At 39.4% G+C, this 72,089-nt stretch overlaps 4 protein-coding genes and 1 pseudogene across 5 annotated transcripts in view; 1 reads left to right on the forward strand and 4 right to left on the reverse strand.

Moving 5' to 3' along the window:
* The window catches only part of LOC112196158 (40S ribosomal protein S15a-1), a 16,575-nt gene extending 16,415 nt beyond the window's left edge, over positions 1-160 (forward strand). For both annotated transcript variants that reach the window (XM_024336463.2, XM_024336459.2), the window contains exon 7: positions 62-160. The gene's annotated coding sequence lies outside the window, so the exon portion shown is untranslated. The remainder of the gene's footprint in view (positions 1-61) is intronic.
* Positions 161-11,643: 11,483 nt separating this feature from the next.
* LOC112199108 lies at positions 11,644-12,201 on the reverse strand. Its single transcript, XM_024340166.1, has one exon. The coding sequence runs from the start codon at positions 12,199-12,201 to the stop codon at positions 11,644-11,646; it is 558 nt and encodes a 185-aa protein (XP_024195934.1).
* Positions 12,202-12,321: 120 nt separating this feature from the next.
* On the reverse strand, positions 12,322-12,924 carry LOC112199109. Its single transcript, XM_024340167.1, has one exon. The coding sequence runs from the start codon at positions 12,922-12,924 to the stop codon at positions 12,322-12,324; it is 603 nt and encodes a 200-aa protein (XP_024195935.1).
* A 2,638-nt stretch (positions 12,925-15,562) lies between these two features.
* Positions 15,563-17,599, reverse strand: LOC112200974 (tropinone reductase homolog At1g07440). The gene is made up of 5 exons (XM_024341981.2): positions 17,436-17,599; positions 16,958-17,168; positions 16,383-16,602; positions 16,177-16,283; positions 15,563-16,060 (listed from the first exon to the last, which is right to left on the reverse strand). The coding sequence occupies exons 1-5, from the start codon at positions 17,513-17,515 to the stop codon at positions 15,875-15,877; spliced, it is 804 nt and encodes a 267-aa protein (XP_024197749.1). The 5' UTR covers positions 17,516-17,599; the 3' UTR covers positions 15,563-15,874.
* Positions 17,600-62,874: 45,275 nt separating this feature from the next.
* Positions 62,875-72,089, reverse strand: part of LOC112200973 — an 11,313-nt pseudogene continuing 2,098 nt past the window's right edge.

Consider the following 72,089-nt stretch of genomic DNA (forward strand, 5'->3'; position numbering starts at 1 on the left):
TATGCAGTTTTCAGTTTTTTACTGCTGCAGTTGTTTCATTTTATGTTAATTTGGTATGCAGCTTTTTAAAAGAAGAATGGTGCTATCTGGATCAAGAAGTTGATATTTCAGATCTAACAGTTTCAGACTGTTGGAAATGACTCCCTGACCATATTGAGGAGAAAAAACTTGTGGTAATTTCCGTCCTCAATGCCATATATTGCACACCCTATCGTATGGAATCATCATTAGTTCACTCACATTTGCCTTAGTCATAGTTGTCAACTTTAATTAAGATCATAAAGCTCTTGAACTTTATTCTTGAACTTCAAATTTAGCGTTGCTAATAAGTTGGAATTCTGTTAAGAGTTATAACATACTCAAGTATCTCAAGTTGGGGTTTACTTGGTACGTATTTGGTTTCAGCTGGTTCTTTTGGTGGTCTAAAACTATTGAAACGAAACTGAGAATAAATTCATTAAGATTAGTTTGCAGGTTCTAGCAACTAGCATGATGAGTATAAGTTGCTTGTTACTTTTGTATGTAAACTTGTTGAATCATGCAGGATCACATAAGTAAGAAGGTTACAATGCTCAAATGAAAATGAAAAAAAAATAATAATAACTGAGATGCTTTGTGTTGAAGGAATATCGATTTAGTGTGCCTTATCAAACTAGGAGTAGCAATAGGAGAGAAGGTTCTAGATTTCCCAATCCTACACGGATTGGTATTCCTTGTAACATTAGAACTAGCACTTTGTAATCCCTATATATAGGGCTCCTATTCTCAATAATAAGAACACATCTCTCTCATCAATCTCTCTCAAATACATTATACTTAAACACGTTATCAGCACGACTCTAACCACAAAACAGAAAATCAAAACTCATTCACAAAGCAGCCCCTAGCCCGAGCTAGCCGAGCCTTCGCTGCAGCCCGAGCGCCCGTGCGTTTGCAACCTTGAACAGCAGCCCCTGCTGCCCCCTCCCTGCAGTCCTGCGTTCCAGCCTGCTGCCACCGAAGCATCCTTGCTGCGCAAACAAGCCAACGCACAGCCACTGCATCTTTTTCCCGTTCCTGTGCACATCCGTCTTCTTGCAAGCCTCGAAACGTCTAGTTCGGAAGCTCAGATCGAAAAACTTTCTTCATCAAAGTTGTTCGTCTCTGTCTCTTCCATCTAACCTCCGAATGTCAGCCTTATCGGAGTCATATTGAGATCTGTACACCAATCGAAGTACAAGCTGTTCAGAACAGAATCTGCTCCGAATTTTCAACAAGTAAGTATTCAAAAGAGTAAGTTTTTGAAGTTCCTATAATTCGAAATTTAAATATTTCTTCTTTTCTCGGGGACTTGAAAACCTCCCTTCTTCTACATCCCACCTTTCTTATAACGTGGGTTCGATTCTTGAAAAGCGGAATCGTGGGGATTCACGCAATTAACGAACTAAGAGCGTTCGTAAGACTTCGGACTAAGAGCGTCCGTAAGCATCGATTTAACGAACTAAGAGCGTTCGTAAGCTACGGACTAAGAGCGTTCGTGAGCATAGATTTTGACCATTTAAACATCATTGTTTCGGTCTAATCCAAATATTTCTTGGAAATCGATTTCTTGGTAGCATTACGGCTCAGAAATCTTATATTAGTTTTCGTGGAAGCATTGACTCCGAAACTAATACGTTCTTGCTTTCCTTTCAGGATGTAAGACTTGAACGAGCTCGATTTTACTCCATTAGATTCAACGGGCACGGGATATTTATTTGCCTACAATCCAAGAGCCCTGTTCTAAAGGAACCGCTCAAGACTCACAAACTGAGATAGAAAATTCCAGGGCATTTACCCTGATGAAGCGCCACATGAAGATGGCCCTCCAGTTTGAGTACATGAATGAGGATAACACTAACAACCTTTGGGTTGCGCCTAGTGAACGTTTTAGTAACATTCACAATTTTCCGAACATAGAAGCACGATGGAATAATATCTGCTTCACTATAACTTTGAAAGAGTTATGAAATATTGTTCGGAGGCTCTCTGCATCATATTATTTATGCATGCTTGTGGAAAAACACAAAATAACAAATTGATTGAGAAAACCCTAACATGACCATAGGAGTCATGACGTTGAGGGTATAGGGTTGGACACCATGGCGCCATTTTTGGCCATGATTGCACTATTCCAACGCCATTGGTTCTAGGGACCATATGTATTGCGTCAATACACCTCAATCAAGAGAGCATCCTCTTCATGATATTTTATGGAGTACCTGATCAATGGTAATACATCGAGCTATAAAAGACTTTAAATCTGGCGATGAAGATAGAATGCCACAGATTTTTATTTAGAATAGTCTTTTAATTTCCAAGAATTATGTAATGGCAATTATGCCTTAATCAATAAAATGACTTATTGGATTATCTCTTTTCTTCTAGGCGTACTCAATTAAGTATGATGTCTAGGAAAGTAATTGAGATTAGTGGTACTTAAGAGAGCTTTGCTCCACCGACATCTCTCTCTACTTCCCTAGTCATATATAATTGGAATTACCGAACGAATTGAGTGACTACAATTTGTCTAATATTTGATTTTATATTGGATTAGATTTTGGTCAAGAAACTTTGATGTAATCATTGGCTATCATTAATAAAGTATCGATTTATTATCTCATGTCGTAGACATGTTTTTCGAACTTTATTAATTCAAAGATATAAGAGCCAATGGTTTTCATGTGGAAACACATTGTGAGAATGGACAAGAGTTCCTTTGCATCACCTCTAATGACTACGGACATAAACGAGTATTAGAGAAACTTATGTGTCGCTCTAGTGGGTTGTATGCAACCACTATTCGAGTCATTGAATCCAACCATGTCATGAGAGATGATTTATGGGATTCCGACACGTATAGGCTTTGGCACGACCGTTTGGGACACCCAGGTCGTGACATGATGATCCGTATATTAAAGACTTCACACGGACATCCCTTTTTCAGAACGAAAGGAAGTAAAACTCGAAATTTGGATCAAGGAGGAGCACCTGCGCCTCACGGCGCCTTTCCCCCTCAAGTCCGGCCATCCCCGGTCGGCGCCGCCATCCCCCTGCGGCCCAAGGGTGGCTTTGACGCCACCCCTGCTCCCTTGACTCCCATTTTTACTTCTAAGGTCCATTGTGACTTCATGGCTCAACCAAAATCCTCATTGGTTGTTTCCAAAGCCCATTATTCGTTCTGCAAAGCCTGCTCTTTAGCAAAGTTAGGATCGAGACCATCCTATGCAAAGGACACCAAAGAAAATATACCATTCTTGCAAAGAATCCAAGGTGATATTTGTGGACCTATTCAACCACCATGCGGACCATTTAGATATTTTATGGTGTTGGTTGATGCATCGACACGCTGGTCACATGTCATGCTATTGTCCACAAGGAACGCTGCATTTGCTAAACTCCTAGCACAAATAATTAAGTTACGGGCTCACCACCCTGATCATCCCATTAAGTCTATAAGATTAGACAATGCTGGGGAGTTTACATCAAAGACTTTTGATGATTATTGCATGTCCATTGGGATTGATGTTGAACATCCTGTTCCTCATGTTCATACCCAAAATGGTCTCGCAGAAGCCACCATTAAACGACTACAAATGGTTGCTCGAGCATTGGTGATGCGCACCAATCTCCCTATTTCTGCTTGGGGCTATGCAATATTGCATGCAGCTGTGCTTATTCGTCTGAGGCCCACTGCCACTCAACCCTTCTCTGCGTCCCAGATGGTTACTGGGTATGAGCCTGATGTCTCACACTTACGCATATTTGGGTGTGCAGTCTATGTGCCTATTGCGCCGCCACAGCGCACCAAAATGGGTCCTCAAAGACGATTAGGCCTTTATGTTGGATATGATTCTCCAACGATTATCCGCTACATAGAACTCTTGACAGGCGATCTCTTTACCGCTAGATTTGCGGATTGTCACTTCGATGAGACAGTCTTCCCGTCGTTAGGGGGAGATAAGAACATCAATGTTCAACAGGAGCGACAGGAATTGTCATGGTCTGTCCCCACTCTGTCTCATCTTGATCCCCGAACCGCACAGTCAGAAATTGAAGTGCGGAGAATTCTCGATCTTCAGAACGTAGCAGATTCGATGCCTGATGCGTTTTCTGATATCGCTAAAGTGACGAGATCACACATACCTGCTGCAAACGTGCCTGCAAGGATTGATGTCCCTAAAAGTAGAGGACATGACGCCAACTCAAGAATGCATGAGCATGGCGCCAACGTCCCATCTCTCAATGATGGTGACGTTGTGGCTAGGCCCACGGCTCCCGCCAAGAAGCGCGGGAGGCCCATAGGTTCGATGGATTCTCGCCCAAGAAAGAAAGCGAGTTCGGCACAAAATAATCCATTAATCATCGATGTAAATAATCCATCTCATGAGAATATTCCGGATTATGGTTATGTCCAAGAGACATCATTGGGGGACGCTCCAATGTCAGAACCAACTCCAGAGAATAGAGAGATCTCCATAAATTACACTAGTGTACATGAGATGATGGATAGAAATTCTATGGCGATTGATGATGCATTTGCATATCATATTGCAAAAGGAATTATAGAATATGATGATATCGAACCTCGCTCTGTTGAAGAATGTCAACAAAGAGCGGATTGGCCTAAATGGAAAGATGCAATCCAGGTTGAATTGGATTCACTAACAAAGAGACATGTATTTGGGCCTGTAACGCAGACACCCCCAAGTGTAAAGCCTGTTGGCCATAAATGGGTCTTTGTTAGAAAGCGTAATGAGAAGAACGAGGTTGTTAGATACAAAGCCCGCCTTGTGGCGCAAGGTTTCTCACAACGCCCTGGAATTGACTACGAGGAGACATATTCTCCCGTAATGGACGTTATAACGTTCCGCTACCTTGTCAGTTTGGTAGTTTCCGAAAAACTTGACATGCAGCTTATGGATGTGGTTACAGCATATCTCTATGGGGATCTAGATTCAGAGATATATATGAAGGTTCCAGATGGACTTCAATTACCCAAATCAAGTGGCTCTAAACCACGGAGCGCGTTTTCAATAAGATTAAAACGCTCACTATATGGATTAAAACAATCCGGACGGATGTGGTATAACCGTCTAAGTGACTACTTGATTGGGAAGGGATATATTAACAATGAAATATGCCCATGCGTGTTCATTAAAAGAACAAGTTCCGGATTTGCAATCGTAGCAGTTTATGTCGATGACATGAACCTAATTGGAACTCTAGATGAGTTGAAGGAAACTGCTAAATACTTGAAATCCGAATTTGAGATGAAAGATCTTGGGAAAACACGGTTTTGTCTCGGTTTAGAACTCGAGCACCGTAGTGATGGAATCTTGATCCATCAGTCTGCATATACTCAGAAAATCCTAAGGCGCTTTAATGAAGATAAAGCAAAGCCTACGAGTACTCCCATGATCGGCCGTAGTCTTGAGCCCGGAAAAGATCCGTTTCGTCCAAGGGATGAGGACGAAGAACCATTAGAGGCCGAGGTGCCCTATTTGAGTGCAATAGGCGCATTATTGTACTTAGCTCAATGCACAAGAACGGATATCTCATTCGTAGTGAACTTGTTAGCTCGACATAGCTCTACGCCAACACGTCGCCATTGGATTGGTATAAAGACAATCTTTCGATACCTAAGAGGTACGATTGATATGGGCCTATTCTATCCCTACAGAGAGAAAAGGAATGACGGAAAATTGGGATTGGACCCCAAAAGGCAAAACGCCCCCGTCCATGGAATGGCCGCCGGCCATGTTGCCGCCGCCGGCGCCGCCACCGCTCATGGTGGCCGGCGTTCTCCTATCTCCCTCCATCAAAACGACAATGATGTCTTGATGGGTTTTGCTGATGCAGGGTACCTCTCTGACCCTCACAAAGGTCGCTCCCAAACTGGTTATGTCTTTACCATGGGAAGCACTGCGATATCTTGGAGGTCTACAAAACAGACCCTTGTTGCTACTTCCTCAAATCATGCAGAGATTATTGCTCTACATGAAGCTGTACGTGAATGTGTATGGCTAAGGTCTGTAATTCGACACATTCAAGGAAGTTGTGGTTTGAAGTCTACCACAAATGAACCTACATGCATTTATGAGGATAATGCAGCTTGTATTGAACAAATGAAGTTAGGTTTCATCAAGGGCGACAACACCAAGCATATATCGCCTAAGTTCTTTTATAATCAGCAACAACAATCACTTCTAAAGATTGAAGTGAATCAAATCCGATCAGAGGATAATGTAGCGGACTTATTCACTAAGTCGTTACCTAAATCCACCTTCGAGAAACATGTGAAGAGCATCGGATTGAGAAAGTTATCCGAACTCCCACGATTATAGCAATCAGGGGAGATATCGACATCAGGGGGAGTTATGATGTCTACATGTTCGATCTCGAAGAGTGAAGGACGTGTTGTGCTCTTTTTGTTCTTCGACCAGGGTTATTTTTATCCCACAGGGTTTTTGTTACCTGGAAAGGTTTTTAACGAGGCAACGGATGAAGCGTCACCACCAAGTTTGAAGCGGCACAAGGGGGAGTGTTGAAGGAATATCGATTTAGTGTGCCTTATCAAACTAGGAGTAGCAATAGGAGAGAAGGTTCTAGATTTCCCAATCCTACACGGATTGGTATTCCTTGTAACATTAGAACTAGCACTTTGTAATCCCTATATATAGGGCTCCTATTCTCAATAATAAGAACACATCTCTCTCATCAATCTCTCTCAAATACATTATACTTAAACACTTTGGTCTTTATTCGGGAATCTCTTATTAATGGTATGCTAAAGTGTGAGATCCTGCTTTTCTTTTAAACTCTTAGGTACTGTTGTGTTATCAATGGACTTTTTTTTTTTTTTTTCCCTTTCCTAGCTTGGGTGAAGTGTGAGGTTTATCCAGAAGGTAGTCTAGCTTGCTAGAAAACTAATAGTCACTTGTAGTTATGTCATGAAATTTGATCTGGTATTCATATTAAATTTTCAGGTATCAAGATCTCTTAAGAACCTAAACTAAAGTCAATTGAGGACCTGAACATACGTCAATGGAGGTGACCTGTCCTTACCATTCTTTTCAATGAATATCTTCATTTTATATTTGATAGCAAAATTCTTTAGGAGTTGGGCAGACCTTTTTGATTCTCTTGCATTTAATTGGCATGACTTCTATGTATTGCTCAACTCTTAATTGTATAGTGGAAGTACAACTTCACTTATCAAATTAAAAAGCAACTGAAGAAAGAACATTACATTATTTGCTGTTTTCCAGTTTTCCATTGTAATTAATGATTTATTGTGTATGTTGGTATCACTGATGTCTTCAATAGTTTCTATTTTGTCAAACTTAGCCTAATGCCTTTTCATTTATAGTATATTCTGTTGGTCAATATGTGTTCTTATAATGCAGAATGGTGAAGAGGGTTGTCAGTTCAGAGGTAGATATCTCAATGCACATCAATTACAACTGTTACATGTGAAGAATTGCAAAAGCCTGTCCATCTTTCTCATGGATTTTGTTGTCATGGAAGTATTGAAATTGTTTTAGGCTTTTAAATTAGTTTTCAAGGGACTTGTACTTGTGATAATATGGATTGTTTTTAGCAATACAATGTATTTACTTTGATACAATTTCAATTATATAGAAGTTTTATTATTAATATTGGAGTTTTATTTTCAACTAGTTATTATTTGATAACTATTGTAGAGACCAAAATTAAAAAGTTTATGAGATATTTTTTTTTCTAGTGATTAGAACTTTAGTGGCCTACAATTTGGTCACTAATATAAGCATGTTATTCGGATTTTAGTGACCATATCATGTGCTTTAGTGACCAAACCTGTTACTTTCAGTGAGGAACTTTGTGGTCACTAATTCTTTTGTGATGAGTGACCAAATAATCATGGTCACTAAATCTTTTCACATTAGTGACCAACAACCATATTTTGGTCACTAAATAGAATTAGTGACGGGTCTATAGTGACCCCTCAGTGACCAATAATATTTGGTCACTAATCATATTTAGTGACCAAATTGGCTATTTTTAGTGACCAATGTGGTGGTCATTAAAGCCAGATTTTGTTGTAGTGTATGGACATACCGCCAAGAATCAGAGATATGCCTTGTGATACTAGCAAGGTTTGTAAGTTGAAAAAGTCTCTGTACGGTTTGAAGTAGTCTCCTAGAGCGTGGTTTGGAAGGTTCTTCAAGTCTGTGAGGGTGTTCGGATATAGACAAAACAACTCGGATCATATCTTGTTCATCAAGCGTAGTTAGGGTAAGATTACCGCACTGAGAGCAAGTGCAACGGTTGCACTTTGCCCGGGCAAAAGCAAGGAAAACCGACGTGGTGACCGGGCAAGAGCAAAGTTGGTCCTCCACCGGTGAAAGTTTGCCCAGCCATTTATTGGCTTTTCTTGACTGAGGGGAAGAAAAAAGGCAACACAGTGACTTTTTTCATGACTGGGGAAGAGGGGCTGCCAGCTCGGCCCGAGGATTGACGTGAAGCGACATCACCAGCAGGCCTTCCACTGCAACACGCTGAAGGCAGCGACTGGGTCACCAACGGACGACGCGTGGCGCTGCAAATCCTAGGCGAGTGACTCCAGACTCTTGTCGTGTAGTGGATCTGTTTTAGGCCAGCATGTGCCACGTGCTGCAGAGCCGTTGGGTCATTTTGAAATGGCTGCCTAACGGTCATGAAATCTGATCCGTCCATTTCAATTAAGAAGAGGATCCAATGGTAACTAATTAATAACCACTATATATATATATATATATGTAACGTTAATAAACGGTAACAAAACGGTAAGAAAAAAAATTCTAAAAATTTCTCTATAAATACCTAGGATTTTCTTTACATCTCACACCAAAAAAATTAGAGTTCATAGTTACACCTTCCTCCTCTTCATATAGCTCTCATCATCCATATTTTTCATTATCCACTATGGCCGAACAAAGGGGAAACACATGTCCAGTGGCCGGACAAGAGGGAGATCAAAATGAAGATGATGTTACCCAAGACAAAAGGAGATGGACGGATGAGGAAGATGTTCAATTGTGCAAGTCTTGGAAAGTTGTAGGCCAATGTCCGGCTGTGGGCACAAATCAGAAAAAAAACGACTTATGGTTGCGCGTGAAGCGACACTTTGACTCAAATTGGCCCAAGAGCCGATCAGCCCAATCTTTGCAGGGAAGGTGGAAAATTTTGAAGATAGAACTCTTTGAGTGGCATTGTGCATTAAGGCAAGCGAAACATTGGTACAAGAGCGGTTCGAATGCGGTTGATGAGGTATGTATTTGTTGATAAATCATTTAATTTGTTGATACATTATAGTAAAATATTACATGATAAATAATATAGTAATTATAATATCGTTTTAATTGTAGTAATTGCTTTTCGTTACAATTAAGATAATTAATTGATAAATAATAATGTAATTACAAGGATGTTTATATTTGTACTTATTGATTTTTATTGTAAAACGGTGAGATAGTGGTTTATTAAAATTATGACCTTTATATTTGTTGATAAATCTTATTGATACATTATAGTAAAATATGGCTTGATAAATAATTATTAATTATAATATCATTTTAATTGTAGTAACTTGCTTTTCGTTACAATTAAAATAATTAATTGATAAATTATAATGTAATTACAAGGATGTTTATATTTGTACTTATTGATTTTTATTGTAAAACGGTGAGATAGTGGTTTATTAAAATTATGACCTTTATATTTGTTGATAAATCTTATTGATACATTATAGTAAAATATGGCTTGATAAATAATTATTAATTATAATATCATTTTAATTGTAGTAACTTGCTTTTCGTTACAATTAAAATAATTAATTGATAAATTATAATGTAATTACAAGGATGTTTATATTTGTACTTATTGATTTTTATTGTAAAACGGTGAGATAGTGGTTTATTAAAATTATGACCTTTATATTTGTTGATAAATCTTATTGATACATTATAGTAAAATATGGCTTGATAAATAATTATTAATTATAATATCATTTTAATTGTAGTAACTTGCTTTTCGTTACAATTAAAATAATTAATTGATAAATTATAATGTAATTACAAGGATGTTTATATTTGTACTTATTGATTTTTAACGCAAAATGGTGAGATAATTTCTTATTAAAATTATGACTTTTATAATAGATGACCCTTTATAATATCGTTCTATTTGTACTAATTGCATTTTTTTTTTTTAATTACGTAGCAAGATGAAGCACATAAATTGTGGCATGCCGGGATGAAGAGAAAAACTGGGAAGGACAAAAAACACAATTTTCAGAGCTTTGGTAGTTACGTTGCTGTGGAGGGCTTTGCACAATTTAAAGACATCCCTAGCCATACATCCGGAGGAACATCAAATGAAGGAAATCAACATATGCGCACACAACCAATTGCTGAAAATTCCCCCATCAACTTGGACATGGATGTAGATGAGGTAATTGCAGGTGAAACTGCAGATCCTAATGTGAGGCCTCAAGGAAGGAAGGTTGCGAAAGAAGCAATACGGAAAGGAAAGAAGGCAGCGAAAGATCAAAGTCCTTTGTCAAGCAGTCTCGAGAGTATAGCAAACAACCAAATAGAGGCAACCAAGGGCAAGAAAAAACTCGATGAAGAATTCGCTCGAAGTCTCCAAGAGGAAGAGAAAAGAGCATGTATCCTCTTGCAAATCGAAATACGAAAAGAGCAACTCCTTTTTCAAGAAAGGCAAGATCGAATTAAAGAGAGGGAAGAGCGAAATAAAGAGAGGGAAGAGCGTATTATGGAGATTGATACAAGTAAAATGACGCCAAATAAAAAGCGTTATTGGTCAAGAAAACAAAAGAAGATAGCGGAGAAAGAAGATCTTGAAGAGCAGCCACCACCTTCTATGGGTGGATACTATCCGCAACCCAATTTTGGTGGTGCATTCCCACAACCAAATTTTGGTAGTGCATACCCACAACCTCCTTACCCCGGTGCATACTCGCAACCGCCTTACCCCGATGCATTCCCACAACCTCCCTTAACCTGTGGATTTCTGCCACCTCCCTTCACCGGTGGTTTCCCACAACCCCCTTACCCCGTTGGATACTATCCGCAACCACCTTACCCCGGGGGATATCCTACACAACCACAATTTTCACCTTTCCCTACAGGTGATTCCACCAACCCTAACCCTAATGATGAGCCTTCAAACAGAAATTGGATTTCTAGAGAGGATGAGGATTATGATTTAAATAATTAGCCCACAATCTGCATGTTTGTAATTGTATTGTACTTATTCCTAATTTTTCATTTATGTAAGCGACAATTTAAGGAAATAAAAGTTGTATTTGGAAATTCCCCTTATTAAAGCACACACCTTATATTAAAAATCATAGCACATAATAAACATAATTCAAATCACATTGACATAAAAAAACATAGACATTGGCCAATTTAAAAGCACACCAACTTTCCAAAACATAATACAAGCCAAATTCAAAGCACACAAACATAACAAAACATAGATATTAGCCAATTATTCCAAAAAATGCTCATTTATGATCTAGATCTCCATGTTGCCTTGAACGTTCCAGAAATGCTCTATCAGATCCCCTTGAAGCTTTCAGTGACTTTTTGCACTTCTAATGGCATCGTATCGATCCATGAATCCGTTGAAGTAATAACCATCTCTACCAACAGGATCAAAGTCATCACCAGTCGGTCCTTCCCAAACCTGGGCTAACCTGGGCCTCATATTGTTATCCTCTTCTTCATCGGACTCCAAATCCTCATCGCTGTCATCTGGTCTTTCATCCTCGATTATCATGTTGTGTAATATAATACACGTCAGCATGATGTATCGAAGGTCATCTCTTTCCCAGCCACGAGCAGCTCCTCGAACAATACTAAAGCACGACTGTAAAATGCCGAAACATCTTTTGATATCCTTCCTGTACCCCTCTTGAGCCTGGGAAAACTTCAGATCCTTCGGTCGTATAGGTCTTGGAATTGATTTTACGAAAGTCGCCCATTGCGGATAGATACCATTAGCGAGATAGTACCCTAAATTGTGAATCTTATTATTTGCTTGAAATTGGACCCGAGGGGCTCGACCAGTAGTGACCTCATCAAACAACGGGGACTTAGCAAGGACATTGAGGTCGTTGCATGATCCAGGCATTCCAAAGAAGGCATGTCATATCCATGTGTCATAAGAAGCGATTGCTTCGAGGATGATAGTGGGCACACATTTTCGATCGCTGTATTCTCCAGCCCAACCTGTTGGGCAATTCTTCCATTGCTAGTGCATGCAGTCGATGCTTCCAATCATCCCTGGAAAGCCCCTTCTCTCAGCTTTGGTGAGAAGTCTTCTGAGGTCGGCCGGATTAGGAGCCCGGAGGTATTCTGCCGAGTACAGATTAACGATTCCTCTTGTAAATCGTTTTAGAGCCTGAATGGAGGTAGATTTCACCATCTGACAATACTCGGCACATTGATCTGCCCCTGCACCATAAGCAAGCATTCTTAAGGAACATGTCAGCTTCTGTTGGGGAAGTAGTCCGACTTTGCCTGCAGCATCTGATTTCTGGACCCAGTACGGGTCGGTACCACAAAGATCACTGGAGATGCGGTTGAACACATTGTGACTCATCCTGTACCTTGTCCGGAATATCTCTTCACTGAAAATCGGACGCTCCACAAAGTAATCTTCCATCATGTTTTTCCCTCTTGATTCCCTAAACGGCTCCTCATTCGGTGCACGCCCCGGTTGAGAACCCCGTTGTCGTGATCCGGAGGAAGCTTCAGCTTCAGCGACTGCTGCTACCACAAGAGCATTAGTTGTACACAGCTCTTCAAGATCTTCATCTCGAGATTGTCGATACTTAGCCCACAATCTCTTCATTGAAAGGAGGGAAGGAGAGGAAATGTGTTGGATCTGGAGAATATGAAAACGAATGAGATTTGTGAATATCATCTTGTGAGGAATGGTGTGCTGCCTCTTGCTCAATTTATTTACAATTTTCACATAAAAAGTGATCAGACTTCGAGGACACGTGTCCACTCCTGGTTCGACGTAATGTGATCTGAAATTTTAGATAAGATTACATCAACAATAACCGTTAGAATGAATAGTATGCAAATGATCTGGTCCGTTCAAAAAGTGTCGGTTGTGCCTTCACTCATTTCAAGGAAATTTGTCCGTTGTGCCTTCACTCATTTCAAGATAAATTGTCGGTGGCTCATAATTTGTCGGTTGTGCTTTCACTCATTTCAAGATAAAATGTCGGTGTCGGTGGCTCATAAGTTGTCCATCTTAAAATATTTTTAAAAAAAGTAAATTGCATAATTATGACATTAATTATCCATAAATATTCATTATTAACAGCAAATTTTTTTTTTTGAATTTTTTTTTTTAAAATAGATGAACAGTAAAAATGAACAGTGAAATCACTGGTGAACAGTATTGACCGGGCAAGAAAAACAACGGGTGCAAACCCATGTCCAGTGGCAGTGAATAGTAACTTAACCGGTCGAATTCTTGACTTCTCGACTTTGCCTTTTCTTGACTACGGGTGAACTTGCTCTGATAGTATATGTTGATGATATGATTGTCACAGGAGATGATCTAAAAGAGATGGAGGCTCTACCAAAGTATCTGTCTAATGAATTTTAGATGAAGGACCTTGGGCAGTTGAAGTATTTTCTTGGAATTGAAGTTGCAAGGTCTAAGAAGGGGATTTCTTTGTCTCAATGTAAGTATGTACTTGACTTGTTAGTTAACACTAGGATGCTTGACTGCAAGCCCATTGAGACACAGATCGAAATGAACCACAACCTCACCATCCATCCGGATTAGGTTCCAACGGGTAAAGGAAGGTACCAACGTCTAGTAGGGAGGCTTATTTATCTTTCTCATACTAGATCTGATATTGCTTGTGCCGTGAGTGTGGTTAGTCAATTTATGCATTGTCCCAGTGAAGAGCATATGGATGCAGTCTATCGCATTCTGAGATACCTTAAGATGGCACCTGGAAGAGGTTTGTTGTTTTAAAAAAGGGATGAGTTGGAAGTTGTGGGGTACACAGATGCAGATTGGGCTGGTGATAAGATAGATAGACGGTCCACATCTGGGTATTTTACATTTGTTGGAGGAAACCTTGTGACTTGGCGCAATAAGAAACAGAAGGTTGTTGCTAGGTCAAGTGCTGAAGTTGAGTTTCAAGGTATGGCACACAGAGTTTGTGAGATCTTGTGGATTCGTAATGTGTTGAAAGATTTGGGTTTTAAACTCAAGAAGCCTATAGACTTGCACTGTGATAGTACATCTGCTATTGAAATTGCTCGTAATCTTGTACAGCATGATCTGACTAAGCATGTGGAAGTAGATCGGCATTTCATTAAGGAAAACCTAGATAGAAAAATTATCCGTTTCCCTTTCGTGTATACAGAAGATCAGTTAGCAGATGTTCTTACGAAAGGAGTGTCAAGGAAAGTGTTTGACAACTCAATTGACAAGGTGGGCATGATTGACATCCATGCACCAACTTGAGGGGGAGTGTAGAATATTTTGTACTTCCTTGTACGTGTAGATTACGTATTCTGTATAGTTGTAGGAGATTCTTTCCTAGTAGGACTACTCTTGTACCTCTTTATAAACCTCCTATTTGGAGATGAATAACATTGAAGTATTCCAAACACATCGAATTCTTATTTTCTACTAACTCTTCACCTTCTTTCAGGGACTTTAACCCTTTTATCTTCTTTCAGGGACTTTAACCATTTCATCATCTTTTTGGGACTTTAATCCTTCATTCATTCTCTCAGAGACTTTTACCATTTCACCGAAAACCATATTATCCTCTTTTTCTTCTTCTCCATCTCATCTCTCTCTCCTTTCTTTTTTTTCCTCATTTTTACTCCCTTTCTTTCTTTATTTTCCTACACAATCTTCTCTTCTTCAATTTTTCTTTCTCCCTTCGTTCATCTCTCTCTCCTTTTTTTTTCTTTCTCATCTCTCTTCTTGCTCCCTTCTTTCTTCTACCACCTAGCAACAATAACCGCAACAACCAAACACGCCATAAGATCAAGCATTCGGCTCTAATACCACTTTGTTGGATTTCAGTGGAAGCGTAAATATTAAAAACTAATTTTGGATGAAGAGATATGATGCATGATTGACACACAATATTAGAAATGCACAGCCCAAAGGCATTTATAGAGTTCATAGATAGAGATATATATGGAGAAGACTTTCAAAATACCTGATAAAACTTCTACAAAATACTCTCCTCTACACACCTTACTCAACTAGACTACCCTACTTATATAAGCCGCGGCCTAAACTAGACAATATTATAAATACGTATAACAATTACAATGGATATAAGTATTAGAGTGTTACACTAACTTTAAATCTTTCTAACTCCCATAACTTATGAAGCCACTAACCCACCATTATTTTCACCATATATAACTCTCAACATAATTCTAAATTAATTTTATTTTCAATAGTTACAAGAAATACAAAAAAGTGAGACTTTAAAAGACAATTATTATTGATTTAATTTGACCTACAATTGACATAAACAATTTACACATAACCCGTGTTTACTGCATTCTGAGACATGAGACATTCGGAAAAGGTGGACTTTCCGGAAGGCATGCAAGTGTCATTTGCTATTGCTAAAAGGCTGCTTGCCTTTATATGACTTGGCTTGGCTATCGCTCCTATGCAATGGTTGGCCTAAAAATGAGTATTTCATACCATATAATAATGCCTATTATTTAGTGCTAGAAGCTTCGCCATATATTCGCCTATTATTCTTTGCATGAGCAAATCTCAGCATATTTCATTATGCTTGGAACTGGAAGCCATTGACAGTTATCCCTCCATCGATGCAAATAGTCTGCCCTGTTATGTATGAGGCTGCAGGAAGGCATAGAAATGCCACCAAGGCAGACACCTCTTCAGGCTCTCCTATACGTCCTAATGGGGTTCGAGAGATGATAGCCTCCATAAACTTTTCGTCACCCAAAATCTGCATATGACAAAAAAAAAAAAAAAAAAAAATCTGTGCCGTTGATCAATTAGGTGGAAAAATGAAGGTCTTCGATTACATACATTTGAAATCATTCATCTACGAATGTATCTTACAGGTTCAACAAGAGGAGTTCTGATGAGCGCAGGTGCAACACTATTAATCCTAATCTTGTCTTTTGCCCACTCACAAGCCAAAGTTTTGGCCAATTGATTCATTGCTCCTAAATTGAAATGAGAAAAGATCAGCAGCCACATTTAATCTTCAATTTATGGCGTAAAATATTTTGCGAAATATATATTTAAGGAAACTAGAAGTGTACCTTTGGTTGCACCGTATACACTCGTACCCTCCCCCATTGAGACCACACCACCAACAGAAGACAGAAAAATAATGTTACCAGCTCCTGTAGTTTTTAGAAGAGGATGTGCTAGTTGGCACATAGTGTAAGCAGATTCAAGATTGGTACTCATGATAAATGAGTAGTCTTCAGCTGTGTACTCAGTTGTTGGCTTTCCTATTTGAGCTCCCACGTTGTTTATCTACAAGATATATATTAACAAGTTGATTTGGGTTTCTTCTTATATTTTCTTTTAACTAATCTCAGATGGTCTATCATTATAGCATATCAGATAAGACCCATCACATGCTTATTATACAACTATTAGACTCTTACTTTTCTTTTCTTTTCTTTTTTTATCAAAACCTCGATAAAGTGAGGAAATACCATTCAATGATGTGAAGACAACACGATACATCTAATATTGCTCTCGCAATTTAAACACCTTCTTCGTCATAGTTATAGGGTTTGTCGCAAACTACCTTGGTGCTATTAATTAGTACTGAACCCTATGCGGTTGTATTTGCTTTCAACGGATTGATGATTAAAGTACTTACAAGAATATTAAGTTTCCCATGAAACAGTGATGAGACCTTTTGTATTAGTTCCTCTCTCTGGATTTTTGAGACCACATCACACACTGAACCAGTGACTTGATGAAAACCCTTCTTCTTCCATTGATTCAAGCATTCATTGAGCTGGGCTTCATTCCGTGAACATGTATGTACACTTGCACCTAATCCAGCCAATTCCTCAACAATCGCATACCTAGAAATAATAGATACACGGTCTAGCTAATTCACTAAATTTGTGGCTGTCAAAATGGTGATGCCGTGATGCATCATGCATGTGTTGGTATTTGTGTCTGTATTGCGTCAGAATTAAATGATAATCTATAGCGAACCTGATTAATACGTGTGCGAACAAAATTTCGACGAACAAATTCAACAACTATAACAGTACCCGAATACCAAACAGTACTGAACTTGAGCACAAAAAAACATGAGGAAAATTGAAAGTGTACAACTGACTAACCCGATCCCTTTGGTTCCACCAGTGACGAGAGCAGTCATTCCTTCAAGAGACCATCTTCTTCCTCCGCCATATTGAGCCATCTCTCTTTGTCTAGCTCTCTGCTACTTCGAGCACTATAGAGGATTCGAGCTTGATGTCAGTGTATTGAAGATAAGGCAGTTGTTTTTCTTTCTTTTTTAGAGGTTATTTTTGTCATTAATATTCACTAGTAGTGTGAACTGTGAAGATATAAAGTCCATGTGTTGTTGTATTATTCTGCTGCAAAGTCATCATTAGTTGCTTTCATATATCTAGATCTGTCAAATTTATTTCTGCCCACAAAAGCGTCATACGATCCTCACCCTCTACCACTTGTAATACTGGAGATCGAAGTGCAAGAACACAGAAAATGTCACCTTCAATAATAAATTGCAAGTATATAATCAAGAATTTCTGATGAAAGCTAATAGAAATAAGGGTCGTCCACAGTACCTTACCTTATATCATATCTTTATTTTTTTTATTTTTAATAATATTGCAGGAAATCTAAAATTTATGTGTCTAATCCAAACGAGCTTACTTAGCCTAATTGTAATATGGTTAATATATTCTCGTGGTTAATATATTCTCGTAGATATCCTATTTATAAATAGGATTCATTCTTTACTTGTGCGTCAAGAATATTGTAATTGTAATTCTCAATATATAGAGGCCCTGTAGTCAATGAAATAAATCTCTACGTTTTCCCAAATTCTTGTTCTCTACAACACGTTATCACCCATGAGTCGTAACCCTAATTTCGAAAAGTCAAAAAACCTAGAAAAATAAAATAAATAAAAACTTTCACTACAAGAGAAAATAGCAAAAGCGAGGAATTTCATTGTGACAACCCAATATTCGTCCTAAAAGCTTGGCAAATACTAGGAAATTTCGGTTGCGCACATGATCCCATTGGCGACAACCAATTTGTCTCATAAAGTTGTTATTTGCGGGAAATTAACAGTTGTCCCTCATATGATATTATCCGACACCCAATTCCTCGCAAAATGTTATGTAGGCAACAATTTATACCAATTGTCGGTTAATATTTCTGTAATAACTTTAACTTCCTCGCAAAAAATTAATTAGGCAACGACTTCTGTGGATTGTCACTTAATGTTTATGTGACAACAACATTTTTGTCGCTGGAGACTGATTTAGTGACCACTTCCGTAAGTTGTCGGTTAATGATTATGTGATAACCTTACCTTGCTGAAAATTAAGTTGGCGACAACTTTATCGGGTCGTCGCTTAATGTTTGTGTGACAATTTGAATTTCCTCGCTGAAAATCAATTTGGCGAGAATTTTATCGGGTTTTCGCTTAATGTTTATGTGACAATTTGAATTTCCTCACTGAAAACTAATTACAGGACGACTTCAACTAGTTGTCAGTTAATGTTTATGTGACAAGTTTAATTTTCTTGCAAAAGACCAATTAGGCGACGATTTTTATAGGTGACCGCTTGATGATTATATGACAACCTAAACTTCCTCACTGAAAACAAATTAGGCGACAACTTCTACAAGTTGTCGGTTAATGTTAATGTGACAACTTTAATTTTCTCACGAAAGACCAATTAGGCGACCAGCTCAATAGGTTGTCGCTTTTAATGTTTATGTGACAACTTGAAATTCATTGCTAAAAACTAGTTAGGCAACAACTTCTATCAGTGTTCGATTAACGTTTATGTGGCAATTTTAATTTTCTTGCCAACGACCAATTAAGTGACGACGTGCATAGGTTGTTACTTAATTTTTGTGTGACAACTTGAACTGTCTTGCTGAAAACCAATTAGACAACGACTTGTACGTGTTGTGTGTTTATGTTTATGTGATAACTTTAATTTTCTCACAAAAAAACAATTAAGCAATGACTTCTACAAGTTGTCACTTAATGATTATGTGGCAGATTTGGGTAGCAGATTTAGGTGAGGCGAAATCTCATCAAAGGGAATCTGGGTGAAGGGAAACCTCTCAAAACAGATTTAGGTGAGGTGAAATCTCATCAAGATGAATCTGAGTGAGGTAAAACCTCTCAAGATGGATTTGGATAAGGCAAAATTCCCTTAAGGTAAATCTGTGTGAGGAGAAATCCCCTCAAGACGAACATGGGTGAGTGTAATCCCCTAAAGGGAAATCTGGGGGAAGAGAATTCCCTTTGAGGAAAATCGCAGTAAAGAGAAATCTCTTCAAAGCAAATGTGAGTAAGGCTAATAAATTAAATATTTCAAAAGTGTTTAGGGAAAACTGAAATTATGAGAGAATTGAGCCGTGATTTCATTGATAATAGGGGCCTCTTTATATAGAAAATTACAAGCATAGAGATAGAGTTGTACATGGAAACATAATCGTACATTGATTGGATATCTCTTAAGATACTCTGAGAATATCTCTAATATAAACCCTATTTCAACTAGAGCAAGTAACCTTGAGTTTGGGCCAGACAAATTTTCTGAATTTACTTGAACACTCCCCCTTGTGTCTCCCAAATGTGGTGCTCGTCTCGTTGCCTCATTAAAAATCTTGCCGAGTAACAAAAACCCTGTGGGACAAAAATAACCTCAGTCGAAGGGGAAAAAGAGCACAACACACCCTTCACGTTTTGAGACCATACATGTAGACATCTTCCCTTGATGACAACGGTCATGGGAGTTCGGATAATTTCCACAAACGATGCTACCAACATGTTTTTCGAAAGTGGAATTTAGGCAATGACTTAGTGAGCAAGCCTACCGTACTGTCCTCAGATTGAACCTAGTTCACTTTGATCTTGAGGAGAGTTTGTTGTTGCTAATTATCCTTGGTGATGTCGCTTTTGATGTACCCTTACTTCATTTGTTCAAAACAAGCAGCATTATCCTAAATGCTCGTAGGCTCATCTGTGGTAAACCACAATTTTTCGAACGTGCGTAATTATGGATCCAATCCATATACATTCACGAACCTCTTTGTGAAGAGCAATAGTCTCTGCATTGTTCGAAGATATAGCGACTCGGGTCTATTCTGTTGACCTCCAAGATATTACGGTCTTACCCATGGTGAACACATAACTAGTTTGGGAATACTTTTGTGTGGGTCAGAGAGATACCCAACATCAGCAAAACTTTCCAAAACACATGTTGTTTTGGGATAGAGATAGAGGACGCAAGCCAGTGTTGGTGGCGTTCCTGGTGTGTGATGGGTCTGAATCCATCATCTCTCTGTAAGGATAAAACAAACCCATATCAATCGCACATCTCAAGTACTGAAAGATATCTTTTACACCAATCCAATGGTGTCGCATCGGCGTAAAGCTATATCTAGCTAGTAAGTTCATGGAAAACGAGATGTTTGGTCTTATGCATTGGGCTAAGTACAATAATGCACCTATTGTACTAAGTAAGGCACTTCTGCCTCTAGCACATCTTTGTCATCATCCTTTGGACGAAGAAGATCCTTTTCAGGATTAAGACTATGGACGATCATGGGTGTGCTTGAAGGCTTGACCTGCTTAAGCATCTATCGACCTGATGCTCAAGTTCCAAACCCGAGACATAATTGTGCTCTCCCAAAGTCCTTCATCTCAAACTCGGATTTCAAGTGTTCAGCTGTTTCCCTTAACTCTTTAAGGGATTCTAATCAAGATCATGTCCAACATGAAAAGCGATAGAATTCAAAACTTGTTATAGAAACGCGCGGGCATATCCCGTCCCAATCAAGTAGTCACTTTAGGGAGTATTTCAATCTTATTGCAAACGTGCTCCGTGGTCTAGAGCCACTTGACTTGGGTAAATGAAGTTCACCATGAACCTTCATGTACATTCCGTATCTAGATCCCCATAAAGATACGTAGTGACCACATTTGTAAGCTGCATGATCAGTTATTCGGAAACTACCAAACTGACAGGGTAGTGGAGTGAAGTGATATCCATTACGAGAGAATATGTCTCATCATAGTCGATTCCTGGGCGTTTGATGAGAAGCCTTACACCATAAGGCGAGATTACCATCTCTTTTTCCTCATCACGCTTTCTAACGAAGACCCATTAGCCAATAGGTTTTATGTTAGGAGGTGTTGGCATCACTGGCTCAAAAACCTTTCTCTTCGTTAGAGAATCCAACTTAACCTGGATCGCATCTTTCCATTTAGACCAAATTTCTCTACGTTGGCATCCATTTATCAATGGAGTGTGGTTCGATATCATCAGACTTAACAAACTCATGCGCAACGAGATGCGCGACTACATCATCAATTATGATGGAGTTTCTATCCCACATCTCATGTACACTAGTGTAATTTTCATAGAGCTCTATATTCTCAGGAATAGGTTCTGACGTTTAGGTGTCCCCAACGATAACCATATTCTGGAAGATTCTCATGAGACGGATTTTGAGTATTGATGATCAAAGGATTGGAATGTGCCAAAGTATCCTTCGAACCCACGGGCCTCCCATGCATCCTAGCTGGGGCCATGGCCTATAACGCCAGAGTACCACTCTCTTTGGCGTTGGTGCCATGCCTACCTCTGTGTAGGGTGGCGCTACATCCTCTCGTAGAGACGTACTTCCTTGCAGGCATATTTGCAGAAAATGTGTGATCTCGTCACTTTAGGGATCAAGATGAGACATAGTGGGGACAGATCACGACAATTCCTATCATTCCTGCTGAACATCTGTGTTCTTATGTCCCCCCTAACGATAGGAAGACTGTCTCATCAAAGTGACATCCGTAAATCTAGCGGTAAGGAGATCGCCTTGCAAGGGCATTAACTGGCGGACGATTGTTGGAGTCTCAAATCCAACTGAGTTGCCCATTCGTCTGTAAGGACATAGAGCGCTGTGGAGGCGCAATTGGCACATAAATGGCACACTCAAAGATGCGTAAGTCTGATACTTGTACCCAGTCACTAGCTGTAATGCAGAGGTAGATTGAGTGGTGGTGGCTCATAGACGAATTAGCATAGCTGCATGCGATATTGCATCACCCCAAGCAGATATAAGGAAATTGGTGCGCATCACCAATGTCCGGACTACCATCGTAGACTTTTTCACGAGATCATTTGGGTGTGTTCATGGGAATGTGATGTCTAACATCAGTCCCAATGTAATAACCATCGAAAGTCTTTGATGTAAACTCTCTAGCATTGTCAAGTCCAATTGACAGAATAAGATGATCCGGGGAGTGAGCCCGTTGTCTATGATATTTGCTAGGAGTGTAGCATAAGCAGCATTACAAGTGGACAATGGCACAACACGTGACCAGCGTGTTTGCGTGTCAACCAACATCATGAGATATTTAAACTTCCACAAGTTGGTTGAACTAGTCCACAGAATCCCCACAGATTCTATGTAAGAACAGAATGAGTATTTTTATATCCTTTGCATAGGATAGTTTTAGTCCTAATTTCCCTAAGGAATGGACTTTGTAAAATGAGTGAAAGGCCTTAGAAGCAACCAATGAGGATTTTGGTTGGGCATGAGCATCTGAAACGCTATTTGAAGAAAGTTGGTGATTGCAACATCACCTGGGGCGCCATCACCATGATGGACACCATCCATGGTGTCATGGATAGGGACTGTGCCATCCCTAGGCTGGTAGTAGACAGCGGCGGTGGTCACACTTAGTCCAAGAATCAACCTTTGATTCATGCTTCATTTCGCTCGAGAGAATGGATGTCCATGTGAAATCTTTTGTAGACGGATCATCATATCATGACTATGATGATCTATTCTATCGTGACAAAGCCAATATATGTCTAAATTCAAGAGATTTTCTCTCATAACTTTTATTGGATTAATAGCTCGAATAGTGACATAGAGTCCACTAGAGAGATACATAAACTTCTCTAAGATGCGCCTTTGTTCGCAATCATTAGAGGTATTGCAAAGGAACTCATTTCCGTTCTCTACATCCGTTTTCACATGGAATCTGTTGGCTATTCATATGTGCGATTTTCCCTAAGAGCGTAGAGAGTTTCTATGACAGTAATCAAGGTGTCATTTGGTAAAGGGAACTTGGGCTATTCCATGTCCTTGAATTAATATTGATGGCCCAGCCATCGTGGCCACAAAGTCATATGCTCAGAATCAAAATGGAGTCATAATGAAAATAACTCAAAATTTTATTCATAAGCCAACGGAGTTACATCATTGTCTCTTTGACCAGTGAAAAATCTAATCCAAAATGCTAGCTAATGCAAAACAATGGTAGTTGTATAACTTCTTTCGGTAATTCCAAAATAAATATGACTATGTGAGTAGAGAATGTGACCATGTGAGTAGAGAGATGTCGGTGGAGCAAGACTCGCTTAAGTACCACTAATCTCATAACCTTCCTAGACATCAAACTTACTTTGGGTGAGCCTACTTTGAAGAAAGACTAAACCATTGGCATTTGCTACAAAAATATATGGCAATTGCCTATTATATCTCTTGGAAAAATAAAGACATAAACAGAATTGGCGATCTATTGATCCCAGCCAAATTTGTAGTCTTCAACCCTTTACTCTAGATCGTCTGCTTGATCTTCTTGTTCCACATCGTGAGCTTCTCTTGCTTCACAATATGCTTTGTAGGCGGTGACAATTTCTTCACTAGCTCTACAAATGTGTGCCCAATGACCAGATATTCCACATCAAGAACATACATCTCTTCGCTCAGAGTACTCCGTTGATTGAGGCGCTTTGAAAGCGTCATTTAGATGGCTCTTAGTGTTGGTGGCGCCACCAACATGGCTCTTAGGAATGCCTGCTAATACCAACTATAGTTTGCAGTTAAATGATTAACGCCAAAACAATAATGGTAATTCTGTTCATAAAGAACCTTGTGAGATTACTCACCTCGAACTCCTGCTGCGTCTTCAATAAAACACAAAGCCGCCAATTGACAAATAATAGTCTACTCTACTTCATCAAGTACCTATTCACATACGGTTCCAACTTAGTGATGATTTACATTTGATTTAAGTTCAAAACCCCAGTTTTGAACCAAAACCCCCAAAGTGGGGCCAATCGAGGCAAAACCACATCCGAGACCTCCCAAAGTCTCCGGAATACGTCCACGATCGATGTGACCAAATCACAAGACGATCGGGCGCTTGAATCCTCATAGATCGAATAAATCGATCAGTATGAAACTATAAAAATCATAACAATTTCATATGAACTCCAAAATTTGCATATTATATATCGAAACGCTCGTATCAACGACTAGAACATATATAATACCACAAACAGTCCCTTACATGGCCGGAACACTGCCGGAACCGCCGGCCAAAACTCAATATTTCACAAAACTCCTAACATCAATAAGCTTATCTAAGCATGCTTGTGAATTCTCATAACTAGCTCGAAGTCAAAAAACAAGTATAAAGGGTCGAAAACTACCTCACAAGCTTTGAATTTTTGCTCAAACTGAGTTGAACCGATTTCCACGTAAATCGATCAAAACAAACACCATAGATCGATCAGGAAGCCTTTTCTGAACTCAACCAAGGAAGCATGAAGCCACGAAGTCGCCGGAGTTGTGTTTTCCGGCCGGGTCCGAAAACACTAATTGTACCGCCTTGCAGCGCCGCACACGGTGGATATCGTCGCTAGAGAACACCACAGGGACGACCGGACTGAGGAGGCGAACCAGCTGACCAAGTTTCACTGCCAGAGACCGCCGCAGTTCGCCAGAAAAGCCGGGTCAGGTCATCGGGTTTGGGTCGGGTCAGTCGAAAAACTTCGACTCTGAAGGTGCAGATGAGAGAGAAGAGAGAGAAAAGGATTATTTCCAGAATGGAAATATGGAATTATGAAATAATTTCTGATTTTTCTCTATTTATACTAAAATGGAAACTTCTTCCGCTAGCCATAACTTTCTCATACGAACTCCGATTGACGCGTTCCGCATGTCCGCGAACTCGTATCGACACTCTTTACAACTTTCGTGAAGGAAGTTTTCCGAGAATCCCAACATATAAAAAGTCAAACTTCACACGACCCCCTAAACTGTGAAATTCGAATAATTATACGTACAAAAACTATTCCACTTCACATACAACCTACGAATAAAGCATAATAACAATTATTCGTACAATTGGTCTATTATTAATTATCAAATTTACATAACGAAAATCCAGGTCATCACAGTCTACCCTCCTTAAAGGAATTTCGTCCCGAAATTCACGCTTGCTCAACAACAAACAACTGTGGGTACTTCGCTCTCATATCCGACTCCAATTCCCAAGAAGCATCACCCTCGTCATGGTGACTCCACAATACCTTGACCAAGTCAACTTCCTTCCTTCGAAGTTGCTTTGTTGACCTATCCAGAATACGAACAGGTTCAACAACAAAGGTCGTATCCGGATGCACCTCAATCGTACCATAATCAATCACATGTGACTCATCCTACATACTTCCTCAGCACAGACACATGGAACACATTATGTGCGCCAGACATACTAGGAGGTAAGGCAAGCCTATAAGCCAAATCTCCTACCCTTTCCAGAATTTCAAAAGGTTCAACAAACCTTGGTGATAACTTCCCTTTCTTGCCAAATCTCACCACACCCTTTATGGGTGAGACCTTCAAGAACACATGATCACCCTCTTTAAACTCAACCTGTCTCCTCTTCAAATCTACATAACTCTTCTGTCTACTCTGTGCTATTCGAATCCTGTCCCTGATAATAGAAATCTTGTCAGTGGTCTCCTGCACAATCTCAGGACCCAATAACACCTTATCTCCCGCTTCTACCCAGCAGATCGGAGATCTACATGGCCTACCATACAGGGCCTCATATGGTGCCATGCAAATACTGGATTGATAACTGTTGTTGTAGGAGAATTCAATCAACGGCAGATGATCTTGCCAACTTCCCTTGATGTCCAACACACAGGCTCTCAACATATCCTCCAACACCTGATTCACTCGCTCAGTTTGCCCATCAATCTGAGGGTGAAATGCCCTACTCATATCTAAATCAGTTCCCATGGCCTTTTGGAAACCGCTCCAAAATTTAGAAGTGAACCGAGCATCACGATCAGAAACAATTGACACAGGCACACCATGAAGTTTCACGATTACGTCGATGTAAAGCTCGCACAACGTGTTAACCGAATACGTCATTGACACAGGAAGAAAGTGCACCGATTTCGTCAAACGATCCACGATCACCCACACTACATTGTGACTTAGTTTGGACCTAGGCAGTCCAGTGACAAAATTCATTGAGATCTGCTCCCACTTCCATAAGGGAATAGGTAACGGATTTAACATACCTGCAGGTCTCTGATGCTCAGCCTTCACACGTTGGCAAGTAAGACACTTGGAAACATACTCTGCCACATCCCTTTTCATTCTATTCCACCAGAATTGCCTTCGCAAATCCCGATACATCTTAGTGCTTCCATGGTGCACAGTATACCGCGATCGATGCCCCTCACGAAGAATCTCTCCCTTGAGGTCAACACGATCAGGAACATAAAACCGATGATTCATCAACAAACCACCATCCGTTCCCACCGACCACTCCCATGGAACGCCAATTGACGAATCAGCTGCCAACTCTGCCAACTTCGCACGTGAGAACTCATCCTCTATCTAACCTTGAATGATCCTGGAAATCAGGGTAGGCTGTACCATGATACTTCCAAGGAAACTCCCATTCCCCACTCTTGCTTGCACAAGGTGAAACTCAGATGCAGTCTCCAACATAAGCCACTCCTGAACCATAATTGAAGCAACAATACCTCTGGTCTTCCTACTCAAAGCATCCGCCACCACATTCGCCTTTCCTGGATGATACTCCAAGGTGAAATCATAGTCCTTTATGAGCTCCATCCACCTTCTCTGTCTCATGTTCAACTCCTTCTGAGAGAACAGATACTTCAAACTCTTATGATCCGAAAAGAGTTCGAACCTCTCCCCATACAAGTAATGCCTCCAAATCTTCAAGGCAAACACAACTGCAGCCAACTCCAAATCATGAGTAGGGTAATTACGCTCATGCACCTTCAACTGTCTAGAACCATAAGCGACAACACCGCCATGATGCATCAACATACACCCCAAACCCTGATGAGACGCATCACTATAGATGACTAAACCACCACCGCTTGTGAGAATAGTCAGCACTGGGGCTGTGGTCAATCTAGCCTTCAACTCATTGAATGCTCGCTCACATTCCTCAGTCCACACAAACTGGACATCCTTCCTGGTCAACTTGGTCAAAGCTGAAGCAATGCTAGAAAATCCCTCAATGAATCTCCGATAATAACCTGCCAAACCCAGAAAACTACGTACCTCAGTAACAGTAGTGGGTTGGCCCTAGTTCATCACTGCCTCAACCTTAGAAGGATCCATGGAGACTCCATCCTTCGAAACTACATGACCAAGGAACTTGACCTCCCTTTGCCAAAATTCGCACTTCTCAAATTTCGCAAACAACTTCTTTTCTCTCAAAACCTGAAGCATAATCCGCATATGCTTATCATGATCCTCCAACGTCTTGGAATAAATCAAGATATCATCCACGAACACCACCACGAACTTATCCAAGTACGGACTGAACATACAGTTCATCAAGTCCATAAAGGCAGCAGGTGCATTGGTTAGACCAAAAGGCATGACAACAAACTCAAAGTGTCCATACCTAGTCCTAAAAGCAGTTTTAGGAACATCATCATCTTTCACCCTCAACTGGTGATATCCAGATCTCAAATCAATCTTCGAGAATACAGTAGCTTCCTTAAGCTGGTCAAACAAGTAATCAATCCTAGGTAAAGGGTACCTATTCTTGATCGTCACCTTGTTCAATTGCCGATAATCCACACACAACCTTAGTGAACCATCCTTCTTCTTCGCAAACACCACAGGTGCACCCCAAGGAGAAGTACTAGGTCTAATGAACCCTTGTTCAAGTAAACCATCAATCTGCTCCTTCAACTCTTTAAGTTCAGTTGGTGCCATCCGAAAAGGTGCCATGGATACAGGTGCAGTACCTGGTATCACATCGATAGCAAAATCCACTACCCTCCTTGGAGGTAACCCTGGTATTTCCTGAAATACATCACTGTACTCGGAAACCACAGCAATCTCTGCCATAACCGCAGCACAACTCACCGACTCCACATGAGCTAAGAATCCTGCCCTTAAAGCAGTATCTGATCTAAGACACCGATAACGAAACACTGGCTGTCCAGGCATATGAAATGACACTACCATTTCAAAGCAATCAATCATAGCATGATTTGGCCTCATCCAATCAATTCCCAAAATAACATCATACGTATGATCTATTAGCACAATCAAAGTTGCAGAAAGCTCCCTACCACCGATCACAATTGGACATGCATCACAAAACATATCAAGCTCAAGGGAAACACCAAGTGGGGAAATAACACACAAGGGTCTAGCAAGAGGTCTAGGAGTCAATCCTAACATATCAACCACAGAGCTAGATATGAAGGAGTGGGACGCTCCCGTATCAAACAACACTCTAGCAAAGAAATCAAATAAGGATAAGGTACCTTCCACTCCAGTATTCTGCTGACCAATAGCAAACACCCTAGCCTGCCCCTGAGGCTGTTGCCTCTACTGGTTCCCTTGTCCCCTACCCTGCTGGGTACAATCCCTTGAGAAGTGCCCCGTCTGGCCACAGGTGAAGCATGCCAAGTTCTTCGATTTCGTGCAAGCTCGAGCAACATGGCCCATCTCATTGCAATTGAAACACTTCGGGTTTGCCACCGGCCTATTAGGTGTAACCTTAGCAGGTGCAGCTGCAGCCCTAGATGGCACCTGCTGATTTGTCCTCTGTCTCTTCCAAAATCCACCTCGATTCCCAAATATTTACTGCTCCCCGCAGTTGCCTTTCCCTTTCTTTGGAAATCCCTCTCAACCGATTCATGTTCCTGGAAAGTCAAGTTCTCCTACTCAATGGCCATAGCCTTAACGAAAATGAGCTCCACCATCTTCAGTTCCAGAACAGCGACATCGCGCTTGATCGAAGCATTTAGTCCCCACTGAAACTTCATAGCTAAGCTCTCAGCATCCATCTGCCTCACAAAGTGATACAGCCTTGAGAACTCAGCCTCATACTCTCTCACACTTTTAGTCCCTTGGACTAACGAGATAAACTCCCTTTCCAATTGCTCCCGCACTGAAGGAGGAAAGTACTTCTTCCTGAACAGTTCCACAAAACCGTCCCAGGCATGGTTCTAAAAAACGGGCTAGGCGCCCGCCTAGGTGGCGTATAGGTGCTAGGCGCCGGGTGTCCGATCCGATTTCAGGCTAGTCGATTGAATTGTTCGTTTGGTTTCTCGGCGACCGCCTAGATGGTCTAGGCGGAGGTTAGGCGGTCTAGGCGCTGGATTCTGGAATTTTTTTTTTTCCTCCTCTGGTGTATGCTGTAAGCCACTCGCTTAGTTCTCCATCATGAAACTCGAATCCGGAATTGACGACCATGATTCAAAAACAAACTACCCCAATAGATTAATTCCACTAATCAACAAATCCATCGTAACAAAGATCTCAAATTCAAATCCTAACAAATTCAATCTTGAACCCAATCAACCAAACTTGACAATTCGATTCGCAATCGGATTACATCTGTGGCGGCACGAAGAGCTTCCTGACCGGGATTTCGAGTTGGGTATCGCTCTTCGAGAGGCGAGATGGGATGGGCTCTGAGATTGAGAGAGAGGATTTGGGGGAGGAGAAGAGCGTGGAGATGAAGATGGGTTTAGCTTTGTTGGGGGTTTGGATTTTGAGAAGTGGGTGAAGTGGGTGAAGAGGTGAGATGTGGCTTCTGGGATTCTGGGAAGATGAAGCAGAACTGCCTTTACTTTGAAGCTTTCTGAGATTTTGATATGAGGCGGTGGTTTCACCTTTAGTGGTTTGTGGGCTAGCATTTTTTATTATTTTAACCCTTTTATTTTGTCATTTTTTACAACCGTTCTTGGTCATGACTCATGACATTGGTCTTTTACTTTTCTATACAAATTGGTAAAGGATATAAAAGCTATCAAATGTTATCAATCATATCCCTTGTCGGAAGAGAGTCACTTGTTATAAAAATTATAATAAATATATATATTTATATTTATATAATTATATGTTATCAAAATAAAAATAAAAAATAAAAATCCACCTAGTCCCAGCCTAGGCTCCCGCCTAAGCCCCTAGGCGCTAGGCTCCAGGTTACCGCCCGACTAGCGCCTAGAGTTTTTTAGAACCTTGGTCCCAGGCCATGGTGGACACATCCATCACTCTCTGTGTGCCATTCCACCAGACCCGTGCATCGCCTTGGAGCATAAATGTGGCAATCTTCCTCTTCTCAATGTCGTTGCAAACGACCATCTTGAAGTAGGTCTTCATGTTCTCGATCCACTGATTTGCCAACATGTGATCCGTACCTCCCTGAAATGGGACTCCTCCCAATCTCAAAATCTCCTTTGCCAACTTCAACAAACGAGTGGGATCCACAACATTTGCGACCTCCACAACAGGTGGAACAGGCAACTCAACATTCGATGCCTCCACTTTATTCTCGAACATCTCCTCAACAGGAGGAGGAATCCTGCCCCTACCTCGGGCTCTACCCCTGCCTCTGGGTCTACCTCGACCCCTAGCTCTGCCTCCTTGAGAATCCATCACCTAAGGAGCATAACAACATGTGGTTAATACATGTATAACTCTCAAACACAAGTATAAGTCAATGCTATGACTAGATCAACCACAACACTACGTCAGAGGATACAATTCCATCCCCTAAGTCAATCTTGAGTTAAAACTAAAGGTCATCATTCCTTATAAGTCTTTAACTCATAGAAGCTACATCTAGCTCCTACACTTCGTCCCCTAAGCCGACACTACCCTGACGACTCACATCCTACCGCTCACTACATACCCAATGACTATATCAATACCGAAGAGTATCTGATGGGGATCCGCTGCAGACGGGCCATCACTCGAGGAGTATTGATTGTCACCAAATATGTACCTTATACTCTGATACCAATCTGTCACGCCCCTGATTTTACACACAAGAAAATCGATATATATAATCCCATAAATATACATGTGTGAATGTTCAGTCATCAATACAAATACCTGGAACATCTTTCCTTTAAAACAAGTACATACTGATGCCCTGAAACCATCCGAGTTAATATACACTCGCTCCATAGAGTTATATATTACACAAATTCACGAATTAAATTGACATCACAAAATAAAGAGTAAATGCTCCTCAGAGCTTACTACATAGCAGAAGTCATAACAATGGCAAAGCCAAAAAAATTTGCTTCCTACCCGTTCAGCTGCCAGCAAGCTACCTCAGTTTCAGCCACGATTACCCTGACCTGCATGATTAACCCCTACACCAAAAGAATGGTGCACCGGGTTTCCACACAACAAAACCCGGTAAGCTTATGAAAGCTCGTATGAGTAACTCATGAACATCAATCAACAACTCACACACATCGACTAAAGGAAACCATGCCACCATGATTCCTTCTAACACTCCATAACCTTTCCATCTAAAGGACAACATAAATCACCGCTGTGAAAATGTTCTATTTGCTAATTTAACCATCAAGAAGTAATTCAAGTCTCATCTAGACAATAAAAGAAGAACACTCAAGGAATTCTCCTTTAACTACATACTTATGAGTCTCCAGCAACCTCGACCGTTACCCCCATAATCTATAACGGAAGACAGACTATATCTCTATTGAAATCGTAACCACTCGTCCGACTACGGACGTGATTACCTATTTCCTGCCTTGGTCACTATCTGCGACCTGTCACCATCTGTGACATGTGGTTTTCAGACCCCGTCTGGTCTCAAAATCAACAACGTTAAGGTCACCATCTGTGCTCAGTCACTATCTGTGACATATGATCTTCAGACCCCGTCTGGTCATGAAATCAAACATCAAGGTCACCGTCTGCAACCTATCACCATCTATGATATGTAATATTCTTAGACCCTATCTGGTCTTAAAGTCAAACGTTAAGTAAGTCGCACCCGACCTAAAAACGTTACAAACATCTAGCTTCGGCTTTCCTAATCCCTGCTCACCATCTGTGACTCTTGGTACAAAGACCAATACATCTAAAATGAGTCACGCTTGACTCAAAAATGTAACATCAAGCTCAATACTTTTCAGACAATAGAAAACATCTATTTCCACAATATTGTTTCCTGAAAAGTCACATTTAACAATAATACAAGCACCATCATGCATATTATTATTCATCACAATCATCCACAAGGATATATATATTTCACGTAAATATATATATACGTAGTCATTCGCTTAGGAATGCCTGCTAATACCAACTATAGTTTGCAGTTAAATGATTAACGCCAAAATAATTATGGTAATTCTGTTCATAAAGAACCTTGTGAGATTACTCACCTCAAACTCCTGCTGCGTCTTTAATAAAACACAAAGCCGCCAATTGACAAATAATCATCTACTCTACTTCATTAAGTACCTAATCACATATGGTTCCAACTTAGTGACGATTTACATTTGATTTAAGTTCAAAACCCCTGTTTTGAACCAAAACCCCCAAAGTGGGGCCAATCGAGGCAAAACCACATCCGAGACCTCCCAAAGTCTCCGGAATACGTCCACGATCGATGTGACCAAATCACAAGACGATCGGACGCTCGAATCCTCACAGATCGAATAAATCGATCGGTATGAAACTATAAAAATCATAACAATTTCATATGAACTCCAAAATTTGCATATTATATATCGAAACGCTCGTATCAACGACTAGAACATATATAATACCACAAACAGTCCCTTAAATGGCCGGAACACTGCCGGAACGCCTCCACAGGCGGAGGCGCACTGCCTTCGGCCAAAACTCAATATTTCAAAAAACTCCCAACATCAAAAAGCTTCATCTAAACATGTTTGTGAATTCTCATAAGTAGCTCGAAGTCAGAAAACAAGCATAAAGGGTCGAAAACTACCTTAGAAGCTTTGAATTTTTGCTCAAACTGAGTTGAACCGATTTCCACGTAAATCGATCAAAACAAACACCATAGATCGATCAGGAAGCCTTTTCTAAACTCAACCAAGGAAGCATGAAGCCACGAAGTCGCCGGAGTTGTGTTTTCCGGCCAGGTCCGAAAACACTAACTGCACCGCCTTACAGTGCCGCACACGGTGGATATCGTCGCTAGAGAACACCACAGGGACGACCGGACTGAGGAGGCGAACCAGCTGACCAAGTTTCACTCCAGAGACCGCCGCAGTTCTCCAGAAAAGCCGGGTCGGGTCACAGGGTTCAGGTCGGGTCAGTAGAAAAACTTCGACTCTGAAGGTGCAGACGAGAGAGAAGAGAGACAAAAGGATTATTTCCTGAAATGGAAATATGGAATTATGAAATAATTTCTGATTTTTCTCTATTTATACTAAAACGAAAACTTCTTCCGTTAGCCATAACTTTCTCATACGAACTCTGATTGACGCGTTCCACATGTCCAAGAACTCGTATGGACGCGCTCTGCAACTTTCGTGAAGGAAGTTTTCCGAGAATCCCAACATATAAAAAGTCAAACTTCACATGACCCCCTAAACTGTGAAATTTGAATAATTATATGTACAAAAACTATTCCACTTCACATACAACCTACGAATAAAGCATAATAACAATTATTCGTACAACTGGTCCATTATTAATTATCAAATTTACATAACGAAAATCCAGGTCATCACATACCTTCCCTAGTAGAGCGATTATATGGACCAGAACGTCCAAAAGTATCCCTAAGATTACGGTTTCGCTCTTGGCGCCCTCTCTTAGAGGTGCGACTATAATTGGATTCCAGAATATGTTCTGTTTCCACGGATCTCGAATTATAGTTCTTTACAAGGATATTGTCATACTTTTCAGCGACATTCATAGCTCCAATGAGCTCATGAAACCTTGTGATCTGTCCTGTAGTAATATCGATTCGATAGTTCTTAGCAACCATCAATGCAGAGACGGGGAAGGTAGACAGAGTCTTCTCAATCAACATCTCATCTGTGATCTCTTTACCACATAATTCCATTAAGGATTTAATACGAAGTGCTTCCGAGTTGTAGTCAAGAACTGACTTGAAATCACAGAAGTGGAGGCTATTTCATCTCACTTCTATTTCAGGAAGCATGGAGTCACGGACGTTGCAAAATCTTTCTTCGAGTGAGACCCACAGCCTTCTAGGATCTTCTTCATTCATACACTCGTACTGGAGCAAATCATCCATATGACGAGTCATTAGGATAATGGCTTTCGCCTTATTTGCCTCTAAGGATGCTCTATTTGCTTCCAAAGCTTGAGCTTGCTCAACAGTTAGCACGTCCTGGCTAGGCAAGAGAATCGTATCCAGGATTCCATTAGCTTTGAGATGCTGGCGAATATCACAAACCCACTTATGATATCCAGAGCCAATTGTTCCTAATGGAGCAAAGTCCAATTTGTTCAGGTTACTCATCCTGAAAGAGAACAAGAATTTAAGGGTAGTTTTGGAGAGTAAAAGGCTACAATGAAAACATATAAAATTTCTGAGCATAATCGCTTCCAAGAAATTCAATTCCAAGACGTATTGGATTAGATGGAAACAATGACGTAAGTGGTCGATCATAAATTCTCTACAAACTCTAAGTCTGGAGATCTCAACAAGCTCCAAGCTTGGAGTGAGTACGAACCCCCACAGTTCGGCTTAATTAAGTCTCCCCTATGATGAAGAAAGGGGTAGAAGAATGGAGGTTGCAAGTCCCCGAGAAAAAGAAGAGAAAAGAAATAAAAACTTCAAAAACGGGAACTTTTAGTAAAAAATACCTCGAAATAGGTCGCCGGAAATGGTCGGAAAAGTGGCCGGCAGCTGCCGGAATAGTGGCTGGAAAGTTGACCTGAAACAATTGGCGTTGACTGGTGCTGACGTGGCGTTGGTCCGCTGCTGACGTGGCGTGAGTCCGTGCTGACGTGGTAATGTTTCTGCAGACGAGGCTTTGCTGACATGGCAAGGGCCTGGTGGTGTCAGTGGGCTGCCCTCCTTTTTTTTTTCTTTTCTTCTTTTTTGACTTGGGCTCGCCTCTCCCTTTCTTTTTGCTTCTGGGCCACAACTCCTCTGGGCTGCTTCTTTCTTTTCTTCCCTTTTTTTTTCTTCTCTGGGTTTTTTTTTTTCTTTCTCTTTCGCCGGCAGAGATGCTATGGGTCCGGTAATGTTTTGGCTGGTTTTTGGAGATCTGGTACTGATGCCTGCAGCTTGGGGTCGAGTTGGCTTTGGTGGACCTTGAAAAGATGTCTAGAAGCTTGTGAACCGGGCAGGGATATTTTTCTCTTCTTCAAGGGCCGGTTCAGTACTTTTTCGTCCGGTTCTGGGGGTGGCGCTGCCGATTCTAGGATCCTGGGCTTGAGTGCTTCAATATATGCGGCAATGGTAGCTAGGGTTTGAAGGCTACAAATTTTGGGTTTCAGGGTTAGGGCTTCGTGCTAATAACGTGTTTAAGGAAAACTGAAATTGGGAGAGAATTGAGTCGTGCTTTCATTGATATTAGGGGCTTCTTTATATAGAGGATTACAAGCATAGAGATAGAGTTATACATAGAAACATAATCATACATTGATTGGATATCTCCCAAGATTCTCCGAGAATATCTCTAATATAAACCCTATTTCAACTAGAGCAAGTTACCCCTTGAGTTTTGGCCAGACACAAATTCTGGATTTACTTGAACAAAAAAAAAAAAAATTCTTTTTTAGAATATTTTCAATACATCCCTATATAAACTGATAGTTTAATTCTTCATATGGGGTAAAAGAAAATGATTGTTGCATTAATTCAAAAAAAAAAATATTTATGCAAATTCTAGACTTTTGTAATGGCAAGTCAAACAGGTTGGCTAATTCCATTCATCCACCTCTTCCCCATAAATATACATATAGGCAGATACAGCTTTGTGTCTCTGTTACGAACTATTATAGTTCATCATCCCCTTGTCCACCTTAATTCAAATCTATGCTCAACAATCTCAATTAGTCCGATTATTGAACCAGCTAGCAGCTAGCAAAACAACCAATCATATTGACCCTTAATAACGATTACAAATATAACGTCCCGAACCCAAATTCACCGGTTTACTAGTCATTTGGACAGTAAACGGTAATTTGTTTTACTTTTACTCTTTTTCAGCAACTTTAGTGGCCCTAAAAGTTGACTTTTTGTTCGGGTCAAAATTTGGGAAAATGTTCTTCATGGAAGTCGTAGAGAACGTTAAACCGAGCGCGTGCATATGTGGTGCGTAAAAATCGGAGTTCGTGTGCGAAAGTTACAAGCGAAATAGTAAAGTTACTGTTCATTAGTAGAAAGTATAAATTTAAAAATTTACTGTTGCTGGGTAATTTTCCTCTCTCCCCTTTCCCCGCGTTTTCTCTCTCTCTCCCCGAGCTATCGCTCTCTCTCTCGCTCGCCTGCAACTCCGGCCTTCTCCCTCCTCCAGCCACCTGGTGGCATAAAGCCGACATCATTGGACTCGCCTCTGCCCCCTCTTGGCACCGGTGGTGGTAGCTCACGGCAGTTTGGCCGGAAAACGAGGCATCGGCCCGTGAAACTTTACTGTAGCAGTTTGGGATTTTCGTCGATTTCCGGCGATTCCGGCCATCTCCGGCCACCAAACCGGCGTCGAAGGAGCGGTTTTTCCCAAGGATCATGTTGCCCCTAGCCTTGAGCCACGATTTGCAGTGTGGAGGTCGAATCGAAGGTTTGAAATTCTGAGTTACTATTCACAATTCGGGTTCAAACTTCTCTTTAATTGTTGAGGTACTTCCGCTCATTTTCTAACTTGGTCACAGTTGAAAGAATTAATGGGTGTGTTGAGAAGGTGCTACTGCCAAATTTTGGTGGCCATCGGAGATGGTGGCAGTGGCGGCGGTAGCGGCGGCTAGGGTAGCTTTTTAATTTAAATTTCTGGCTAGTTAAATTCTATAATTATCATAGAGCTTGTATGTGAAGTTTGGTGAATTTTGGAGAAGCTTGGAATTAATTATGAATTTTTGAAGGTTAGGGTTCGATTATCGAATTACGAGAATCCGACCGTCGGATATCTCTCGGTTCTGCCTTGGAACCTTTAAATTAACGAATTGGTATTAGTGGTATAATTTGGGCTGAATCCGAGGAGAATGGGAGATGTAATTTATGAGGAATTGAGTTTAGGAATCATATTAAATTGTTGAATAATTATTCACGGAATAAAATTGCGTACAGGATGTCATACCGAGCTCTGGCTCGATGAAGGAACTCGTATGCGTGTCCGTCGGAATAGTACTGTGAGTGGACCTTTGATTTTAATTGATGCATGCAAATTAAATTCCGCAAGTTTTAAGTTATTGATTTATCAACTTATTTATCGAGCATTTTATTTTGATTTGGATTATTGAATTTTTATTGGTTTGAACTTTTGAATTAAGATTCGTTATGCTCGATTTGAGGATTTTGTTTTATGCGGATTCGGAAATTTATACTATTGATTTTATATTTATATTTAGCTCTTGGAGCTTTTTAAGAGGTTTACGAAATAAGAATTCGAGGAAGCAAAACTTTATACTTCTTTATACCCTACTTATTTTAGAACTTGAGATGATCTTGGCATGCGGGGTCACGTCTTTATATACTTGGATTCTTATTTCGTGAGATATGTGGGGAAACTATACAGATTTATTGGCTTTCTATGATCTTCTTCCTCACCATACGCGGGTCATGTGAATAGGTCTCCTCCTCACTTACTTTGTGTTTGTGAGTGGCAGTGAGGTAGCTTTCTCCTCCTCACGTGGGTGGTAGTCGAGGTGATATTCTCCTCCTCACACAATTTATGTGTGAATGGAAGTTGAGGTTATTAGTTCTCCTCCTCGCACAATCTATGTGTGAGTGGCAGTCGAGGGTAGGTTGAGCCTGAGGGGCTCCATTCCCGTATGGTGAACCCATTTTCCCCATGTTCTTTTGTTGTTGTTCTTGACTAGCGGGGCTAGTCTGTCTTTTCTTAATTATTGCATGCATCGGGAGTTTTTAAAGAAATAAATGGGGGAAGGTATAAAATCTTTTTTGTTTAAAGTTATTTATTTTTGTCCACTCACGCTAACGTTTTTATGTACTTTCCCCTGGGCCCTTCGGTTTCAAATGCCCAGTGTGCAGGAGAAATTAGTTGAGGTCGGGCGTACATGGAGTCAAGGCATAGTCAACAGTATGGCTTCCGCGATTGCCTTTGAATTAGGTTTTCCTCGTTTACCTTTCTATTAGAATTGCTCTGATTACCTGCGGGATTAAGGTTATTAAGTTGAGATGTGTGTGTTGTGAATTTGGTTGATGTTGTTTGGGGGAGCAAGGTGGCTCCAGGAGAATAAGGATTGGTGATTTAGAAGTGTAAATTCTCTTTCTACAGGTTTAGGGTTGTCCACTTTAGGGGAAGTTCTGCCTAATTTTTGGCAAAATTTCTTCTAAGGTGGGCCCCGCAGGTCCACTTCGGATTTCAGGGTGAAATTCGGGGTGGGTCCTGTCAACAAAGGAATAGGTTTATTCCCTTCAGAACACCAAAAAAAAGAGAGGAATGTGTCTGAGATTTAGATTAGCTCTGGCCTCTCGTAATAGATTTTGCATAAAGAAACCTATTCCACAAAGGAAAAGGTATGTTGGCCTGACCAGGAATTCTCCAGCTTCACGGAAAAAGAAAAAGAAATTAAAAAAAAAAAACATAAACAACAAGAGAAAAAAAAAGCAATAAACTTTGAGTTTGGAATTTGATTGTTTGTTTCTTCTCACAGTTGCAGTCCCATATCTCAATCAACCTCTTTGATCTATCAAAAATTCAGTGAGAAGCACCAGATTTTATTCATAATTTGACCCAAAGATGGATAGGACGTGAATTCAGTGGGGTTCAAATCTAAATTGTTGGTTTACTCATGCATTTAAAGAAGGGGTTAACTCTTTTCTTGAGGTCGTGAAGCATCATGTGAATGCGAATAATTAGATCTCATGTCTATGCATGAAGTCCAACAACACAAATTCACACCCTTTAATCGTGGTTAATATCCATTTATTGAAACTAGCATTGTAACAACATATAACCCATGGATATATCACAGAGAATAGAATCAAGTGCATAGTCAAACTATTCTTAATAGCCCAATTGATGCATCTGAACACAATATAGGTATATTTGATATGATGAACGATCCTTTTCCAATGGGTAATGCACATGTAACAATGAAGACGATGATATAGATGATACATTAGAAATCAGGATACCCAAGGGGCTGACAATACTATCAGTGTTCATAATGAAGATAAGGATAACTGCGATAAGTTACTGCAAGAAGCTGAATGAGAACTCTACCCTTGTTGCATAGAATATACAGTTCTAACATTTGTTGTGGAGTTGAATCACTGCAAAGTTCATAATCTCTGGACCAATAAGTCAGTTGATACCTTGTTACAAATGATAAAGAAGATGTGTCCGAAGCCAAATAATATTCCGAATCATATTATGCCCGCAAGAAGATCGTAAAAGGTATTGGCTTGGGGTATCAAATCATCCATGTTTGTAAATATGATTGTGCCTTGTTCTACAAATAGAATGAAGAGAAAGACAAATGTTCGATGTATAATGAGCCACGATATAAGAACAGTGATCATATGGGAAAAAAAAAAAAAAAAAAAGGTTCCTCAGAAGGTGTTGCAATATTTCCCATTGAAACCAAGGTTACAAAGATTGTTTAGATCCAGACACACATTGAATGACGTGAGATGGCATAAGGATAAACGAGTTGATGTGGAGGGTGAGATGAGGCATCTGGCAGACTCTATAGCTTGGAAAGAGTTTAAGAAAATTTACCCTGAATTTACGAAAAATTCACGAAATGTTAGATTAGGCCTTGCAATTGACGGCTTCAATCCTTTTGAGAACATGAGTACTTCTTATAGTATGTGGGTGGTGGTGGTTCCGTAAAACCTGCCCCTATGGAAATGCTTGAAAAAAAAACCATTCTCCATGTTGACAGTATTGATTTCAGGACATCAATCACCAGGAAAAGATATTGATATATTTTTGCATCCTTTGTGAGTTGAAAGAGCTATGGGAGAAGGATGTTAAGACTTATGATAAGATGACCGAATCTTATTCTACCATGCATGCAGTTGTGTTGTGGACCATCATGATTTTCCAACTTCTGCAAATTTGTCTAGTTGGAGCACCAAAGATTTTTTGGTATGTCTGGTTTGTAATAGAGATACATCATACAAGACGTTGACGAGTAAGATTGGATATACTGGACACCGGTGTTTTTTTACCTATGGATCATTCATGGCGCAAAGATACCAACAAAAATACTTTTGACGAAAATTCTCTACTCTCCCCCTAGAAAATTTTCCGTTGATGACATACTTCGTCAGTGTGAATACGTTATTCCACGAAAATCGGGTAAACACCCAAATAATAATAAGGATAGGAAGAGGAAGAGAACTGATAATGAGCTAAATTGGACAGCGAAGTATTTTATTTGAGCTGGAGTACTTGTCTAAATTGAAAATCAGACATAATTTAGATGTCATGCACATTGAGAACAATATATGTGATAGCATAGTTGGAACATCATTGCATATGGAAGGGAAATCAAAATACACATACAAGACAAGGCTGGATTTGCAGAAAATGAATATTAAGAAAGATTTGTGGGTGCAGCAGGATGGAAATAAGGTTGATTTTTCTCATGTAGAATATGTAATTATGTATTTACACCTCCTCAACGTACATTCATATGTGAATTCCTCAAGTCAGATAGATTTCCAGATGGTTATACTGACAAGACCCACCCCGAATTCCACCCTGGAATCCGAAGTGGCCCTGCGAGACCCACCTTTAAAAGAGATTTACCAAAAATTTTGGCATAACCTCCCTTAAAAATGGATAACCCAAAATCCTGCGGAAAACCAAAATTCACTTCTAATAATCCAACCATAACTCCTGGAGCCACCCTGCTCCCAAATTCAACCAATCCCATCTCAAAACTAATAACATCATACACAATCTCCAAAAGTTAAAAGTTACTACAATCACCAAAGTTAGGTCGTAGACCTCAAATATAATTCATACAAGTTTGGGTCACATATCCCTTAGTAATCAGAGCATTCTAGGAATCTAAATAGACAAGGAGTGCAGTAGGTTAAACATGTAACCTACAGAATGTGATGGAGGAAGCAGGTACGGTCACTATGGCTCACACTCGTACACCGAGCAGCAATACTGCAATCTGGGCATTTGAAACCGAAGGGCCCAGGGAAAAGTACGTAAAAACATTAGCGTGAGTGGACAAAAATAAATAATTGAAAGGAAAAAGGATTTTATACTTTTCCACATTTATATCAATCAAAACTCCCGATGCATGCAATGATTAACAAAAATAAAATAAGAGGAGTTTCGCTCTTGAAGGCCGACTAGCCCCGCTAGTCACATAGGAATAAAAGAAAAGGTGGAAACTCCGATACTCAAAGAAATAGAACCAGCCCCGCTGGCTAAAATAAATCGGACTAGCCCCGCTAGTCGAAAATAGTATAAAGAGTAGGGGAAGACGATAGCCATACGAGTGAGCCACCCAGGCTCGGGTGATAGCCTCCCAGGCTAAAGTACTCCCATTACTCCCGTAATATACCCTTACGCCACTAAGTGTAGCGATAGGATACTGGGCTTCAGAATCACTGTCACGGAGACAGTAATCAGCGCCACAAAGGCGGAGGGCTTCGGTGATCCCATCACCTCGCCACAAAGGCAGAAGATCAATGCTAGCAATGATAAGTCACCCAAAGTATGGCAAAAGAAAATCCGAAAACTGTATAAATCCATAAAACTTCCCCAATTCTCGTAAAAGAATTTCCCACGACGTGTCCCACACGCCAAGATAATCTCATCATCAAAATAAATAGGATATAAATAAGTATAAAGATTAATTTCATCGCATCTCATAGAAATCTCAAATCGCCGAATATAAGTATAATATAAATAGTATAAATCCGGAAATCATACCGGAAATAAATAAATAAAGGAAAAATAGGCATAGACCAATGACGTGACCCCGCACGCCATAAAATCTTCAAATAATCAAATAACCAAAACCCTTCCTGAAATTAACCATATACTCGGGAAATTTATACTATAAACAAATTATAAGCTCGGAACCAATTAAATAAATGCATGCATCATTCTTTGAAAAATAAAAGTCCACTCACGATATATGCTCAATCCTGACGTCGCTTGGTATTTTCCTCGTATGGAGACTCCTCTCGTCCTGTACGAATAACATTCATAAATATATATAATTCACATGACGGAATTTTAACTTTACGATACTTATAATTGGAAATTCAAAACATCCCCCTTCCTAAAATCCGACTCATCAACTCTCTACAACATCCATCCTTAATACTCCAACATTAATCTTTCATCAATGTAATATCTAAAGTGAATCCGAAAGGAAATCAGCGATCGAATTCGCGAAAGTCAATAATTAATCAATTAAACTCGATTCGTAATTCCTCCGATTTCCACCAAACTTCATGCATTACATTCTACAATCGTTATAGGGTATATGGGATTAAAACTACAATTAAAACGCAGCTCTACGCGCCACCTACAGTGGCGGCGCGTGGACCCCACGCGCCGGCGACCACTACCTCCGATGACCACCTAAGTCCGGCACTAGCATCTACACAACAGGCCCAACAATTTTCCCAACTACAACATTATCCAATTTTACCTCGAAGTGGCCGAATCAAACCGGTGAAGAAATGCTCCGAAACCTCAAGAACCCTAGAAATGAAAAATTGTCAATTCGATCACTACAATGCAAATTGGAACGAACTACCTTAGGGGAAATGATCTCCATCAAAAACCAAACCTTCGATGCTAACCTGGTGGCCGGAGGTGGCCGGAATGGCCGGAAATCGGCGAAATCTCAAAACTGTAGCCGGAGCAATCTTTGCTTCGATCTGGATTTTCACGGCCAAAACTCCAAAATCCTAGGTCATTGGTGTCAAGAGCGGGTTGAGGCGCCCTAGTGGTGACCGGTTGCACGCCGGATGGTGGCCGGAAAGTGAAGAATCGGAGGGAGGAAGAAAACCCGAAGGGAAAGGGGGAAGAGTCGGGGGAGTGGAGAGAGAAAGAGGGGTGGGTTTCCGGTTTTGGAAACCTACCCGGGTAACTTTCCATATTTATTCAAATTTTACCATGAGCAGTAACTTTTGTATTTCACTCATAACTTTTGCATACGAATTCCGATTTTTACGTACCACATATGTACACGCTCGGTTTAACGCCCTCTACAACTTTCATGAAGGAAATTTTCTCAAATTAATAACTCATAAAAAGTCAATTTTTAACCACCCCCTAAACGTTAAAATTATAACCGCGAACGGTAACCATAACGAATTTCACGTAACTCAGTAAAAAGGTATATCAGATGTGGGGTGTAACATATACGAAAAATATATCACGCAATGTGAATTTAGATGACCGGGAGATAAGGGGTTTGAAAAGTCATGATTGTCCTGTATTATTGCAACGTGTTCTTCTGTTGGAATACAAAATCATTGGAAGAAAAGGATTTATGCTTCACTTGTAGAACCATCACATTTTTTTCAGCAAATATATATGCGCAAAGACACTCAAAATTGCAGAAATGGATAGGCGGGAGATGGAGATTGTATTGATATTATGCAAACTAGAAAAATTTTTCCCTCTAGCATTCTTTGATATCATGGTTCATTTAGCCATGCACTAGCCACGCAAGGCTAAACTTGTTGGCCCAATAGGATACCGTTAGATGTATTCAATTAAGAAGTAATGCCTTTATATATATATATATATATATTTCATAGCTTAATTGCATTCGTAAACTGAAATTTTTGTTTGCCCTTATTTTATATATATATATATATATATGTTTTTTTTTTTTAGTTTAATTGCAGACTAATAGACTAAAGTTTTTTGTTTTTGAACTTATTTATATATGTAACATGTGCGTGTATTTTATTTTTTGCTAGTTTGCATTTGTAACTAACATTTTTTTTTTGAACTTATATATATATATATATATTTATTTGCATTCGAAAATAACATTTTTTTTCCTAGATTAATTGCTTTCGTAGACTAACTATTTTTTGTTTTTGAACTTATTTATGTGTGTGTGTGTGTATTCTTTTTCCTAGTTTGCATTCATAACTAACATTTTTTTTAACTTATATATATATATATATATATTTTCCTAGTTTTCATTCGTAAACTAAGATTTTTTTTTCCCGCAGATTGCTGGGAACATACAAAAAAATATGTGTGGATGTTTATTTTATTTTTTTTGTTTGCACTCATTTTTACATTTCAACTCTTTTGTTATGTGCTGTAGATGTCCTCTCAATCTCTAAACCTTGGCCGAGGAAAAATGATAAGGAAGCCTGCTACTGCAACAACAAGACCATCCAAATCAGCTTCCTAGCTACCGTCACAACCAGCACTGAGAGCAACTTCTAATGCAGCACCCACAACAACTCAACTGCCATTTGAAGAGCCATAAGTCGATCAACATCCTTCAGCTCACAACTCAGGTAAATATGTGAATACATAAGTCACTTGTTATCCTTAACGATGATTTGATATATAACTAAAAATAAGTTTATAAGATATTAGTTTCTGTTTCTGTTTCTGTCTTCTTATTCTTTTTATTTGATTATGCAGAGACTTCCTTGTTGAAAAAAACATGTGGCAAAACAACTGGGAAATGTATGATTGAGATGATTGCTAGCAGTGACAACAACAAGGTGGAGATAATATTTGACCAGGAGCATTGTGTGATGCCCCGGAAATTCATATTTATTTTCCGAGGATTTTTTGGAATTTAAATTGTGGTTATTGGACGGTTTCGTGGCTCGTGGATGGAGCGGAAGTGTTTCGGGAGAATAATTATTTGAAGAATATGGTTTTAGGGGGTTGCAAAGGTTGACTTTTTATCCATTGGGATTCTCCAAAAACTTTCTTCACGAAAGTTGTAGAGCGCATCGATACGAGTTCGTGGACATGCGGAACGCGTCAATCGGAGTTCGTATGTGAAAGTTATGAGCATTTGAAATTTTTGGAAAGTTCTATAAATAGTAGTTTCCATTTTCGGAAACTTACTATTTTCATTTCTTTTACTCTTCTTTTCCTGAAATTAGAAGCTCTGTTCTCTCTCTTCTTTGCGTGTGACCTGACCCAGACCCGGAAACCCGACCCGGCTTTTCCGGCGATGGGACTTTCCAGATCAGTTCGCCTCCTCCGTCTGGTCTTCCCTGTGGTGTCCTCTAGCAGCGATATCGACCGTGTGCGGCGCAACAAGGTGGTGCAAATTGAGGTTTTTCGACCCGACCGGAAAACGCAGCTTCGGTGACTGCACGGCTTCAAGTTTCCTTCCTTGGCTTCGTGGGGGTCGTCTGAGTCGATCTATGGTGTTTGTTTGGATCGATTCACGTAAAACTTGGTTCAACTCAGATTGGATTACTGTTCACGGCTTGTGAGGTAGTTTTCGATCCTTTATGCTTGTTTTCTGACTTCGAGTGAGTTATGAAAGTTCATAAACATGCTTACATGAAGAACTTTGATGTTGGGAGTTTTGTGAAATATTGAGTTTTGGCCGGCGGCGGTGCGCCACTGCCTGTGGCGGCGTTCCGGCGGTGTTTCGGCCTCTTAAGGAACTATTTTTGGTATTATATATGTTTTACTCGTTGATACTAGATTTTCGATATATAATATGCAAATTTTGGAGTTCGTATGGAATTGTTATGATTTTTGCAGTTTCATACAGATCGATTTATTCGATCCGTGAGGATTTTGAGCATCCGATCAACTTGTGATTTTGACATATCGATCGTATAAGTATTCCGGAGACATTAGGTGGTCTCAGATGTGGTTTCGCCTCATTTGGCGTCACCTTGGGAATTTTGGTTCGATTTAGGGTTTCGAACGTTATTCTTTGTGAGTCGTTGACTGAATCAGAGCTATAATTCCTTAGGTACATGACGACGTATTCTTTGAACAGCTATTTGGTGTGGTTTGGCTGTTTTATTCTGTATTGAAGACGCAGCGGATCGAATACCTTTATTTTTTAGAGTTATTTAGTAACTGCAAACTATAGTTGGTATTAGTAGGCATTCCTGAGCGGATGACGACGTATAGATATATATTTACGTGAAATATATATGTTTTGGTGGTTTGTGGATTTATGAAAACAATAGGCATGAATGATGCATTTTATTGTTTTGGGTTGTGGCTTTTGGAAAACAAATGATTGTGGAAATGTTGATTTCGATTTGTTTTGAAAAGCGTTGAGATTTGTGTAACATTTTGGGTCCAGTGCGACTCCTTTAATGTTTTGCCCCAAGGGACTGTGAGGCCCGAGGACTGAAGGTCTATGGCCTTGGGAAAAGTGGAGATTTGGGTATGAAAATAATATGCATGAATTGATGCTTTTTATTGTTTTGTGTTATGGCTTTTCGGAAAACAATGATTATGGAAATGTTGATTTCGATTGTTTTCAAAAGCGTTGCAATTTGTGTAATGTTTTTGAGTCCTGTGCGACTGCTTTAATGATTTGCTCCAAGGGACTGTGCAGCCCGAGGATCGAAGGTCTATGACCTTGGGCAGAATATCAGGTAATCACGTCTTTGGCTGGACGAGTGGTTACGTTTCAGTCAGAGCTCTAGTCTGTCTGCCATATAGGTAATTCATGGGGTAACAGGAATTGGTTATTGATAACTCATGACATTACATGTTTTTAGGGAACAAGGTGTGAGTTGCTTCCTTATTAACGGTTTTTAAGGGGACAAGGTGCAAGTTGTTTTCCTTATTAACGATTTGATAGAAATCAAGGTGTGAGTTGTTTTCTATGTTTTATTGATATAAATCAAGGTGTGAGTTGCTTTCTATGGTACGATTATGGTACAATTGATAGAATTCAAGGTGTGAGTTGTTTTCTATGTTTTATTGATAGAATTCAAGTGTGGGTTGTTTTCTATGGTACGATTATGGTACACTTGATAGAAACCAAGGAGTGAGTTGTTTTCTATGTTTCTTTTTAAAAGAAACCAAGATGTAAGTTGCTTTCTTTTATTTCGATTTGAAAGGAAATTAAAGTGTGAGTTGTTCTCCTTTATTTCATGTTTTTAAGGATCAAAGCGTGATTTGGCTTCTTGTTTGAAACGTGCGGGGTTCATCCCGTGATTTTGGTGTGAGTTGTTTTGAGTTACTCATACGGGCTTGCAAAAGCTTACCGGGTTTGTTGTGTGACAACCCGGTGCACTATTCAAACGGTGTAGGGGTTAATCCTGCAGGTCAGGGTAATCGTGGCTGAAACTGAGGTAGCTTGTTGGCAGCAGAACGGGTAGGAAACAATTTTGATTGGCTTTGCCATTGTTATGACTTCCGCTATGTTGTAAACTCTGATGAGCATTTATGTTTTATTTTGTTGTTGACAATTTAATTCATAAGCTTATGTAATATATGACTCTGTGGGCGGGTCAATATTGACTTAGTGGGTTCAAGGCATCAATACGTATGTAGTTTAAAGGGAAAAAGTTTCCAGGTGCATGGTATTGATGGTTGAACAATCACGCATATGTAATTATGGGATTATATATCGATTTTCATGTGTGTAAAATCCGGGGCGTGACACATTGGGTCTCAAATACTGAATACAGTAATAAGAAGTTCACTACCCTATAGAGATTGAGGTTCGAAGTCAAGCTCCGGTATGTTACCGAGGATGGAATTAGATTCTAGCAAATATTAAGAGGACACTACGAGAGGGATTGACAATGAGTTTAAGTCAAAGTGCTTTAATGGAAAGTTAATATTTTTTGTTCTAAACATACTAGATTATTTTTATTCTTAATTACGCACAATTTGATGTGGAAATAGAACAACAAAAAATTATCTATTTTGTGGATGATAAGATGCACTTGGCATATACTCAATTCAAGTGGAAGTTGCATGTTCACTACAAAAAATGTGGCACACTTGCTCGGGGACGAGCTATGCTTCAAAATATATTGTATGTATTCTTTAGTGATAAACTCTACACCGATCCAAAATATATTGTATGTATTCTTTTATCATCTTTTTTTTTTTCAAAATATTTTTATTGTCTTATGTTTTTTTAAAAGAAATAATATTACAGTTTATGCTTTGATTAAAAATCTTAGAGTACATAGTTAACCTCACAATATTTATAAAGGATATATAAATGCGAAAAGAATTTAGGTAGCCGAAAGAGACAAAGGAGTATGCATCGTGGTAGAGCTATGCCTTTCATTCAACATGCTTTAAGGACAACCAAGGTAAATTTAATGAGTTTCAAGTGAGTTAATTAAAATGTTCTCTCGAATAATTGTTTATTTGTGATTTTTTTTTTTTCAATTGCAGGAGGGCAATCCTTTGTCTTTCATAGACAATTGGGCAGCTATGTATCAAGATTCAAATAGCAATTGGGCTAGTGATGCTGCACGTGATAAATATGTAAGTATAGTATTGTTATCAATTTGTTAAGGTGGCATTAGTTCTTGGAAAATAATTACTATTTAAATATATAAATAAATAGCATATTAATTTCCGTGCAGCAACATGGTGGAAAGCTGCGCTGTTTGTAATGATGCTTTTTCATGATAGAGTTATCTTTCCGGTATGTCACCGCTATGTCAAAGCAAATGGATTAGCCATTCGTGCACTCTTTGCTAATTGGTGCTTGTTAGAATATATAGGTTTTGTGGAGAATCTTGGTATTATTTCAGAATGTTCTCTTTATGCTTATTATAATATGGGGTTCAGGCTTTATGTCCCCCCCCCCCCCCCCCCCCCCGGTATTCTGCAACTTCATTAATCAAGGCTTGAGGGCAGCCGCACCAATCATTTATCAAAAAAAAAAAATCATATTTATTTTTGTTTTTAAATTTTATTTTTGTAGGATCGGTTGAAAAATAAGAGAGAAAAGCATAAGGAGAAACTAACCCTGGAGGCACCGGAGGGTACTCCACCAGAATTTGTACAAGTTACTGCACGTGATGAGATTCCAATCATGGCCGAAGAGTGTGGAAGGAAGGGAAAAAGAGTTCATCGTTTAGGCTCGTTTCCTCGCATGGAGCTTCCAACTGCTATATTTTGAATAGCCACGAGTTTTGAAAAGAATGTAATGTAAGATAAAGTGAAGAAGCTTGAATCAACTGTGGACACAATGAGGTCACAAAAGCACGGCTAATGACAACGTTGAAGAAGTTTCTGATGAATAACCAAGACTGCATTTTTAATATAGAAAACATTGATATGAACATCATAGTACCCAACAGTGAAGAAGATGATGTCTTTGGAGGAGATGAAGATGATGTCCAAAATGGAGACAATTCGGAAACAGAAGATTTGGAGGAAGATCTGTGATTCATAAAATCATTTCAATAATTTTTTGTTTAGATTTTAACTAGTCTTGGCAAACAATTTTTCTTTTTATTAATTATTATTATTTTTTAGCAGAATTTTTGTAAACTCTTTTTTATTTATGATTTAATAAGTCTTTGATTATTATTAATAAATAATTTTTTTAAATAAATAATTATTAAATGAGACAAACAATCCAGCCTCATTTAAAGTCATTTGCAATAAATGATGATTCTTTGCATATGTTGCAATTCATTATATGCAACATTATATGCGACCTTGCCAATTATATTTTTCAACAAATTTTTAATTTTGCATTTTGTAATTTCGCCAACTATGCTGATTTGACATATCTTTATAAAGATATTGGTGGCAACCTAGAGTTGTAGTAAAAATACTAAATTTCTCGCTTAATTAAATGTCATGCCCAGAATTTCGAATAAAGAAATTCGAATCCAAAACGCGATAACTTAACAAGCAAAAGAACAGAATGAAAATTTTTCATTTAAACTATGCAACAAAATAAACCGAGTTCACAAATGTCATCAATACCGACTCATTTTTAAAGTAACAAATTACATTACTAAGAGATTACAAATTAAACTGAACAACAATTCAATAAGTAAACACACTCACTACACAACGGAAGATTAAAACCAAAAGTACACTCCCACGTCCAAGCTACGGCAGCGACAAATCTCAGCTTCAATGACGGTTACTCTGACTTGCACAATAACCCCTACACTATAGAATAGTGTACTGGGTTGAAACAACAAACCCGGTAAGCTTTTGCAAACTCGTATGAGTAAACCTAAATAACCACAAAACACCTTTCTGACTCAAGGACAACAATTCAACACAATAATTATTTCCCAAAAAGCAGAATCCTTTTCTCTTTAAGGAAAACACAAGTCACCACCGTGACAGATCAAATCATTTGAAATCTCAACAACAAATCCAAGAAATCACTCTTCTTTCCTCTCAACAAGAAGCATTTATCATCATGACGTGATAAAACGTCTCTCAACTCACTACGAGTCTCAACCACAGCTACACTCCCAAATTAAACTAAATAAAACCAGTAATCCCTGCATAGAAAATTAGTTCAGAAGATCATCAAAAAGCACACAATCCAAAATCATAGTAATCCCTGCATATAGTGTAGTTCAGGAGATTACATTAAAATCAAACAATAGAAATGATAGTAATCCCTACATATAGTTTAGTTCAGGAGATTACATTAAAACAAATAAATTCAAAAAACAGTAATCCCTGCATATAATTTAGTTCAGGAGATTATAAAAAAAAAAAGTAATTCAATAATATAAATAAACTAGAAACAATACAAAATCATCCATTGATAACACTAATCACCACAACATTAGTCACTCAACAATCCACATTATTTACACAAAATCATCATACATATCATCACACAGATTGTCACATAATATTATTTTCTCATCTCCAACAACCTCAAAACAATAACGAAATCATTTCCCAAATATTGTTTTCTCAACTCGAAACCATCACCAAAATCATAACCACTTCTTTCAAAACTCAAAGCCGACAAAACCGTATTTTCTTTCCAAAATCATTTACTTTCCTCAACATCACATTGCACAACAATAGTGAACTACACACAATTTCACCAAGCTATATATATTTCACGTAAATATATATATATATACACACTCACACACACACACACACACACATAATCATCCACTCAGGGATGACACTAATACCAACTATAGTTCACAATTACAAAACCCGTACAAAATTATTTTTTATAATAAAACTTCATTTTATTTACCTATGAACCGTAGTCGATCAAGTTCATATAACTTTAAAAAAAAATATTTCTGAAAACGATTTAACAATTAAACAAATAATTTCAAATAACAATAAAGTAATTACATTCATTATTTCAAAAAATAATAATAATTACGTTCATAAATGAACCTCGTGAGATTTACTTAACTCTAAATCCCGCTACATCTTCTCTTACAGCCGAGATAAAGTATAGAACACTCTCTGTCAATCACCTAAGTAAAATAAGTCTCAACTTAGTATACGAATCAAAAAGCGATTAAAGTTTGAATCCCTCATTTGAACTAAAACCCAAAAGTAACGCCAATCGAGGCAAAAATTCATCCAAGACCACCCAAGGTCTCCGGAATATGTATAGGACCAATTTCACAAAATTATACAACGACTTGACGGTCAGATCCTCACAGATCGCAAAGCGAGAAAACTAAAATTACGGAAAAACCCTAACATTTCAAACGATCTCCAAATGCTACAAATCATATATCAAAACGCTTGTATTGACGAGTAGATAATAAAATGACAAAAATACCCCAAAGGAGGCTGGACGCACCGCCACAAGCAACTGCATGTGAGCTGCATGCGCTGCAGGACCGACACCAAAAACTAGAGGATCAAATCTTACCAACTTGTAGAGCACATCAAGGGGAGCAACTTTCATACCTGGGACTAAGGCCGACTCGGCCTAGATCGAGTTAGAACAAGCCCGAAAAATCTCCACTGTTGAACTTCAAATCATGAGTTCGGCCACCGCACTTTGAATAGCCTTGCCGCCGAAATCAGAAAATCCAACCGGGTCTGCTGCCTCCTAATCCTTGGTTTCGATTCCAGTTTCCAGCAAAAATTGACTGAAAAGATGCCCGTGGGGAGGACAGCAAGGAAGAGGCGAACAAGTCGTTGTTGGTACTGTCGCCGGAGGTCACCGGACGGTGAAGATATAATCGGGTCGGAAAGCCGGGTTCGGGTCCGGTTAGTGTTTTCTGGAGGAGAGAGAACGGAGCAAAAATTTCCCTTTTTTTAAATTTTGAGAATTTATGAAAAATTCATATTTATAGAAAATTTACAAAATTGAAAACTTCTTCCACTGACCATCACTTCTACATACGAACTCCAATTTCTATGTTCGACATATCTACGAACTTGTATTGACACGCTTTATAACTTTCGTGAAGGAAGTTTTCAGAGAAACGCAACGAATAAAAAGACAACCCTTTGACCCCTCAAAAATAAAACATTTCGAGTAATTATTTGTCCAAATTAAACGCTTTCACTCCACCCTCAAACCACGAAATCGTACTAACGAACACCTTATTAATTCCCGAAAATTCCAAGAAAATAATAATTTTCGGGGTATTACATTAAATATGCGACAACTTTAGATTGTCGCAACCAGTTGTTGCATTATGTGTTTTACTGATTGTCAAAAGTGACGAAATTACATGGTTGTTGTTTTTTCAATATGCGACGCAATTAGTTGCTAGACAAAATTATAGAAGCAAACAAGAAGCCTCGCATATAATTTTCTACAAAAAATGCATATGTGTCACATATTAATATTTGCAACAAAAAAAAGTCGCACATATAAATGTTTGATCAAACATATAAGCCTCGCAGATGAAATATACAACGTAAATAAAGTCTCGTATATTAGAAACTGTAACAAACATACAAGATTCTGTAACACACTTATATGCCCCGCAAGATGTCATATGTGAGGAAAGAATTGCGTCGCTTATTGAAAATCCAACAAACATCCAAGCCCCTGCATATGGAATATGTGACATAAATGAAGCTTCTTATATTAAAAATAGTAACAAATATAAAGTCTCGCATATAGTTTTTGGTAACACACCTGTGTGTCTCACAATTTGTGATAAGCAAGGAATTAATTGCATCGCATATTGAAAAAGTGACAACCATGTAATTTCATCGCTTTTGACAATCAGCAAAACACATAAGGCGACAACTGGTTGTGATAACCCAAAGTCGTCGCATTTTCAATTCAGCAAGAAGTTTAGACTTTTTACGACAACTTTGGGTTGTCACCTATGACATTTCTCTTGTGGTGTTTCTTTGTCGTTAGCCTCACTAACCTCCAGTGGCCTGCCTCTATCCTCGCCACCGCCTGCGCTGCATGCCTGCTTGCACCCACACCACTAGCATCCTCAAGCACCACTTTACGCTTTATCAAGCGAGCAATTTTTCAAGCGTCAATAGACTCGTATTTTGAGTGGCTAACCCATGAAGACCTCAATACCCATTTCTTCCACCAAACTACTCTTATGCACCGTCGGTGCAACAAGATTCTTCGGCTTACTGATGGAAATGGTAATTGGCTTACCAATGAATCTGACATTGTTACACATCTCAACCTCTTCTTTCGAAAAATGTATACAGCTACCCCAGCAGATCATTTACAAACTGTTCTCGATTTTGTTGATTCTGTGGTTACTCCGGAAATGATTTCCAATTTAATGGCTGAGATTTCTATTGATGAGGTTAGGGAGGCAATTTTGATCTTGGTTCCCTCAAGGCCCTTGGCCTCAATAGTTTTTCAAGTACATTTTATCAATCTTATTGGGATATTGTCAAGACTTTGGTTCATGCTGCTACCAAACAGGCATTTGTTTCTTCTTCTATCTATGAGCATTTTAACCCTACACATGTTGCTCTAATCCCATAAGTACGTAAGAGTCCCTAAATTGACAAGCAATTTAGGCCCATTGCATTATTTAACTTTGCCTACAAAATTCTTACAAATATAATTTCAAACCGGCTTCGTCCTTTCATGCCTATGCTTATTTCTTAGAACCAATCTTCCTTCGTTTCTGGTCATCAAATTCAAGACAATATTTTGGAGGCTCATGAATGTTTTCACCACTCAAGTTACTAAAATCAGGCTCTGATGCAGAATTAGCTCTTAAAAGGGATATAAATAAAGCTTATGATCAAGTTGATTGGCAGTTTTTTGAATTGGTTATGTTAAAAATGGGTTTTGATCAGCTTTGGGTCCAGCTACTCATGTCTTGTGTCACCTCTGTTTCCATGTCTCTCCTAATCAATGGCTTGCCTGGACGAAAAGTTTATACCCACGAGGGGTTTGCACCAAGGTGACCCGCTTTTCGCATTCTTGTTTTTATTTGTAAATGATGTTCTCTCTTCAATAATTCTGAACATTTGTTCAGAAAACTTGCTAGATGCAGTTAGACCCAGTAACGAGGGTCCTCTAGTGAGCCACCTATTTTTTGCCGATGACTCCATTTTCTTCCTTAAGTCCTCTCTCTACAATTGTGAAGTGTTATCTGACACTCTTCATCATTATGCTCTGCTTCCGGCCAATCAATTAATTTACTGAAGTCTTCTCTATATTTAGTTCTAACACTAGGCAGAAAATAGTCCATCTTATTAGCACTGTTTTGGGGATTAAGGCTGTGCTCAATCCGGGTTCGTATTTAGGCCTTGCCACGATTTGGGCTCGGTCAAAAGTCTCTGCCTTGAGTTATGTTAAGGAAAATATAGTAAAGAAGATCTCCGGGTGCAACTAGTCCACATTTTCACATGCCGGCAAGGAAATTGTGACTAAATCTATGGCATTTGCTATTCTAGCATATCCAATGTCTGTCGCAGCTTCAATTTGTAACCAAATTAATTCTACTTTAGATAATTTTTTGTGGGGCATGCAGTGGTTCATCTCAGGGGGTTCACTGGAAAAGCTGGGCTTTATTTGGGTTGCCTAAAGATGAGGGAGGTTTGGGGCTCAAAAGTATTGCTTTTTTCAATATAGTGCTTTTGGCAAAACAAGGTTGGCGCCTCACTTCAAGTCCTAAAAAGTCGATATTTCCCCAACTGCTCCTTCCTTGATGCTACCACCAGTGTTGCTCTATCATGGGCTTGGTCCAGTCTTCTAGCCGGTAGGTCTCTTTTATCTTCTGGTCTTCTATGGAAAATTGGCTCCGGCATCAGTATGGATCTTTGGAGAGACAGATGGATACCAAGGTACCCCTCTTCTAACTTGATCTCACATAGACCTGTTAATGCACCTTTCACCCCTATTTCTGTCATCATCGATAGACAAAGCCATTCGTAGAATTTACATAAGTTACAATATTTGGTTGTCAATGCAATTCAAGCCACTCTTTTTGGTTCTATCCATGACCCTGATAAATTAATTTGGTCAGCTACTCCTTCGGGTGTTTATTCAGATAAGGCGGGTTATAGATCTCCTACTGCAGATTCTGTTTCTACTCTTACATCCCATCCTCACCATCCTCATGTGATCCATATGTTTGTTTGGAAGGTTGCTGCCCCCCCCCAAAGTGTAAAAAAGTGTAAAACATTTTCTTTGGCGTGCTGTTTCAAATGCACTGGCAACGAACTCTAATCGACATTGGAGACATCTCCCATCTATCCTTTATGTAATTCTCATCCAGAAGCCATTGAGCATGTACTGTTCTTATGTCCATGGGCTTTAAAAACTTGGTTTGCTCACCCTCTTTCATATCAAGTGAATACTCAAGCTATAACAACTCTGGACAAGTGGATTATGGGTCTTTTTAATACTCAGAATGACCCTGCTTTTGCTGGCTCTGATTTCCCTACTAATGTAGCCTTCCTCATGTGGCATATCTGAAAATATCGCTGCAAATGTATCTTCAATCATGTCACTCCTGATCCTCTCGCTGTAGCTGCACTAGCCTTTGCTGCCTCTAATGAATTCCTCTGAATTCCTGCTAATATTCAACATCTTAATCATTTGAGAGATACCTCTGATCCAGATACAATCCCCCATTTGGTGGCCCCTTCCTCTGGCTCTCTCAAAATCAATACAGATGCTTCCTGGGATCATGTCACTTTGGTTTATGGATTGGCTGCATTGGTTCATGATCATCTGGTAACCTTATAGCCGGCTTCTCCAAAAGTGCATCAGCTACTCTCTTCTCTGGCCATCGACCTTGGTCTTAGTTTGGCCTCATCCCTCTCACTCTCTCTCTCTCTCTTCTTTTTAACTCGAATAAGATTCTTTGGTCTTGATTTCTACCTTTTTAAGTCTTCTTTCGGATTCGAGTATAGGGTCAGCAGTTTCAACGGTGTTAACTGGCGGTGGGCCAATAGGAAAGATTGGTGCTCCAATCCTCATCCCTCCATTATGCGCATACTCCTCTTCGATGTAGCAACTCCTCCACCTTAATTTGCTTTTCAACCTTCGTTCTAGCAGGTTCTTTGCTTTATTTTTTCTTTTCCAGATGTTTGCTCTGTGCTTTCTTTGTTTTCAATGAATTATCATTACCAAAAAAAAAAGGTTGATGAACTGAGGTTTTTTTTTTTTAATAAAAGTTGCTGCTTTGTTAATTTGACGCTTAGTAAATTGTATTATTTTTATGTTTTCTGTACTCAGGGATTCTAATATCCCTTGCCTACACCCACCTTTCTCTCTTGTGAGATTTAAGCTGAATTGTGGGGGTTCGTGCTACTCCGAACACTTGTTCGTGGAAGTCTTGAACATTTTCTTGTTCCCGACCATTTTAAAAACATCATTGTTTCGGTTTAATCCAAATTCCTTGGAATTTTTGTTCCTTGGTAGCTATTTACGCTCAAAAAATTATTTTGTTTTTGTGGAACCGTTTAAGCTTCGAAACTAATTTTGTTCTTGTTTCCTTTTTCAAGATGTCAAACTCGAACAAACTTGACCTTGCTCCATTGGACACTATTGGTAGTGGATATCACAAGTAGGTTCATAATCTTAGGAACCATCTCACTACAAAAGGGATCATCACAATGATCCAAGAACTCAACCCTAATTTGGTTGATCAGAAAGTCTCTGCAAACAATGCTCGAGCTCTCATCTTGATGACGTACCATATGGACTATTAACTTTAGCTCGAATATATGACTGGAAATAACCGTAAAAATCTATGGCTTTTGCTTGAAGAGAGTTTTGGGAATATCCAAGACTCCTACCTCCCCGAATGACAGGACTCGCCTTGGATTTCACCCTGAAATCCAAAGTGGCCCTGCAAGATCCATCTTAGAAGAAATTCTACCAAAAATTTGGGGGAACCTCCTCTAAAACGGACTACCCAAAACCTGTAGAAAAACAAAACACTTGCAAACAATCCAACCTTATTCTTCTAGAGCCACCCTGCTCCCTTGATCAGAACATCTCTCATTTCACAAAACAATTCTGAACTTAAGAATATTAATCTCATGGGTTATCAGAGCAATCTAATGCACAGGGTGTACAAGAGGATAAAATACAAGATAAAGGACCGATACTTTTTATAATGCGGAAGCTATGATAGCTATGCCTCAACCCCATGTATGCTCGACCTAAAGCTAATCTGTCCTGCAAACTGGGCATTTGAAACTGAAGGGCTCAGGGGAAAAACATTTAAAAACCGTTAAAGTGAGTGGAAAAAAATAATGAAATTTACGAAAATAACTAATTGAATGCTTTTCCCATTTCCTTATTTGTTAAATCCGGCACGCAGTGCAATTTATAAAACATTCTAAATTCAATTCCTTTAAAATCAGTCTTTCATAATGAATAATGAAATGTCTCAAACCCACTTCCTTTCAATATTCACCTTTCCATGTAAAACCTTCGATGACTAGAGAGGGCTGCTGACTAATCATCTCATGCCATCTAGAGGGGACTGTCGACCGGAACCCAGAAGGCAGTGGTTAGAGTAGACTGCCGACTAAGCACGGGTAGTTAGAGAGAACAGCCGACTAACTACCTCATGTCATCTGGAGGGGACTGCCGACCACAATATTGTCTGGAGAGAACTGCCGACCAAACTATTACCTGGAGAGGACTGCCAACCAGGTAATGTGTGTATGCATCGATAATAGCCTCCTTGCCAATTTATTCCTTTTTAAAACCTTCTTCCCCTTTGAAATAAGTCATGTCACAAATCAGTCTCATACTCGAAAAATCGTGGGTATTTAATCAATCAATCACTTTTCGAAAATCACTTTCCAACAATTCTCATGAGACAAAAAAATCATTAAGTGCTTCTGAAAAAAGAACTCAATAATAATTCCGTAAACCCTCAATAAATCACCAGAAGCTTAATCTCGATAAATCAAATATTCAAAATGCTACAATAACATACTATTTTCTTAATCAACCACTTTCTAAAATCATTCCTCAATAACTCATAATAAATAGCTCGAAATCTACTAAAAGCCCTCAGGCAGGAATTTCAATACTAATTCATAAATTCATAGATAAAGCTCATAAAATCATAAAAGTCAATAATTCAAATCATAAATTAAATCTCAATCGGAAAATAATAATATACTGCATGCACAATAGTCCACTCACAGTAGGCGACCACCAAAAGGTTTCCTTCGTCGAGCAGTAGCTTGGTACATCATCCTGTACACAATTATAATTCGTGAATAACAATCCGGAAATTAAATACGATTCCCACATCATATCCTCATAATTCAACATTTCCATTTCTTCTCCGATTTAACCAAAACTTCACCATTAACACCAATTGCTTAATTTAAAAGTTCTAGGGCAGAACTGAGAGAAATCTGATGGCCGGATTCTCATAAATCAATAACCAAACTATCGAACTTCGGAAATTCAAAATCAAACCTCTCCTATTTCCACCAAAAATCATATCCACATATTCTTTTCCAGAAACTGTCCTACGCACCACCAACAGTGGTAGCGCGTGGCCCCCACGCTCTTCCGGTCACCACCTCTAATGGCCACCAAAATTCACCAGTAGCATCATCTCGACCTTCTATGCATCTTTCAAAACAGTGACAAAGCTCAATTTCAAGTCTAAGTACCCGAATTTACCTCAAATCTGAGGGATGCTTCTCGTCGTCGATTCGCCGTAATCCAGCAAAATTGAGGTTACCCACAGGCATGGGTCGAACCACGAAGACAAGGACTCCATGTTATGGGTGGTGAGATAGCCGGAAAACTATAAATCGCCGGAGACCCGAAATGGCCATGGCGCTCACCGCCTTGCTGCACTCCTACAGCCCAAATCGCGCCACCAAAGAACCATAGACGTGGAGAGGAGGAAGATAGGGTTCCATAGCCACCGGCGACGTCCAAATCTGTCGCTGGACGGAGAAGAAACGGCCAGCAACAATGGCCGGGTCAGGGAGAGAGAAGGGAGAGGAGAGAGAAAATCACCTGGGGTAGTTTCTGAAAATAGAAGCTACCACAGTAACTTTCCATATATATAGGAAATTACCATGACCAGTAACTTTACCTTTTCGCTTATAGCTTCCGCATACGAATTCTGATTTTTACGTATCACATATGCATACGTTCGGTTTAACGTCCCCTACGATTTTCATGAAGAAAGTTTTCTCAAATTTTGACCCGAACAAAAAGTCAACTTTTAGGGCCCCTAAAAGAACGAAACGGAGTCAAAAGTAAATGTGAATGTCGTTTACCAATCGAAAGACTAGTAAACCGATAAATTTAGTGCGAGAAGTGGAATAATCTTTGCTTCACCAACTTCAAGTCTATGCTCGAGTACAATTCGAAAGCTCTCCGCATCAGATCAATGATGTAATTCTATACTCAACCAATTTTGGATGATGACATGATTGAGAAGACTCTCTCTACCTTCCCCATCCCTACTATGATGTTAGCCAAGCAGTATTGAATTGATACACGAGCTGGACAGTTCACAAGATTTCATTAGCTGATCTTAATAATGTCTGTTGCTGAAAACACGACAAAATTGTTGTGAAGAATTATAATTCTTGACCAGTTGAAACTGTTCACACCTATTCACATGAACAGGTGTGACCAGTTAACTCATCTTTTGTATATTAGTAACTAGAAATGACACCCGCGCATTGTTGCGGGATTTGTTGTTGTTAACGACTTTGTATGTAAGGCTTGTTGACGAGTTCATTCATCCAGTTGAAGCATGGCAATAAACTAAATGCATTCATTTGTCAAGATCAAGAGACCGGTCATAATGATAACAAAATGCATGTAGAAAACTAATGTATGGCACAGAGCTATGGGTATATGCATACAATTATTCCTTTTTAAATAAATAAAAAAGGGAATCCCAACTCATGTATCATATTTAGTTGTTCACTTGAAGAAAAAGAATAATATTTACAAAATGGTAAGACATATACAACAGAATATATATTATAAAGTCCAAATTTTTTAGCTAGTCAGTATATATAAGTAATACTTTCAGTCTCAGTAAATCATCTTTGCTAGTTGAAAAGTGGTTCCTCTGCACTTTCTTCTAAAATCTCTTATAAATGTTTTCAATCAGCAACTTGAAAATAGAGTTGCAAGGGAGATCCACACGTAATTGAAATAAGAGAAAGAAGGTCCGTTTGAATGGAAAACCCAAAAAGTAAATAATTACTACTATTGATTGATTACCTCAATCACCGACTTTGTTTCAGACTTATTCTTGACACTGGCATCTCTAATGAGGTGAGCAGAAATATATATGAAAGCCTAATTGCTTCTTTTTTTTACATCTTTCCATGACAGAGGTCTTCAATATATAGTTGTGCATAGAGGCTGATGCTGAAGAAAGAAAAAGAAAAGGGAATTCTTTTTGTGACAAAACAGCTTATTTTCAATTATCCATGGCTTTCTTTCTAAATTCTAACTGAACTAACAACTAACAGAAAAAGGAACTTTCACTAGGGTTGTTCTCTCGTTCTCTCCCGAGGAACAGCCGTCACTCTCCTCTTTTTCTCTCAGTCCGACGGCGCGTCGCCTTGATGTCGTCGTCGGATGGGTCTCCTTGGTCTCCTGTTGGTCTGCTCCCCTTTCGGTTTGGGTAGTGCGAGTGGGGGAAATAAGCGCCCTGGATTGGGTCCGATCTGGAGCATCTAGCGATTTGTGAGATGATGGGTGAGGTCATGTACGCTGGTTTTGAGTAGTGGAGGAGGTGGATGTTGGACTCGTCTGGTTTCACAGTGCTCTTCTCCTGGTCGTGTAGTCGCTGCTCTTTCCGGTTTGGCTGGCACTCGAAGGACGTTGGTTTTCTTCATTCTCTTCTAGACTGGATTAACGTGGTGGATGCAGGTGGGGTTGGTGGACGACGGCAGGTACTCCAGCAGGCATTCAGGCGAGTTTGGCCGGGTTCATGGTGTGTGGCTGATGTGTTGGGCCTCATCTTGGGTCTCTGTTGCTGGGTTAGGGTAGGGTTTGCTTTGTTAGGCTCTGTTTTCTTTAGGGTTTTTAATCTAGGTTTTTTTAGATTTAAGGTAGCATTTTTTCTTTTTTCTTTGAGCCTTTGCTTTAAGAATAATATTGGGGAAGGGTCTTGGCTGCTTTCGGATCCTCCCTAGTAGTGTCAAGGTTACTTGAATCATTGGAGCTTATTCCTATGGATACATTATGTTTGGGTAGTCTAGGGCTTGCTTTAGTTTTTTCATTCATGGCTCTTTCTGTCGTTGCCCGGAGTCCGGGTGAGTCATCTTGTAATGTTTCCTACTTTACTATAATGGACTGACACCCCACGCGTTCAAAAAAAAAAAACTAACAACTCACATAAATATAATGAAGTCCTCAGTTTCATAATTATTTTACATATTCACCCATCCGAGCATAAATCTTTCGAAAATTTCGAAACTCAGTTTCATGATTATAATGCTCACCTCCATGTTCTTATGCAAGCCAAAAACAAAACAATCTAATAACCATCGATGCAAGTGAGCATATTCTAAATGTATAGTAAAATGAGATATAAGCAAATGACTACTAACTATCATCTTATCACAGACAGCACCTTATTTTGAATTCCAATATACAATGATATAGCATATATCAACTATACAATTACATAACTGCATGGAAAAGCTTTTCTTCTCTCAAGCAAATACATTTGTTTTGGTTGCTTTGTCTAAGCTAGTAGAAAGAATCTTCTGGAAAAGCTCGGCACAAAGGATAGATCAGCTTAGCCTAGCTAGCTAGCTAGTTAGCAGATTGGGATATGAAGCGAAAATTCTTTAAGTGAACTCATCAAAATGCCAAATGCCAAACAATTGTCGAAATTAACTAACTTCTTAACAATTATTTTGATTGTTATAGTCCGAAGGAGATACTACAGATAATTCATAGAAATTGCGTAACTGGCATCTGTGGGTGATGTTTGCAATTAATTAATGCTCACTGGAATGAAAAGCCATTGATAGTCATCCCTCTGTCGATGCAAATAGTCTGTCCAGTTATGTAAGAGGCTGCGGGGAGGCACAAAAATGCTACCAATGCAGACACCTCTTCTGGCTCTCCAGGCCGTCCTAAAGGGGTTCGAGAGTTCACGACCTCCAAAGTTTTTACATCATTCAGATACTGCATGTAAAGATTTAGAACTGCATGTCAATTAGGTGGAACACAATCGAATGCATATGCACAAAAGCGAGGGGCAGGGGCGGAACCAGGATTTGACATCCGGGGGGGGGGGGGGGGGGGGGGGGGGTCCAGACTATATTAGTATATAATATAAAAATTTCGCAAAAAATTAATGTTTTGTATATTTCCCTTATAAAAGCATCTTCAAATCAAGCAAGATTCTATTTTTTACATCTCCTAAACTCATATAAAGATTACAAATGTTCATGTGAAGAAAATAATAGCTTGTTCATCAATTACTTTACGTTTTCTTGGTAGATTAATTACTTACTATTTTTCAAATAAAACAAATCACTTACTTTACTTATTCAGACATAACGACCAATCAATTTAATAATTATGTTTCTTAATATAATTAATTTATTATTCAAATTGATTGGTTACAGAAGTTTTTGGGGGATCTAATACTTAAATTAAGCCTATTTTTAATATTAATAGGTCCGCCACTGGCGAGGGGAGTTCTGATGAACCAAGGCAGTCCTTATCTTATCTTTCGCCCATTCACACGCCATGTTTTTTGCCAATTGATTCATTGCTCTTGAAATCAACGGGTGCAATTCAGAGAAATTTAGCTAAAGTCCAAAGAGACTATGAATGAAAATTACCTTTAGTGGCAGCATATATACTCCCAATCTTCCCAAGTGATACCACACCAGTAACAGATGACAAAAGAATTATATATGTTACCAGCTCCTGAATCTTTGAGAACAGGATGTGCAAGTTGGCACAAGTGGTATGTGGATTCAAGATTGGTACTCACGATAAATGAGTAATCTTCAGCTGTGTACTCGGTTGTTGGTTTTGATATATTTGTTCCCACGTTGTTTATCTACAGCCAAACATTAAGAATAATAATTAGCTAGTTAAAAACTTAGGTCGACCATCTACATTCATAGATGTTGGGATTATGTTGGAGAATCTGGTTGCTCTCACTTACACTGAAGAAAAAGCAATATCACTTTTGAAAAAAATATATGGTGAATGACGAGCATAAGATGTATGTAGTTAGGTTGAGAACAATATTGGTGTGAGTTATTTTTGTAGGATTTTATGGAAATGATATCGCCCCGGCGCGGCAATCGTAAATAATGGTAGGAATGCATGGAATACTTACAAGGATGTTAAGTTTCCCATTAAACAGTAATGAGACCTTGTGCATTAGCTCCTCTCGTTGGCTTTTTAAGACCATATCACAGATCGAACCAGTAACTTGATGAAAACCCTTCAACTTCCATTGACTCGAGAAGTCATTGAGTAGGACTTCATTTCTAGCACAAGTATGTACGCTTACCCCTAGTCCAGCCAATTCCTCCACAATAGCATACCTAAATACAACACAAGTGTCGTAGCAATGTTGTAATAGGAGTGAGATAGTACTAGGATCTATATCTGAGTGAAGCAAACGAGGAAAACTAGGCAAACCATTCCGGCGCTCAATAAGTTACTCAATTTTCATTTTTACGCCATGAAAGGTTGAGGACCTCATTTTTACATTTGGACTGAGACAAACAAAATTTCAGAAGTACTCTAACCTAAAAACACTACTAGCAAAACAACAATTACCCATAGATTTTAATCTGTGTGTAATAAGACTTTCTCACACGGATTTCAGTGTGTGATGGCTTTTACACATAATACACGCACATATTGAGTTACCGTGAGGTTTGGAGGGGGTAATATTCATCTCACACAGACTATTTTGTCCATGTGAATATTAGACATGGGCCCCACTATCTTTCCATAAATATAAATTACCGTAATGCAATGCAGTCTGTGTGAACAACTCTATTTTACACGGATTTCTGTGCAAAATATGTAAACTCCATTTTACACTGATTTCTGTGTGAAATAAAATTAATACTGATTTCTGTGTAAAAATTTGTGAAATCCCTATAATCTAACTCGCACTGATTTCAGCGTGTAAGAGTGACAGCATTTAAAAAAAAAATTTACTAATTAATTTGCAACCTAAACATAATATTACTTTTATTTGTCTTCAATAAATATACTTCAAATATTTACAATAAAATGAACAAATCCACAACTCAATCAAAAATATTAAACTTTACATTCATAGGAAGATGTTCTTTACATTTCTAGGAAAATACATTTCGTACATAGTGGAGAAAGTAACACACTAAATTACATAATGCAGAAGCCTGACTTAAGAAAAAGTATTTGTTTGCAATTAAAGGGTTTTTTACTTCAACAGTGTCTGAACTCTTCGAGGACTAATGATACCTGAACTTTCAAAGTTATCAAGATCGCGGCACTGGGACGTTGCGACTTGCCACCTGGTGACAAAAGCCTTCAATGTCTCCTCCGCCCCCTGCTTGAGGTTGAATAGTTGAGATGTATTGTGGTGTCCGGCGGCCAATAGGATAAACCGAGAGAGGAAGGCATTTGATAGTGCATTGAATAAGTCGATGGACCCTGGCGGACACTCAAAAAACCAACTCATTGCCTCACTATCCAGCGTTTCGCTGAACAAGTGGCAGAGGGTAGCGTCATCAAAACCCTTGCTATTGGTGACTTTTTGAAGGTATCCATATGGACAAAGGGATCAGTCATGCCGGCATAATATGACATCTTTGGCATCTTGGCTTGCGCTAGGCCGATGGCATGCAAAATCCTAGCGGTGAATGGTCCTGATTTGGATGCAAAGAGTGGATTTGGCCGCCCGCCTCGGCCCGGATTAGCCTTTGCTCTAGTTGTTTCATCCGCTCTAGTATTATGGCGGTTGTGTCTCCATCGGGTCCCTTCTAGATGCTCCGCTGAACCAGCTCTCGCCTAGGGACAGGCATATTACCCTTGGTTCTGGCCCTGATTGTCGAGCGGCTGGTATGAGGCTATGACTCCACCTCCTACTCCAACATTAGTCGGGGTTCAGGAGGTGGTCCCATTCCTCGTAGCTCTGGTGGGTTCAATGGTACCTGCATCTGTATGATTGGTCCGTGTACCAATCCGCTGGTGATGGGCTGACTGCTCCTAGTGCTCAGCGACTGCTCGCTTTGCGCTGGGTTGGCGTTTTCTTCCAGCGCCTTCTTCAGCTCATCAAATTTTGACATCAGCGTGGCCACCTACTTTTGGGCCTCATCCTTTTCTCTGCGCTTCTGTTCGTGTTCTCGATTTGCCTTGTGAAGGTCCGCCAATGTCAACTCATACATAGCGGCGAGGTCCTACACAAGAGGGCGGCTGCCGCTCAGCTGAGCCTCCACCATAGTTTGAGTTGGGATATGGTAACCATCCTGGGATTCCCCACTGGGGTTGACCGATGTGTTGAATAGTGCATGGTTGACGTTAACTGCTGGATTAACGTTGATCATGGGGTTGTGGGGTGGGGATTGGTGGACTGATCCGCTTGCTCCTCCGCATTTCCCCTGCTACCGTTAGTCATAGTGGATGTGGTGGGATGACCTTTGTTTAAGGGTTCCTACAGATGGCGCCAATGTTAACGTTTAAAATTCAGCGGTAGCTAAACCTTTACTAACACTGGTCTAATGGGCAGACCGCTATCAATGATACTCAGAGTTCTTGCTACCTGTCAAGTAAAATACAGAGGGCGTCAAAGGGAGACAGCGCTGGGCCGTCTTCTCTTCTCCGATGCCTAAGTTAGTCAGTGTATTTATGTTGACAAAGTAACAATAGGTAAGTATTAAATGCGTAATTAATGATGAGAGAGGAGAGAACCTTTTATAGGCGAGAAGAGAGCTGATCTTCTCCATGTTTTCGATGTGGGACTGACATGCTTCAGTCCCCAGCTTCTGGAGCTTCTGATGTTGTCTTGGCGCGGTGCATGGCAGCCCGTCAGCAGTGATCTGGGGGCAAGCCGGGGCTGAGGCGGTAGCCTACTTGGCTGTGTTCCCGTAGGTCACTCCTTTGGCGGGAGTTGGTACCGCTAGCAGTAGCATGAGCGTGACTCATTATAGCTAATTATGCTTGCAAATGCCTATGTAAGTACAAAAATGGAAATAGAAATGGAGAAGAAGAACAAAAGGAAGTGGGAAAGGTCATTTTTACCCTTATTTTGTGCCTCACGTGCTAGGCACGTGGTTATAGTTAATGGTTATGTGACAGAAATCGACCGCAGGGACGACGTTGATATGAAAAAATGAGTTCAGGTATCACATTAATAATTGAAAGTTCAGGTATCATTTCAAAAGTCCTCGAAGAGTTCAGACACTGTTGAAGTATATACTTTTGAGGGTAAATTAGTCTTTTAACCTCATTAAGTGCCTCACGTGCTGGGCACGTGGTCATAGTTAACGGTTCTGTGATGGAAATCGACCGCAGGTATGACATTGATACGAAAAAATGAGTTCAGGTATCACATTGATAACTTTGAAAGTCCAGGTATCATTTCAAAAGTTCTCGAAAAGTTCAGACACTATTGAAGTAAAAAACCGGCAATTAAATTATGCCCAGTGAAATATAGCTCAAAGATGAACATATAGGAAAATATGCAAAAACCCAAAGGTAAAGCTTATCCACCATTCTGGCAAACAATACAGAACGTGACTGCAAAGTAATAAATTAACACAAAGGATTTTTAGGGTAATTAGTACTTCAAAGTGGATCCCTCCAGGTTAGCTTTCTTTGCATCTATAGCAGTGTTATAGTAATCAATTTTGTAAATACTAGGAGAAACACGTTTGATTTCAAAGTAAAGATACATTAGCGAAATACATCCATGAATTGAGGGTAACTTACAGAATCTAAGGATCTGACTGCAACCTATGCGTTTGCTGTTACATAGCAAAAGGATACAATGAATTAGCTATGTCATGTATCATTTATCATACTAAAAATGTTTGTATTCTTCTATGAATAACCTTACCACATGAAATAATTTCGTACAAGAAAGAAAGGAAGATAACAAAAGCTATTTATAGGAACATAAGAATGTAGGAAACTACTTGCATTATGGGATGACTACAGACAATCTATCAAAGACAGTCCAATTTGCAGCTAGTGGCTACTGAGGACTAGGTACCAGCTAATTATCATTTGTCTCGATACATATGTAATCGACTAATGAAGATCCTTTTATACTACACAAAACAAATCTTATTGACATGCAATGTTACACCCCATATCCGATTTATCCTTGTTACCGTGTTACAAGAATTCCTGTATGTTTTACCGTTCGGGGTTATGGTTTGAGAAGGGTAAATCGGATTTGAGAAATTTTCCTTCATGAAAGAGGTAGGGGACATTAAAACATACTAGAAGGGTAAATCGGTTATGTTTTACATCCTAGAAGTTGATTTTTGTTCGAGTCCGAATTTGAGAAATTTTCCTTCATGAAAGTGGTAGGGGACGTTAAACCGAGTCTGTGGGTATGTGGTATGTAAAAATGGGAGTTTGTATGTGAAAGTTATGACGAAAATACAAAAGTTACTGTTCATGGTAGAATTTGGGTATAAATGGGAGATTTTTACTGTGGTAGGTTTTCAAAACCAGAAACCCACCCTATTCTCTCTCTTCTCCCCCGAAACTCCCTCTTTCCTTTTCGGTCACTCCACCTCCCCTACGAATTCTCGCCGTCCGGCCACCAATCGACGTGCAGCCGGCTACCACAGGAGCGTTTCCCTCTTCTCTGCACCCTAGTGGCCTTGGATTGTGGCGATTTGGCCGAGAAACCTTGGATCGAAGCGAAGTTCTTCATATCGGCAGTTTGGAGTTTTCGTCGGGTTCCGGCGATTCCGGCCATCTCTGGTCACCATACCGGCGTCGAAGGTTTAGTTTTTGAAGAAGATCATTTCCCCTAAAGTATTTCATTCCAATTTGCATTGTAGAGGTCGAATTAACGATTTTCATTTCTAGGTCTTGAGTTTTCGGGGCTTTTCTTCACCGGCTGGATTCAACTACTTCAAGGTAAAATTGGAATGTGTTGTTGTTGGGAAAATTGTTGGGTCTGTTGTGTTGATGCTATTGCCAGAATTTGGTGGTCATCGGAGGTAGTGGTCGCGGGCGCGTGGACCCCACGCGCCGCCACTGTGGGTGGCGCGTAGAGCTACGCTTTAATTATAGTTTTATTTCCATAAATCCTTTAATGGTTGTAGAACGTCATACATGAAGTTTGGTGGAAATTGGAGGAATTACGATTGAGCATAAATTGTTGATTATCGATGTATGTGAATTCGATAGCCTATTTTCTTTCGAATTCACTTTAGAATTTGTCTATCGATAAATGAATATTATTGGGGAATTAAGGAAGGATTTTGTGGAGAGTTGAGGGGTTGGATTTTGGAAGGGGGATGTTTTGAATTTCCATTTCTAAGTATCGTAAAGTTAAATTTCCGTCCTGTAAAATATATATATTTATGAGTGCTATTCGTACAGGACGAGAGGAGCCTCCATACGAGGAAAGTCACGAGCGACGTCAGGGTTGGCCGCATACAGTGAGTGGACTTTTATTTTCAAAGAATGATGCATGCATTTATTTAATTGCTTCCGAATGATAAATTGCTTATCGTATTACGTTTTTCGAATTTATGATTAATTTCGGATATTATTTTTGCTATGCGCTGATTCAGAATTTATACTCTACTTTATTTTCAAAATATCCGCCAAAGTGAAATATTGGTTTATTATGGATTTTTCTCACTTACTTATTCTGAGGTTGAGAGAAATCTTGGCGTGCGGGGTCACGTCTTTGCACACTTGGATTCTGATCTCGTGAGAAATGTGGGGAAGCTATACGGATTTATTGGTTTTCGACGATTTTCTTCCTCACCATACGCGGGTCATGTGATTAGGTCTCCTCCTCACTTACTTTGTGTTTGTGAGTGGCAGTTGAGGTAGCTTTTCTCCTCCTCACGTGGGTGGCAGTCGAGGTAATGTTCTCCTCCTCGCACAATCTATGTGTGAGTGGCAGTCGAGGGTAGGTAGAGCCTGAGAGGCTCCATTCCCGTATGGTGAACTCTCTTCCCTATATCCTTTTATTGTTGTTCTTGACTAGCAGGGCTAGTCCGATTTCCTTTTAACCAGCGGGGCTGTTCCTATTTCTCGAGCATCGGAATTTCAATCCTTCCTTGTGGATATTTGTGACTAGCGGGGCTAGTCGGTTTTTCTTGAGCGGAGCTTCTCGTGGTTGTTTTCTTAATTATTGCATGCTTCGGGAGTTTTTAATGAAATAAATGTGGGAAAGTATAAACTCCTTTTTCTTTTCAATTATTTATTTATTTATTTTTTTGTCCACTCACGCTAACGTTTTTATATACTTTTCCCCTGGGCCCTTCGATTTCAAATGCCCAGATTGCAGTATTGCTGCTCGGCGTACGAGAGTGAGCCATAGTGACCGCACCTGCTTCCGCCATCACATTCTGTAGGTTACCTGTTTAGCCTACTACACTCCTTGTCCATTTACATTCCTAGAAATGCTCTGATTACTATGGGATTTGTGACCCAAACTTGTACGAATTATATTTGAGGTCTATGACCTAACTTTGGTGATTGTGGTATCTTACATCTTGGAGTCTCTTTTACCTTTTGGAGATTATGTTATGATATTATTATCTTTGAGATTTGATTGGTTGAATTATGGGGGCAAGGTGGCTCCAGGAGTTTGTGGTTGGATCATTAGAAGTGAATTTTGGTTTTCCGCAGGTTTTTGGGTTGTCCATTTTAGGGGAGGTTATGCCGAAATTTTTGGTAAACTTTATTTAAAGGTGGGTCCCGCAGGGCCACTTCGGATTCCAGGGTGGAATCCGGGGCGGACCCTGTCATGCAATTTGGGTCCTTTCAAGACATTCTGTTTATGTTCAAACTCATTGAACATTAATAAAAAAAACACCAACAAAGTCAGTTTACCTGATCTTGCATTAAGGATATAAGAAAGCTCACAACCACACCAGTCTTTCCAATAACCAAAGGAGGCAATTGATAGCTCAAATCAAATATTTAAACCACTTTCAAGCTTTAAAATTTGCATATTGAATTAACTCAATACTTCAAAACAATGGAAATTAAAATTTAAAGGGAACTCTTACCACAAAGATTTGCCACTTCCGGTGGCCATGACAATCAAACAGTCCCTTCTTGCTATGATTTTCTCAATCACTTTCTTTTGGTATGGCCGAAATGAAGAAAACCCATATTGTTGTACATTTAACATATAGATCCATGAGACATACTGCAAAAGTGATAATAAATCATGTAAGAAGGCTAAGCTTCAGAAGCAAAGAAGATAGTAATGAGTACAATGAGATTTTGGGGCAGAGGGAGGGTAGGAAAAGAAAAGGGAGAGTTTGACACCAACTGATAAGCAATTGGAAAACAATGAACAAGATATCAGTTTGGAAATCATTTTGCACTTGAATCACTGCAATCATGTTTGAATAATTTAGTTAACCAATACTTTTCGGCACCCGTACTACTTTTTACAAAAGTCTATCTTGCTTACAACACAAAAACTGCAACATCATACATCATATCTGTTTATCAAATAGTCTACCAAGTAATCCTAATCCTCACCCACAATAAATGGATCAAAAACATTCCAATATAATCTAAAAGTTCTGAACTTGCAACACTAATTAGACACTAGCTAGTTCAATGAAAAAGATTGAATCTTGCTAATTAACTTACCCATGAGAGTGTCAATGACCCTTTTCACCTCAGTTTCTGATCTGCCCTTAAGAGCCTTCCTCACATCTTTCTCATCAACACCACCCAAGCCCTGACTTTAAGTAGACACGCCAAGTCAAAATCAATGCACTATAATTCTGTTGAAGAATAAGAAACAAGATTCATAAAGCCTTTAAATCAAATTTAGACTTCCAACAGCTATACTCAAACAATTATCATACAACCCTAATTCAAAAAGAATCTAAACAGAGAGAAAAAAAGAAACCAAATATGGAACATGGATTAGAAACCCTAGATTAGATAGAGACCATACACTGGTGAAGTAGTTTCGCAGGTAGTTGCGAGGCTGATCAAATGCCCAC

The sequence above is a fragment of the Rosa chinensis genome, chromosome 4 (assembly GCF_002994745.2).
Source record: "Rosa chinensis cultivar Old Blush chromosome 4, RchiOBHm-V2, whole genome shotgun sequence".
In the NCBI taxonomy this organism is placed as follows: domain Eukaryota; kingdom Viridiplantae; phylum Streptophyta; class Magnoliopsida; order Rosales; family Rosaceae; genus Rosa; species Rosa chinensis.

Excerpts from the sequence above, each read along its gene's own strand:
- LOC112199108 (XM_024340166.1), bottom strand. The coding sequence starts at position 12,201 with ATGCCTGGATCATGCAACGACCTCAATGTCCTTGCTAAGTCCCCGTTG.
- LOC112199109 (XM_024340167.1), bottom strand. The coding sequence starts at position 12,924 with ATGAAGAGATTGTGGGCTAAGTATCGACAATCTCGAGATGAAGATCTT.
- LOC112200974 (XM_024341981.2), bottom strand. The coding sequence starts at position 17,515 with ATGGCTCAATATGGCGGAGGAAGAAGATGGTCTCTTGAAGGAATGACT. Across the intron at positions 17,169-17,435 it reads GGTGGAACCAAAGGGATCGG|GTATGCGATTGTTGAGGAAT; the intron begins GTTAGTCAGTTG and ends TATTATTTCTAG. Across the intron at positions 16,284-16,382 it reads TGTATACGGTGCAACCAAAG|GAGCAATGAATCAATTGGCC; the intron begins GTACACTTCTAG and ends ATTTCAATTTAG.